This window comes from Ammospiza caudacuta, chromosome 3 (genome assembly GCF_027887145.1).
Source record: "Ammospiza caudacuta isolate bAmmCau1 chromosome 3, bAmmCau1.pri, whole genome shotgun sequence".
NCBI lineage: Eukaryota > Metazoa > Chordata > Aves > Passeriformes > Passerellidae > Ammospiza > Ammospiza caudacuta.
Genome location: NC_080595.1, coordinates 73,638,859 through 73,709,421, shown reverse-complemented (window position 1 = coordinate 73,709,421; position 70,563 = coordinate 73,638,859). Strand labels below are relative to the sequence as shown.

General features: G+C 49.3%; 1 protein-coding gene across 2 annotated transcripts; it reads left to right on the top strand.

The window, feature by feature from the left end:
• Positions 1-25,215: 25,215 nt before the first annotated feature.
• Positions 25,216-60,330, top strand: TNFRSF21 (TNF receptor superfamily member 21). Of its 2 annotated transcripts, none has more exons than XM_058801179.1 (7): positions 25,216-25,346; positions 31,115-31,769; positions 33,457-33,954; positions 48,106-48,380; positions 55,321-55,374; positions 57,918-58,137; positions 59,009-60,330. In XM_058801179.1, the coding sequence occupies exons 1-7, from the start codon at positions 25,293-25,295 to the stop codon at positions 59,236-59,238; spliced, it is 1,986 nt and encodes a 661-aa protein (XP_058657162.1). In that variant the 5' UTR covers positions 25,216-25,292; the 3' UTR covers positions 59,239-60,330. The 2 variants fall into 2 exon arrangements, with proteins under 2 accessions (XP_058657162.1, XP_058657163.1); XM_058801180.1 differs by lacking the exon at positions 25,216-25,346 and adding an exon at positions 26,165-26,462.
• The last annotated feature ends 10,233 nt before the right edge of the window (positions 60,331-70,563 follow it).

The window sequence follows — 70,563 nt, the reverse complement described above, 5'->3', positions numbered from 1 at the left end:
GGGCCAGTTTGGTGGAAATGTGGAGTTGTGGAAGGCACCAGGTGCCTTCCCTCCTGTCCCACCTGCTCTGCTCCGGCAGAAGGTCACAACAGGGCGGCACAGGAGCAGTGCCAGGCACCACAGCTGGATTGGGCAGCTGGTGTGTCACAAGAGCCCAGACTCCAGGATGCATCCCGAGAATTCCATCCCCTGAATGCAGTTGTCATTTGGGTAAGCCACCCATGGCAGCCATCACCAGGGGACTTCAGTGACTGCTCATATTTCTGCTCTTACCGCAAATTTGCAAAAGGCCTTGAGATCTCTGGAGCAGCCCCATAGTTCCAAAAGGGCTGCCCAAGCCATGAGCAATTTGCTGGGGTTGCCTGGGCTGTTGCTCCCTGAGATCCTCAGTCTTCCCATGCCTCACTTGTGCACCACTGAGCACAGGGAAGGAGACATCCTCCTGCCATCCAGTCAGGCTGTGTAGGAGGAAAAAGCAACCCCATAACTCAAACCAGGACAGCCCTGCACGGTGTGAGGGCAGTGCTTCAGGGGCAGCAGCCTTAGGAATGAGCAGCAGTGCCTGTCTCCCCTCCCATCTCCATGTGCCCTCCAGGCACTCCTTTCCCCTTTTCCTGGTGCCCATCTCCTTCCCACTGAGCTGAGCTGCAAGCCACTGCTCTGCCTTTGCCTTGGCAGGCTCCTCATTGACTCTGGGTCAGAACCTGTGCTGGGGCACTTCTCCCCAGGCTCAGTCTTGTTGAGAATCCAAGCAGACAGGGACTGGCCTCCGTGCTGGGTTTTATCATTACTCATCCAGCTTGGGCAGGATAGGACAGGGTAAAGGTTGCACAAGGAAGATGGTTGATGCCTTGTAAAGGGCCAGCCTGAAGAGCACTGAAATCCTTGGAGTATCTATTGCCTAAGGATGCCTTCATGACTCATAGCAATGAAAAGGAGCCTTGCTCTCTGTACTGGGCCCTGAGCTGCCATACAAAGGCATCTCAAAAGCATCCTGGGCTGGGCTGATTGGTAAATGGCAAAGTTCTCAGGTGTTTATGAGTGAAAGGTGTGTTTGATGACTAGGCTATAACGTGTTAATGCCTGCTGTGCCCTGATGTGCAATGTGTTCACTATTTTATAATTAGCCCCCAAGATTTGTTTCAAATCAGCCCTGAAGGATAATAGCCTGCGTCTAAAAACCTCCTGTGTCAAATAGTTTTAGGACCCTCACTGTGCTATCACTCAGGGACTGAAATCTGCAATCAAAAGCTCTGCTGAGCCTCCACTTTCCTTAAAACATTTCCCTCCTTGCGTACAATCTTCACATCAGCAGCAGGAATGCATCAGCTCCTTCATTGCTGAGCAGCACCAGCACAGCTGTGCATGGCTGTGATTTTAAGTTCTGATATGGAGGAGCTGATATGGAGCTGCTTTCTCAGCAGTAGAACTCCTGTCCCTGCTTAACCACTCACATTTACTCCTAGCTTTAGCCCCCAGCCTCAAATCAGCATTGGGACACCCTGGGCTTGTGCACAGAGAGGGCCCACGGGGTGGAGGAGCAGAAGGAGGGGCAGCAGATCTTGGGTTTGTGCTCACAGCAGCTCCTGTTGTGTTGGATGAGTGGAACTTGATGTGTCTCAGAGACCCTTAGCAGCAAGGGGAGGGACGTGGGAGTATTCCTATGGTGCAGGCTGACTGCCCACGAGTGCAGGAATGGAAGGGAAAAATCACACTGGAAAGAATTGTTCATCCATACCAGTCTCACTCCCAGCCTTGTCTGCGCCTATGTGCTCTGCTGGCATCATGAGAACTCCAGGTGGGCCTGGCTAAATGCACTGAAGGGTGTGAAATTGGTTATTCCCTTTCCTACTAATCCTCCTTCCCCTCCCAACACCTCCACCACTGGCCTCCTTCAAAATCTCATGTCAGATTCTCAGGATATCTGTAATCAAACAACAAACCCAGCAATCAGTAGAAGTCTCCATGTACCTGTTGTACTGAACAGAGGCATCTGCCATGGTCTCTCCTGGCAAATGCCTATCCCCTGAGCAGCCCTGAGACCCCTGGACATTCTGTTGTTTTGATCCAAAAGCTGCCAGGCATCTTGGAAGCCAGATTTTCTTTCAAAAAAAGTCTGTGTTTCCAAAACAAAACTGCAGGATTTTGCTCTCTTTAATGTTGTTTGAGGTTCTCTTCTAATCCCACATGAAAATAACTCTGCAAATCCCAGCATAATTTCAAGGAAGCAGGGCTTCCCAGTCAGCTCTGGCATTGTCAGCCCTCTTTTACCTCCTTTCTGTTGTGCCTCCACTTGCTGAGACTTGGAGGCACCACTGTGCTGGTTTTAGGGAACACTGTGCCAGTTTTCCAGAAGAGCAAGAAGCAAGAGGACAAGGTTTTAAACTGAGCCAAAGTCCAGGAGTTTCCATATCCTTCTATGTAATTGCTTCCAGCAGCTTCCTTCTCTTCTTCTGTTAAAGATGGGCTCTCCTTGAGGTCTTCCCATGGAGGGGCTGCTGTGAGGCAGTAGCCCATGTGTCAGAGCCTTACAGGGTGCAGGATAATCCAGACCTACTGAAGCGATAACCCCCAGTTAGCCTGAAATGGTGCAGATAGCTCCAGGCAAAATAAAAGTCTGTTTCCCGAACTGGAAACTGGAGGGAGAGCTGCTAATTCCAGTACTGATCAACTCTGCCACTAGACTGAGGGAAAAAAAATAATATAATTGCTGTTAAGAGCTGGGGATTGTAGAAAGACTGGTGGGATAATCAGTGAGAGAGCAGTTGTACGATGGCCTGTCTCTCTTCCAGCAGCATAGGAAGAATATTTCTCCATGCTGTGGGATGTAGAGGAGAACAAGAAACACAGGCAGTGCCTATAGAATGGGGACTCACTGTGTCTAGAAGAGGATTTGAGGGATTTAGGGGGATCATCTGTACCAGCTCTCAATGTGATGTTGCAGCAAAAAGGACTGAGACTGCAGAACAGATGGGAAATCTGTGCTTTAGTCAAACACAAGCTGTTGGACACAACAGGAGGAGCTGGTTACATCTTATAATTCTGTGTCAAACAAGAAAGCAAATGAGATGTTCCAATGGAGTGTTTTTGATTTGCCAAGGGTCACACATGATATTTATCATAAAAAAATAAATGTGAAGACGTCTGTTAAGCCCTGTGGCCAACATCCATCTTCTGAATCTTTCTCTCTCTTGAATGAGAAATATCAGTTTTCATCGCTTTTCCTTTCTTTTCCCTCCTTAGACTGGAGTGGGCTGGCTGAGAAAGCTGTGGTTGTGAAAGGCTGCACCCAGCACTGGTATTGGGAAAGCTGCTTTTGAGCAGAAATTCTGATTACAGCACAACCTTGTCCTGCTGCACTTTGCACTCAATCCTGCTTGGATACAGCACGAACTTCTGCAGATTCCGCTGCAATGGGAAACATCACTCTCACTCCAAAGGTTTTCCTGGTCCCTGCTATCATTGTCCTGGCTCTCATATAATTTGCTCTGCCTCCCTGCCCTGCAGCAACAGTGGGTCACCAGTGAAATGGGCTCAGAGCTTGGATTTGGTTTGGAAAAACATCCAGAAGGGAGAATGCTCCCGGCATGCTGGCAGCACTTGTTAACTCAATGTCAGAGCTGCTACGCCAGGGACGTGGGAAGTGACATGCAGCTCATCTGGGAAGCTTGGCAGCACTTTCCCTGCAAGCAGCTCAGCTGTGCTCCTCAGGGAGGGAGGAGGAAGTGTCCTCATTTCCCCACGAGCACGAGGCACAGTGTGCTCCAGCATGTGTGCATGAGAGCTGTACCTTCACCTGGGATGGGACCAAGGGACATTTCCTTCCCTCTTACAGAACCACATCACAAGGGAGGTTGTAGTAATACACAAGAGATCAAAAATATTTTTCTGCTAGAGGGCTGGGAAAAGAAGGGTTATAAGGTGCTTTCCCATCCAAGCCTTTGGGAACTCTGCTGGAATTGCAGAGAGCCTCTGTGCTCCTGCTGGCCAAGATGTGAGCTGCCTGGGAGGGACAGGAGCTGCTCCAGGGAGCAAAGCCATGGACAGGGATGCTGGCAGGTTCTTTGCAGTGTGAGAGGGACCCTGGAGAGCAGCAGGGAAACCATGTGAGTCAGCAAATTCACCTTCTCAGTCATTGCTGAGCTCATGCTCCTAGCTCCTCCTTTCCACACCTTGTCACCCTCAGCTCTTCAGCACAAAGCCTGAGCCAATGTCACCACAAAAGCAAGGACAGCCCAGAGAGCTGTGGCTCATCTCCCCGTGGTGAGGTCTCCATGCTGAACTGTAATCAAGGAAATTGCAGCCTCCAGATCAGGACCAAGGATGACATTCAGTCCTAGGAGAAGAGGGAGGAATGAGTCTGGTTTCCCAGGGCTGCTCCCTGTAAGTGGTGGGGGGGGAAGCATGAGAAGTTTGTTGGAGCACCCATTTCTCAGCAGAAGAGAGGTGTCTTCAGCCCAACAAGTCTGAGGACTGAGATAAAGGGATGGTGGAAGGACAGTGGTACCAGCACATGTCCTGCTTGCTGCTGCCCAGAGAGTGCTGAGTATTCCATTGATCCATGTGCCAGGACAAGGTGGGGCAAGCCAGTTGGGCCACAGACCCTGAAGGACACTGTGCACAGCCAGGACTGCAGCCATGCCCTCGGCCTGGGCACTAGGAATTCTGTGGCTCTGTCTCGGCCAGCTCCCAGCTCCCTGAGCATTCAGTCCTCCAATATTGTCTTTCTCTCCCTCTATCACAGACATTTTTGGCATTACTGATGCTCATTCATTTTTAACGCTGAATACACTTTTCCTGCCCAAAGCCTTCCCTAAACATCAGCTAATGAAGCTTCTGTGCTCCCCTCAGAGACTGGCATTGGATGATGATCCCTGTACCAGGGATTTGCCCAAGAGCATGAAACAGCTCAGCTCCAGAGCTGCTCTTGGGCCTGGAACTGGAGAGCCCCAGGTGTGCTCAGACAGGTGGGTGTGGAGCATCCCACCCCTTCCCCTGGGAGGGACACACACAAGTGGGGGTAAGGTCTTCACCCCGGGTTAGGGGACAAAGGACGGATGGTCTGTGTGGGCTAAGCTGCACACCCAAACTGCCATAGCAGATGTCAAGTCATATTGGGGTACAAACTGAAAGAGGGGAAACCAAGGTTAGATATAAGTAAGACATTTTTTTCTGTGAGGGTGGTGAGACACTGGAACAGGTTCCCCAGGGAGATTGCAGATTCCCCAACCATAGAAGGGCTCAACACAAGGTTGGATGGGACTTGGAGAAACCTGGTCTAGTGGGAGATCTCCCTGCCCATGTCAGGGGGTTGGAATTAGATAATCTGTAAGGTCCTTTCCAGCCTCAAACACTCTGTGACTCTGTGATATACAATATAGAGGATGAGAAGTGTGGTCCTGCCTGTCTGTACCAAGCCTGTCAGCTACAACTGCAGAGGTGTTTTGCTCCCAGCAGAGACCATCCATCACCCAAATTAAGGCTCTGAGCAGCAGATCCTTGGTAAAGGATGGGTGTTATTAGCTCCAAAGCTCTTGTGTCTAAAAGGCAAAATAATTCACCAGCCTGCTCCTGTTGCCTTGGTGTGCCTGGCCCAGGGAGCATCCCAGAGCCAGGAGCTATCTGCATCCCAGCACTAACAACCTTCATCCTCATCATCATTATTATTACTAATATTATTACCACTGTGATGGTCTCCCCTGTGCCTGCCTGCAGTTTCCTAGAAAGGGCAGGTCACTAAAGCAGTGAACAGCACACAGTACAAGCACAGCTGAGGGAGCTGGGAGAGCACTTCTGTGAAAAAATTATTCCTATTTTCCAGATAGAAGCTTTGCTTCCAAGTGGTAGCTGGATCACATAAGACAAACCAGGGAGCAGGAGCTGCTTTGATCTGCTGCGTGGAGCTGGAGCATCTCATCACTGGAACCCAGAGGTTCCAGGCATGGCTCAGCACAGAGGGATGCCTGTGGCTGCAGGCTGCTCTGCACATTTCCAGCCAAGCCCATTGAAGGATACCTCACTCTTTATGTCAAGTTGTTCCTTAATGTGTTTTCTTTCCTAGGTGGCATTTCGAGAAATACATAAATGTCACCGGTGTGTTAAAGGAAAGACAGATGAAATACAGTGAAAGGCCCATAAAAATGAAATGTGTGTATGCCTCAGCCTCCCTCTTTTCCACTCATATTTTTCTTTCTTTTCATCTAGAGTGGAGCAGCTACAGTAGGAGCAAAACCAGCAGGAAGGAACTGGGCAGAGAGCAGGTGAGGAATGGGGCATGTCAAGTATTTTCCCTAAGCCCAGGAAGTCTGTGGGTTAAGGTGGTAAAATGTGTCAGTGCCAGCATGACCCTGGTGTAAGGTGTGTTCAATCAGAGCAGCAGATTCAAGCTGTCCTCTCCCCTCCAGGGCAGGGTGTGCAGGGCCTGGCCATTCCTGCATCCCCAGCCCCACGCACCTCCTGCTCTCCCCCATGATCCCAAGGGACTGCATTCCCCAGCTCCATGTGTAACATGGGGTTGCAGGGATGCTGGATGTGTTTATCATGGTTATCCAGGAGCAGGAATGCTGTAGCCATCACTGCCAGTGCTGTTCCACTGCTTTTCAGGTCAGTAGGGGCCAACCCACAAAGGATTGTGTACCAGGGTTTGGGCTGCTTCAAATCCTTCTGAATGGGATGCTATAGAGCAATATCAGCTTTTAATGGTGCTTTTCATTATCCCACAAGTCCTTCCAGTGCCCTGAGTCACACCAGTTTTTTGGAGTGTCAGTGTGGGGAAATATTCACAGGCACAGATTGCCCAAACAATTTGTCAATGCTCCACCCCTGGAAGTGTTCAAGGCCAGGCTGGATGGGGCTTGGAGCAACCTGGGCTAGTGGAAGGTGTCCCTGCCCATGGCAGGGCGTTGGAACCGGGTGTTCTTTAAGGTCCCTTCCAACCCAAACCATCCTACAATTACATTAACAAATAACACACACTGGGCTTTCCTGGGTGAGGCATATGTGGGCACTGCAGCACCAGGAAATGCTGCAATGGGGTTGTGCAGATCCATGTGCTGGGTTGGCATGGCCAGGTTTTGGTTGGGGGAGAGCTACAGGAGTGGCTTCTGTGAGAAGCTGCCAGAAGCTTCCCCCATGTCCAGCAGAGCCAATCCCTGGCAGCTCCAGGATGAACCCACTGCTGGCCAAGGCCAGGCCAGTTAGAAATAGTGGTAATCCCTCTGTGATAATATATTTAGGAAGAAGAATAAAATGTTATTGAGCAGGTGTAATTGCAGCCAGAGAAGAGCAGAGTGAGAACACGTGAGAGGAAGAGCTCTGCAGACACCCTGACACTGCAGACACACTGACAGCTCGGCAGGTCAGTGGAGAAGGAGGAGCAGGAGCTGCTCCAGGCACCAGAGCTGGGATTCCCCTGCAGCCCATGGAGACCACGGGAGAGCAGAGATCCACCTGCAGCCCATGGAGACCACGGGAGAGCAGAGATCCTCCTGCAGCCCATGGAGACCACGGGAGAGCAGAGATCCTCCTGCAGACCATGGAGACCATGGGAGAGCAGAGATCCTCCTGCAGCCCATGGAGGAGCCCCCAGTGCAGCAGGTGGATGCCTGGGAGGAGGCTGTGAGCCCATGGGAAGGCTGTGCTAGGGCAGGGTCCTGGCAGGGAGCTGTGCAGAGAGAAGACAATGCTGGAGCAGGTTTCTTGGTAGGATTGCAACCCTGCGGGGCCCCACGATGGGGCAGCCTGTTCCTGAAGGACTGACCCCGTGGAAGAGGGACCCACAGCGGTCCCTCTTGCTGGAGGGAGTTTGGGATGGACTCATGCTGGAGAAGTTCCTGGAGCACTGTCTCCCATGGGAGGGACCCCAGGGGGCAGCAGGGGAGCGACTCCTGTCCCTGAGCAGTGGGAGAAGCCATGGGTGATGAACTGACCATAACCTCCCCTCCCTGTCTCCCCGAGATGCTGGGGGAGGAGGTACAGCTGGGAAAGAAGGAGAGGTGGGGGGAATGTATTTTTAAGGTCTGATTTTGCTTCTCATTTCCCTTCTCTGGTTTTGTTATTAATAAATGAAATTAATATCTCTAATTCAAGTCTGTTCTGCCTGTGACGGTATGTGGTGAGTGATCTCCCTCTGTCCTTGTCTCCACCCATGAACCCTTTGTTACCTTTTCTCTCCCCTGTCCATCTGCAGAGGGGAAAGATAGAGAGGCTTTGATGAGTGCCTGGCATCCAGCCAGCACCAACCCACTACACCCACAACCTTAGCTGGCTGTTTTTTGAAAATTAAACCCACATACAAAATGTGCAGCAGATATTTAGTGTTTAGGTGATGTGCAATGATGCAGAGCTGTGTGTGTGCCTGGGGAAGTTAGAGGGGAGTCTGTAGCATTGATTTCCTGGACCATATGTTACCCCAGATTTGCCAGGGAGGAGCAGCAGTGTGCAGAGATGGACACACTTAGAGGGCGATGTTTATTCCCTGAGACCTCATCTCACCCTGCAGTATTATGTTTGATAATCCCAGAGTGATAATGGGAGTGATTTTTGCTTCATCACCTTCTTTGCTTCAGCCTTGCTGGCAGGGGAGTGGTTATGTCACATCCTGACCTCAGCAAAGCAGGAACACTTCTGTTCCCAGTCACAGCCATGGAAACAGTTTTCTAGGGGTTTTTAATTTATTTTACTTTCATCTCTTTAGCCTGGGGATGTTCTTACTGCAACGAGTCACTGGGTGCATATATAAGAGACAATACTTGGCTAAATGCACAGGGGAGCACAAAGAAACACTAAAATGTACCAGAAATCAATATATTTACACTAGATTTCACTTCTGGTGGTTTCAAGCTGTTCATCAAGCCAAAGCTGTTTTTTCTACTTTGTACATGAGCATTTATAAAATCAACATGTACAGCCTACAAGCAAGTGTATTCTTGTGTCCCCATAGTTTACTGCCTTCCTGGAATTACCCCTCTGTGAGTCCAGAACAGATGTCGACTTCAAACTTATAATAAATCCACCAACCGTCCAGCCTTGCATGCAGACATGGTGTCATTTTTTTTTTTTTTTTTTTTAAATTGGACAGAATACAAACAAAGGAAAGAATTTGTTATCAACAACCAAAAAGGGAGAGAGTTTTTTTCACACACAAGCGTGTGAAAAGCCAGAAGGCAAAGCGGAGATGGGAATCTGCTGCCTTGGAAAATGTGCAAGCAGTTTTATGTGTCAGTCATATTTTACTGTCTTGTCCACTGTGTCATGAATCTCTGCCTGTATCTGCATGTAAAAATGCCACAGCCTAATTATTAGCTATTAATTATATGCTGGATTCAAGCGAGAATTACCATAATGTTTCACAGCATCCATAAATACGAGATCCAAGAGGGGCAGAATGGCCTTTTGTTTCCCTCTGCAGAATTATATGCATGACCCAGTTTTTTTCTAATACTGCAGTGGCAGGAGAGACATAGCATTGTTTGTTCCACACAAAATGGGGAGGGGGGAAGGGCTCTATTTTGAAATGTACAGTAAATAAACTCTTGCATTGCAGAATAAGACCGGAGAAAGGATGCTCGAGCCGCTTGCTCCAGCCAGCCACATTTGCAGAGACATCTCACAGTTAATTATAATACTTGCCTGAACAGTCTGAGGCCACTCTCAGAATCTAATTTTCATGTTAAATACCCCTTTACTGCATGCTGGGTCTCCTGTTTGTGATGCAGGTTGGCTTAACCTGCTGGTTTGGGAGGGGACCTGTGAGTCCCAGCCCCTGGTGCCTGCAGGGTTTGGAGGGGCTTGGGGTTCCCTGGGTGCCAGTGGAAAAGAAGAGGGCTCAGTGCTTAGGCTTGGATGCCTGTGGGACACCAAAGCTGGGAGGTGCATGATCCTTACCCCCAAATACCTCATTCTTCAAACTGTGTGGTCACTGGGATGAGCAATGAGAGAAAAGGCAGCCAGTTCTGGCTGGGAATGAAGATTTTGGTGGCTGAATTTTCACAGCTGAGAACCCCACACCTTGGGCAGAGGTCTATAATTACAGGAGAAGAGGGAGGATCCAGTTTTCTTGGAGAAATTGCTGGCCTAAGGGTGGCCCAACAAAGGGAAAAGGACAATGCAGTGATTATCAACTTCCCCCAGGAGTCAGGGAGATAAATAAATACACCGTGAATTCTTCGACACAGTCCCAATGATGACAAAATTGCCAGAGAATGCACAGCACAGAAACCTATTTCTGTCCTTAAGGAGCAAATCTGGGAAGAGCAGAGGAAAGGAAGGCAGTCCCAGAAGGGCACACAGCAGGGCCCGGGATGTGACCATGGCAAGAGAGCTGAGGAGGAGGAGGAGGCAGGAGAGGATTTTCCAGTTATCAATGACAGTGAAAGTGAGGGATGTTATTTTAATTCCCCACAACTGGAAATGAGACAGAATCCCAGTCCAGTGAATCCCTAGGATGCTGGGGACAGCACTTCAGCTCAGATGGACACACAGTACATTCACCAGGCTCCAACCACGAGGAGCCAGCTGGGAACTGAAGGAACAGTGATTTCGGGGAGAGCAGTCACAAAGTGGCAGACTTAATCTTTTTCACAAGCAGAGAGATGCAAGAGCAGGGGTAGAGGGAGGCTCGACCCAAACCAGGTGATTTTGGCACCCATGGGGAAGCTGTGGGTACCTCCTGAGGGAGAAGGAGAGCCAGCACAGCAGGGAAAAGGCCTAAGGACACTGGGTGGTTTATCCTGCCAGGAGGAAGGCAACAGAGGCCAACACCAGAGGCCCTGCTGCAAACCCAGGGCAGAGGGAGGTGGGACTGTGGGAGCTCATTGTGTATTTACATCAAAAGCTGCCCCACTGTGAAACCACACAGCCTGAATGAGTTTCAGCTAGCACGGGTGGGAAACCAACAGGAGGATCTGTAAACACATCAGGAGAAGAAAGAGGAAGGAGAGGAACCAAGGGATGACTTGGGAAAGGCCAGTGCTGTGTTCACAAAAAAGGTTCCTTGTCATCAGCTGACTGTAATTACCAGTTAATCAAACCAAGGGGTAGAGCAGAAATAAGTCATCCAGAGGTGGTTTAGGTGGGACAGAGGAGATGGAGTCAGCAGAAGCAGAGGATGATCCTGAGGGAGGTGAGCAGTGGAAGGAGTTTGGATGTTCTTCCCAGACACCCTGGGCTAGGAAATACCCTAGGGAGCAGGAACCAGCAGGCACAACATCTCCATTTAAAATGCAGGATTTATACATCAGAGCCTAACTCTGAGTCTTGGAAAAGACCCAGAACAAATTATTAAACAAACAGCTGATACAAAGCCAGAGGAAAACATAGGAATAAGAAGAGAAGATAAATTTGTCAAAAATTAATTGCCCAAACCAGAGCAATGTTCAACTCTGGCTCTCTCGTGGGCAGCTGAAATGTGCCATGATTTAAGCCAAGCTTTTGAGATAGTCCCATCTGACATTTTACCAATTCCCTTAAATTAAGGAAATATGAGAAAGTGAATTTAGGGACAATTTAATAAAATACAGCTGGAGTCACTGCAGATAGTTTTCAGTCACACAAGGAGGAGATTTTGAGCACGGTCTTCCTGGATCAGGCACAAAGGTGATCTTATTCAGCATTTTCATTTACTGACCCAAGCCATGGCCTAGGGAATGCTTTTCTAAAATATGCAGGTTGTGCTGGATGTCAAGCACCTGGGGGACTGGATGAGAATTCAAAACTGCCTGGAAAAATTGGAGAAAAAGCCTGACTTGAATCAGTTGAAATCCAGTAAATAATACAAAGTATGGCTCTGACAGGAGCATATCAAACACACAGTACCCACCAGGGAGCTCCTACCCAGTGATAGTACAGCAGAAAAGGAAGGGGAATGGCAATTCACAAAGGATGGGGGTGAGAAATCTGCAGTTGGGAAAACACCAGCAGAAGCAAATCTCCTTTCTGGATGCAATATTGGAGTGCTGTGTGTAAGCCAGAGGAGGTAATTGCTCAGCTTGCCTCCATGCTGATAAGGTCTCAGCTGGACCAAGTCTCCTATTTAGGGCACCCTTTGGCAAAGATGTTAATTAATTAAAAAAGATTAAGATAGGAAAAAAGTAGAAAGGTTGGAGGATTTAACTTTGTTTTGCCAGGAAGGAGAAGCTGTGATAAAAAGCTCCTGGATACAGCCAATTCTTACAAAGAGCAGATATTCAAGTGTTGCAAGAGGCAATCACATTAAATTGCATCAGGGCAGGAGCTCCATCCCTGTTAACCTTTTATCTGCCTTTTTCTGTCCCTTGTCCCCCAGCACACCCTCTTTGGGTGCAGGGATCTGAGCAGCTCATGGGGCTCACTGGCTGCACTGGGGCTGAACACAGCAACAGGGGGTACCTGGTGCCCCACTCTCCATCTTCCTCCCCTGTGTGCCCTCCTGCCCAGGGTTCCTGGGCTCTGGCAGGGACATCTTGGCTGGACTGCCTCACCCAGACACACAGATCTGAGCACTGCTGAGCACAGAAGCAGGGAAAAGGCAGCCATGGCTCTGCAGCACAGGCAGCAGGACAGGGGTCTGGAGCTGGATGGTCCGGCTTAGGCACCAGATAATGTGTGTGTGTGGCCAGCCCTGGAGTGGGTCTTCCAGCCCCTGCCTCAGCCCCTTGGACTCTAATGTGGGCTCAAGCTGTTGGATACGCATCAGTTGAAAATAAACCCAGCAATAATTAAAACACTGTGCAGCGCTTTTCCCTTTGGGGAGCCGGGGGGAGGGAGGGGGGAAATCTGTTTGTATTTTTGGCCTGGTTTTCCTCATTTTCTGCCACAGAAAACAATTCTTCTTAATGATGACTGTTCCACATTCCCGCTCGTGTTCCCTGCCTTTGTTAATGTGAAGATTTAAATGCACCATTTAATGCCAACATGGGCCAGTGAACTCATGGCTGCACTCGCTCTCCCGGGCTGCCAGGAGGATGCACGATTCTATGACAGGCAATTAAAAATCCCATTATGGGACTAAGGAATAAGAAGTAGATGATGTATTAAAACAAGGAACATGTTTAATTTATAAATCCAAGTTATTGCATGCTGTGAAGTGCTAGGGAGAGAAATGAATAAAGAAAGGACTTTGTAGAGCTGCTCGCTATTAAGTATTATAAACAGCAATATATGTCTGGCTGTCAGAGCCTCCTGGCAGCTCTGCATGCCAGGCAGACCTCTGCCTCCCCTTCCCCCAGGGCAACTAATTTCTTCTATTTCCAAATCCAATAAGAATTTTTGCTGCATTAGCCAAAAAACTCACAGACGCAGCATCAGGCAGTGTGACATGAGCAACCTGGCCTAGGGGATGGGATCTAAAGTGGAATTGCACAATTGCTCTATTAAAAATTCAGCCATGGTAATTAAAATTTGATAATAAAGACCTGCTCAGCACCTTGAAGCTGTAGGGATGAATTTCTCAGGCATGTGCCTGTCCCTGCTGTGCCCAGTGTGGTGGTCTCAGGATTGCTCTCCTGGATGCCTGGCTGGGAGAGTGGGCTGCCAGGGACTCCCACATTTAATTTCTGGAGGGAAAGGGAGAGGTGTATCACATAGATTATACAAATAATTGCATAGATGGCCTCATCCTTCCAAGAAGGATCGATGCAGCAGGGTGCAGTCCTGGTGTAAATCCCCCCCAAGGATGGCTGTTGGGTCAGATTGAAGTCCTGAAGTACCTGAGCCCAATTCTCCCTCCAGATGGGAAGGCTGAGGCTTCTCCACGCTCCCTTCACATCTGCTGCAGTTATCCTCTGAAGGGAAATGCTTCTGGCCACAGCAGCTCTGGGGACAGAGGGATCCTGCGAGGGACACTAGCCTGGGATGACCCAGCAGCCTGATCAGAGGAAATCCCAGAGAGAAGTCAGGGAGACAGATAAGGGGAGGGCAAAACATCCAGCAAGACATCTCTGTTCCACAGGGAGGGCTGGGAGAGGAAACGGCCCATTAGCAGCGTCTGGGGATATCAAAGAGCCATTGTGCACCGGGCTCTGCATGCAGCTTTCTCAGCGTTTGCACCTCCTTGGGGACATTGCTCCAGCCTCTCACCTCCTTACGTCAATGCATTTCCCAGCAGATTTCCCCATCTGTTTATCATCTCTAGTGGTGAAGGGTCTCATGGGGAGCTCTGCCTGCTCTGCATCTGCTCTTGTGACAGGCTCCATTCTGTCTGCAAGAGATGAATGAGCAGCCCTGGGGCGGGGAAGTCCTGGGAATAAATACTCTGGTCTGGGGAAGGGACCTTTCTATGGCGAGGGTGAGACCCTGCACTGCTGCTGTGGTAAGCTGGAGAAGAATGGGAGCCAAGGGGGTCTTTGTCTTCATCCCCAGAAAAGCAATGACGTGTTCCTACATGTCCCACTTCACATGAATGATGGAATGGTTTGGGTTGGATGAACCTCTAAAGATCATCTCGTTCCAACCTCTCTGCCATGGGCAGGGATGCCACCCACCAGACCAGGTTGCTCCAAGCTCCATCCAACTTGGCCCTGAACACTTCCAGGGATCTACAGCTTCTCTAGACAATCTGTGCTAGGACCTCACCAGTCTCTGAGTAAAGAATTTCTTCCTAACATTTAGACTAAAACTCTTGTCTCTTAGTTTACAAACATTCCCCTCTGTCCTATTAGTATCTACTGGTGTAAGAAGCTCCTCTCCCTCTTTTTTATAAGCTCTCTTCAATTACTGGGAAGCTCTCTAAGGTCTTCCCAGAGCCTTCTCTTCTCCAGGCTGATCCACCCCAACTCTCCCAGTCCGTCTGCAAAGGACAGGGCTCCAGCCCTTTGAGCTTCTCTGTGGTCTCCTCTGGACCTGTTCCAACAACTCCATGTCTTTCTTGTTCTGAGGACCCCAGATCTGGACACAGCTCTCCAGATGGGGTCTCACAAGAGCCTGTAAGGATCCTGCTCTCCCTGGATATTCCTCAGGGAAGAACATTATCCTGCCTTGTCTCCACCAAGGCAATGCCCATCTCCTGACACGCTCGTTGGCCAAAGGACACACAGAGCAAAGGAAGGTGATTAACAAATCCCAGACCAAACATGCCCCACTGTCTGAGAGTGGGCTCCAGGGGGACCTGGGCACAAGGGGAAACAACCAGCAAGAAAAAGTCCAAACGATGCAAAGCTCAGCTCCTGCAATGCACAAATGCCCGACTCAGAAGGGCTGTGTAAACAGAACATTTGTGGAGGGACATCTCACCCAGGCAGCCAAAGGGACTCCCAAAGCCAGGAAGCACACATTTGCCCTTCCCTCCTGTCTGTACCATGCCACTGGAAGACACAGAAGCCCCTAGCTCCTGAGGGTTTTGCATATGACATATTGGTGTGAAAAGCCCTGTGTCCCCCAGTGTTCCCCAAGTCCTCACCTCGACGCTGGGTGGCTCTGATTCCTGGTTATATCACTGACCCCTATTCCTGCCTGAGCTTTCAGCCATCACAACATCCCAAATAAGCAGATTTTCCCCTCTAAGGTGAGGGTATGGTCTGCTAGATGGGACTTTCCAAACCATTACAAAGTGAAAGTCGCTGTGACTCGGGGAAGTCCACAAGACACTTGCTGCCTCCTCACTCTCTTTGACTTGATACTGCAAGGATATTCATGGACTTCATCCAGGGCAAATGCCATGTCCAGCTCTGGGAAGGAATAACCCCCAGGCTACAACACAGGCTGGGGGTGACTGGTGGAGGAGCAGCTGTGCAGAAAGGGCACTGAGTCAGCAATGCATCATCACAGCAAAGAAGGCAAACAGGCCCTCGGGCTGCATTAGGCAGAGCATTGCCAGCAGGCAGAGAAGGCAACTCCTCCCCTCTGCTCAGCCCTGCTGACACTATGACTGGGTACTGCAACAGCCTCCAGTACAAGAGAGATGGAGACACTTGGGAAAGAGCCCAGGGAAAGGCCATCAGGACAACCAGAGCTCACACAGCCCTGTGGGATCACACAGCCTGCGAGGGGAGGCTGAGCGTGCAGGGCTGGAGAAGAGAAGCTCTGGTGTACCTGCAAGGAGGATATGGAGATGATGAACTCAAGCTGTACACAGAGGTGCACAAGGGGAACTCAATAGACACTGGACATAAGCTGAAGACAGGGAGGTTCAGACTGGATATGAGAAAACTGTTCCCACTATGAGGAGGTCAGTTCAGCACCAATACAGGGTGTCCAGAAAGGCTGTGCTGCCTCCAGCCTTGGAGGTCTCTAAGAACCAACTCACTAAAGCCCCGAGCAACCTGGTCTGACCCCAGAGCTGGCAGGATGAAGAGGTTGGGCTGGAGACCTCCTGCAGTCCCTTCCCACATGAGCTCTCCTGTCATGCTACAGTGCCCAAGGCCATCCCATGCCCAAGACACACAGCGCATCTGTAGCTCAGCAGTGCCAAATGCTGGCTTTCCTCTCTAGGAACAGCACTGGTGATTGCATCTCCTCCCCTGCTGGGGGACCTCCACCAAACCCACAGCTACCAGATGGCCAAAAGCTGCCTCCCCCAGCACTAGCAGGGAGAGGGGGAGCAGGGAGCCTCCCGGCGCTCTCCCAGGCATCCCTAACCACAGCACATTGTTCTGGGCATCACACAATAACCCCAGACAGAGCAGGGCGTCGTGGGGGTGTGGGATCCACAGTCACGTCCAGGAACAAAGCCCTGTGGGAGGGCAGGGGGCTGAGTGCCTGGTGTGGGGTGCAGGAGGGAAGAGGAGGGCAGCTCTCCTTCCTCTGTCCCAGTCAGAATTTGATTATCCATACCCAGCGATCGTAAACATCCCCCACTCATCTGGCAACAATAAGGAGCCAGGGAACAGCTTGTCCTCGCCTGGCACCGCGCCACTGCCCGGGCCATGCAGCCAGAGCCACCTCCCCAGGCCCCTGATCCTCACCCCTGCTCTCTGCAGACACCTGCAAGGGTTGCAGCAAGGGGGGGGTCAGCCTCTTCTCCAAGGGACCTAACGAGGATTAGCCTCAAGCTGCACCAGGAGAGGTTCAGGTTAGACATCAGGAGGAAATTCCTCATGGAAAGGGTTGTTAAACATTGGAATGGATTGCCCAGGGAGGCAGTGGAGTCACTGTCCCTGGAGATGTTTGAGGAAAGATGGGACCTGGCACTGAGTGCTGTGGTCTGGTTGACAAGGTGGTGTTTGGGTTGGACTCGATGATCTCAGAGGTCTTTTCCAACCCCACTGATTCTGTGAGTCTGAGTCACTCCTCTTCCACTCCTGCTTGAGCACAAGGTGAGCCTGGTGATGGAAACCAAAGGTCTACAAGTTCCTGGGTAAAACTCCTCTCACTCTGTGGCCTTTAGACCTGGGCCCAGCACCACCAGTATCAGAAATTGTGCATAAAAAATGGCTGCCCCTGGGTTTTGACTCTATTGAGTGAGTCTGGTTCTGAGAGAGGACAATATGGGGCTCCTGCTAAGGGCACCACTGATGGGTAGTGGCTAGTGGAGATGGATGGATGGATGGATGGATGGATGGATGGATGGATGGATGGATGGATGGATGGATGGTGGATGGATGGTGGATGGATGGATAGCTGATGCCTGGGAGAAATGCACAGTCTGCAGCTTGAGACCAGTGAACTGGCACAGTGGGAGGCTGCAGGATGGAGGCAGTAGCCAGTTTTCCTAGGGGCCCTGGAAAAGCAAAGAGAAAGGGAAAGATGAATACGCCTTTGTGTACTTTGGATGGGGTTGCTGTTTGTTGTTACATTATCTGCTTTCCTGTTTCCCTTGCCTCCCTTCCCTCCAGTGGAGCACTGTTTGGTTAAGTTTCTTTGTTCACAACTGGGGAAGGATAGCTGAGGAGGGAAGCAGGGGGAGGATGGCTGAGGCATGGTGTGAGGGAAGGGGCACAGAGGCAGATGTGGAAGGCTTATAGGGCAGGAGAGTCCCTTGAGTATCCAAGCTGGTTTGACTAAATTTTCCAATGTTTCTGGCTAGAAATTAGTGAAGTGTTTGTGAGGACCCTTAAAAATTAAGGGTTCCTTAATTGCTCTCTTGTGTTGCCAGAAAGGTTACATATATTACAGAATTACCTCCGTTGCAGAATTTTGAGGGATGTGTCCTGGCTCATTTTCAAGGACAATTTGCTCCACAGACACTTCAGGACTTGAAGAGGTTTCCAAACTGAAATAGAAAAAACTGCTAAGAGCAGGCATGTGGTAGCTACATGTCCAGCCCTCTGCTGCCTCTAACCAGGCTTATCCCATAGCTGTGGCACTGGGGTCCCACCATCCCAGTGCCTTGCAGTGGTGCAGCAGGGCTCTGGGTGAAATGAGCTGCAAGCAAGGCCTGGTGCAGCCACAGTGCTCCCAAGGCACTCCCCAGCCATGACCATGTCACAGCAGTCATTCCCAAACTGCTGCTGGGGCTGTCCCAGGAACCTCTCAGCAGCCCTGCCCAGTTCCCTCAGTCTCAGGCCTTTAACCCCAGCTGTCACTGTAACCCCAAATGGCATCTCTGCTTCTCCTCTGACCTGGGGTGACCTTGTAACCAGCTCTGCTGCAGCATTTGTACCCACACTGATTATCTTTCACCCACAGGCTGCCTGGAACCATCCCTCACCCCCACCCTATCACTCTTGCATCAGTTTTGGTGTTGCGCAGCCTCCACACACCCAGACTACTAATCTGGCACAAAAATAACTGAGTGGGAAAAGGGAACAGGTTTCTGCTAAGTCAGGGCCGAGTTACCCAGCACAAGAGCTAAGATAAAGGGAGGATGGGCTGGAAGCCTGGAGCTGCAGGAGAAAGGACAGGAATGAGACCTGTGTGCTGGCAAGCTCCTAGGCTGGCTCAAGCTGATGTGTTTAAACCATGGCTGAAAGTGATTTGAGCTCAGGGTGTGGGACTCATGCCTCCTTCTCCCTCACATCCAGCTGGAGTTTAACTGGTGGCAAACAGAGCAGAAACAATCACAGAGAGGGTCTGACAAGCTGCTAAGGGAACAGAAAAACTGCCCGGTTTATAGAAGGACCTGGAGGCTGGTGAGATGGGAGGGATGTGTTCTTCCCAGGAGCTGGCCTGTGAACTGCTCACTGCTTTACACATCCAGCCCTGTTATTCTTTCCAGCAAGTCTCCACTAAGGATCCTCTCTTCCAAAGTCATTTAGCACCGGGGCTAATTCTCAGTTTCCTGGAGGAGGATTTGCAGGCAGTTAAAATGTGTGAAGGCAGGAGAGTGCCAGACTGCAGGGAGCTTCCTACAGCCTCCTCTTGCCTCCTAAACTGGTGTGTAATGCAAGGCTGGAGCTCTCCTGCTGGAAGCCCTGCTCCCTGGGTTTTCATCTCCACTGAAAGCTTATCATGGCATAACCAGCTCCTTGTACAACCCACTGGGTTACTCTAAGCAGTGTAAAGTATAAACTATAAAGGACTATAAATTAGTCCTTAAGCTCTGCTTATGTGATGATTAAATGGCCTGAAGTGATTTAAATCTGCCAAGCTTGGGCGGGGCTTTTAAGGAGTTGCGCTGGATGCAGGAGCCCAGGGGCGATGAGAACACCTCGCCACCTCCAGGTGACCCTGCCCTGCTCCCCGCGGAGCCCAGGACACCCAGGCACTGCCTGGAGCCCGGCAGCTGCCGAGTCCCACCAGGCTGCTCCAGGCACATTTCCCACCGCAGCAAAGGCTGGGAACACCCAGCGCTGCCAGGGCTGAGGCTGCACGAACCCCGGTGACTCAGAGAGCCGGCGTGTTCCCAGGCTCCGTCACCTACCCACGCTGAGGCTGACCCGTTACTGATTTCCCCGATGGTTTCCTCTGTGCCATCTGGGACCTCAGCCTCATATTCCTCCTTGCTACTTGCCTCCTGAGCTGTCCCCATCCAGGGTCTCCTCCATCCCCCCCCCCATCATCCTCACGGATGCAGGAGAGCTTTGCCTTCCTCGCTGCGCTGTCACCTGATAGCCCTGGGAGCCGCTGAAAGGCTCTGAGTCTCGGTTTCGGGAGGCACTAACCCACACGGAGGCAGCCCTTGCCCCTTTACAAGGACACTTGTGTTTAATGTGTGCTTTTATCGCCTGGTCAGGCGCTATTTTAAGCTCTTTGCATGTCTTTGTTGTCATCCTAAACTGCCCTGAATAACTCAGTATCCAATACACATCAAATACGTGTGCAGGGACAGTAGAGCCCCATGTGAGCTAGTTCTCACCCTGATCATCCTCCCCGCATGAACACCACTAAACACATTAAACTGTGGCTGAGATTATCTGTGACCACTCAGCAATGAGATCCGCCCTGCTGGGGGCAGCTGGGCTGCTGAGCATGGTCACTTGGGAAGTGACATTTTCCTGAGGCTCCAAATGAAACCCCAAGGGTGCAGAGCCAGCTGAGCAGAGGGAGCAGTGCGCTGTGCTCTGTGCAGTGAAGCCTGTGGGGTTAGAAGTGGTGAGAGTTATTTGCTGGTTCCCCTCTGTACCAGGAGGATGTAGGCTGGATTAGGTAGTGGCTGCCCGTGCCACTCCAATGGCCCTGCAGGTGACACAGGCTCAAAGCTGGCAGGATCGCGTGTGCTGGGTAATCTGACACAGGGGGGATCTTGCACCCACAGCTGACATGGATAACGGATTGGCAGGGAGGGCTGCTTGCTGTCTGCATTTGATGTTGAACCTGCAAGAGTGCACAGTCCTTCCTGGAAAGCAACTGGCTTTGGGAAGCTCATACCGAGCTTTGCAGGGCTCTCTGAAAGCTCTGCAAACCATCCCGTCTCTTGTCACCTCCCAGTGCCACTTAGGCCATGCTGCCCACAGAGGAGCAAGACAACACGTTATTGATCCTCTGCTTGGCATGAGGCTCTGAGCTCTGCTGCCAGTGCTCTGCTCATGGCTAAAACACTTAATCCACTGCTTCACTTCCTCCAGGGTAAACCCAGGGACATTGCAAGGCATTCAGGTTCATCCATAAAAATGCTCTTCATAATTTTTCATTTCAGCTTCATGACCATCAAGATACCCCAGCTGAGAGCAAGGCTTGGCTTTGTTAGGCACTGTTCAAGCCTCAGCCCCAGAGCACCTGCACCAAGGAGAAGGAAAGGGATGAGAGAAGGGAGGAGGGAGGTGAATGAGGGCAATGGAGGAGGTGCCCAGGGTCCCAGTGCTTCTGCTGAGGTTAACAAGAGCATTCTGCTTCTGTAGCCAGACCTCACTCTGCAGCTGAGCCAAAGCACCTCCTGCAAAACAAGACTCCAAAGGGATAAAACCCCAAAACAAGAAGCTTCAAATGCATCCATCATTTTAACTTGGAGAGGTGCAGATGTGACTGCTGGGCTTGTTCCACATGCACCAAACCAGTCAGATAAAAGCTGTCTCGCTTGACAGCACTTGCATGACTTGGGGGTCGGGAAGGAAACTTCTTCACAGCAAGTCACTGACCAGGGAAGGATGTGAGATGCCAGCCTCATGAGCCTCACCCCCTGATCTCACCAGGGGAGAAGATGCAGGGCCACCTGCTCTTTACCTGCTGCCTCACCTCCCCATCCCACCTGCTGGTTATCCCACAGCCCTGGGCACAGGGCTAAGGTGGTGCTCATGCCTGGCCATCAGATGCTCCTTCTCCTTTCTTAAAATCCTCTGGGAAAACAGGGTCTCCAGCTGTGCTCCCACCATTTCCAGAAGAGAGATCAGCTCAGGTGTGATGGCAACCACATCTCCACCCAACAGTGCCATGCTTCACTCCCCATCTGCCACCCCTGGCTCCCTGGTGCCTGGCCCTGAAATCCCATGGGGTTCTTGAGGTGGGAAATCCATCAGTGATAACACACCTGGCTTGAAATGTCTGTGCTTTTGTATACATGTGTGTGTGTATTTCTATATATTCCTGCTGGGAACATCTGCTCTTGGTAGACATTTCCCTTCCCAGTTTCCTGGAGATCACAGGGAGGGTCAAAGGGGTGAGAACGCCCACCCAAACTCTCCCTTCCCTCACCCAGGGAAGTCTATGGGCTTTGTTGATTTAACTTCCCAATTCATGTTAATGCAAATTGTAGTTGTGGTTTCTATATGAACTGGAGTCACAAATTTTCCCATGCAGCAGCTACTTTCCCATAACAACAACACCAACACAGAAATGTTCTGTTTCTATGGGACATGTGGAAGCAATGGTCCATGTACAGAGAATGAGGCAGTCTGAAAGGAAATTATGTCTGCCCCATTAGCCTGGTGTCTTCTAGTGCAAGTAGGGATGAGATATCACTTCCTGGAATGTTTCTGGTTTCTACAGGGTGAAATAAGTGATGGTGCCCCATCCTCAGAAGAGTTCTAGGCCTGGCTGCATAGGGTCCTGAGCAATCTGGTCTAGTGGAAGCTCTTCCTGCCCTTGGCAGGGGGTTGGAAGGAGATGATTTTTAAGGTCCTTTCCAAGCCAAACTATTCTGTGATTCCATACGTCTGTGGCATATTCTTCAAAATTTCCCAAATAACTTCTCTTGGCAAGACAATTCCTCCCATTTCATGAATAGGCTTGAATAAGCCTCAGGTGAGTAAGCAGGAGCACTGGCTTTCCTCACAAGGCAAGAGACCTTGCTGTTGGAGAGATGGTAATTTCTGGTGGCAAACGAGGTCAGTGGATGCCTACTCGGACTCCTACCACCAGCTTAGCAAAGACCCAGCAGTCTTTGGCCAACATGAGCAGTGAGTTTCACCTACTCTGATTAAAAAAACCCTCCTTGTTTTTCAAAGTTACCAGTTCACTGACCGGGGTGTATTTGCATGACTCACGGGGTGGCACAAGGGGGAAAAAGGAACCGAATGCAGGGAGGCGAGGAGGAACTTCTTGAGCTGCTGCTGCTTCCAACAAAAACACTTCACACGAAACTCCAACCTCAGCCATCCGTTCCCTATTTTCCTCTCAAAGAGTGACAAAAGTGGAGAAGCAGCAAGCTGGTCACTAATAAGTAATTTACATCTCAGCCAGGATGAACCAGTGCAGGCAGCGTGACTGGGGTTTGTCATTGCAAGGGCTCTGAGGGGGGAGGGACGGGGGATTTGCAGATCAGCCCGTGCATTTTTGGATAATCTCTGGACTGCCTTTAGGTTCTGTATAAATAATAATAATTAAAAGTGGATGTAACTAATTGGAATCCATTCCAAAGCAGTAACATGATCCATCTTATTGCCAATCCCCTGAGTCACCCTGTCCTTCAGACGATTATTTTTCTGCTTTTCCCTAATACAAGCAGAACGCTGCCCTTCACAGTGCTGATGGACCAGCGTGGGTTGGTGCTGTTGGGGCTTTTCAAGCCCTCTTCCAGCCCAGACACAACCAGGCCACTTAGTCCTGCACCAAGAGTTGCCCTGTATTTCATCAGAGAGCTACACATTCTTAAAATTAAAATTCACTCCACCATCCACAAGCCTGGTGTTAACCCAGTTGTGTTATTGCCTATTACTTGCCCAATTTATTTTGAATTAAAAGCAGCGATGGGCATCCCATTGCTTTTGAAGAACCTTGCTGTGTCTTGGTTTGCATTTTGATCTCTCCTTGGGATGAGGCTCCCCTTCGCTGACCTCCTGGGAAGAGCACGCTGTTCCCGGGTTTGGGGGCCCCGAGGGAAGGCAAAGCCCAGAGCAGGGCTCTGCAGCACTTGCACAGAGCACAGTGAGCTGTGGGGAGCATCTTCTCCCTGCACACGTGACACACCCGGTCTCATTCCCCCCGGGAACAGCAGTCCCGCCACCGCCACCCCGGCTCCGGAGGGAAGCTCTCCTGACTCATTCCCAGGCTCCCAAGGGTCATTATTCCTCTCCAGCTCCCTTCCAGCAACAGAGATGGAGAAAGTGTGGGGAGAAACACTCCACTTTGTCTGGGAGAGGAGCCTTCTAGCTGGACTCAAAACTCCCTGGAATCGGAATGAGGCTTCTGGTGAGCTTCAGAAGGGCTTGGATGGAATCCATGCCTCTTTAGAGCAAGAGCACCACATTTCCCCCAACCCTCCCCCTTTTTAGATGGGATTTTATAAGTTCTGTGCTGTTTCCTTTGGCATGGCACTGAAACCCTCCCTTGGTTCATCTGCCTTCAGGGCATCTCCAGAAGGCGACTGCTGGTCACCAGGATTTCTGCAGGCTCTGGAAATCAGGTGTTTGAGTGTTTTTCTCAATACATAACCAGAAATGTGGAGACTCATAAATAGTCTTGATTTGCAGAACTCATAAACCTTGAAGGCCCTGATCAGCCATGCCTGGGGGTGCCCTGGTCTCCTGGTCAGACTTTGGAACAAAAGTCTGAAGTCTCACCTCAATTCCCATTTCCTGAAAGGACAGTGGACACAGGTTGCATCCTTTCCAGTCCTGACTCTGGCCCCATCTCCTGTTCCCCCTGATGTCCTGGACAAACCTGGATCTGTTTCCATCACTTGCCACAGCTATCGATGGACACTGTGACCGTCACCCTGCTCTGCCCACCCTGCTCAGATGCTGCAAGATGGGCAGTGACGGCACTGCCATCCATCCTCCATAGAGGGACGGGTCTGTTCCCTGATAGGAACAGGAACATTCCATCACAGGGAATGTGGTACGTGTTCATAGAGTCATGGAATGGTTTAGGTTGGAATGGACATTTAAAGGCTGTCTAGTTCCAACCCCCATTCCACCGGCAGGGATGCCACCAGGCTGCTCAGAGACCCGGCCCAGCTGGCCTTGGGATGAGGGACGAGGCAGGGATGGGGCTCCACATCTTCTCCGGACAACCTGTGCCAGTGCTCACCACCCCTTTCGTGAAAAATTTCTTCCCTGTATGTCTGACATTGGACAACACGAAAAACAAAACAAACAAAAGTCTCCCCGGAGATTTCACGGTGCCGAGCACCCACACCCCGCCGTGATTCCTCCGCGCCCGCTACCCCGGCACGGCGGAGCCCCACTCGATCCAAGGCACGGGGGGATGCGGAGCGGCCGCTGTCCCCGGGCCGGGCGATGGGGACCGGGCCGGGCCATGGGGACCGGGGCGGGCGCCGTCCCCGCGCTGTCCCCGCGCTGTCCCCGCGCCGCGGGAGGGCGCCCTGGCGCGCGGGCGGGTGACGCCACGGCCGGGCCCCGCCCCGCGCTGTCCCCGCGCGCCGCCCCCACGTGCGCGCCGCCCCCGCGGCAGAGCGCGCGCGGCGGCCCCGCAGCAGGGCAGGGCAGGGCAGGGCAGGGCAGGTGGGAGCGCGGCTGGGCCCCCGCCCCGCCCGGCCCGGCCCGGCCCCGGCCTCGGCCCCGGCTCGGCCCCGGGCCCGGCCCGGCCCCCGCCATGGGCGCCCGGCCGCCGCCGGCCCCGCGCCCCGCCGCCTGAGGCAGCGCCTCGCCCGCAGCCCCGGCACCATGGGGGCCGCCGCGGCGGGCCGGAGCTCCGCCGGGTTCGCCGGCATCCTCGCGGTGAGTGTACGAAGCGCGGGGATCCGTCCGTGCGTGCGCCGCCCGCGCAGCATCCGCGTGTCCGCGGCGTGGGTGGGGATGTGCTGGGGATGTGCTGCAGTGCGGGGCCGCCCGCCCGCCCGCGCCTCCTGCCCCGCCCGGGGCAGCTCGGCAGAGGGGGAGGCTGTTCGGGTGTCCTGCTGACCCCGCTTCGCGCGTCGGGGGCCGTGCCGGGCCCCGCTGCGCCCTCCCCGGGGCTGCTGCCTGCCCCAGCCCCGCGTCCCGGCAGGGGACGCCGGCTGGGTGCGATATTCCCTGCGATATCCATCCTGCCCATCCCTACGTTAGCGCAGGCGGCGGCATCCCCCAGCCGGGGCTGTGCCGCTCATCCAGAGCTGAGCGGATCCTTGCTCCGCTCTCTGCGCTGCTCCGGGAGCTCGGCACTGGAGAGGGATCCATCCATCCATCCATCCATCCATCCATCCATCCATCCATCCATCCATCCATCCATCCATCCATCCATCCATCCGTCTATCCATCCGTCTATCCATCCATCCATCCGTCTATCCATCCATCCGTCCCTCCCCTCCGCAGCCGCTTTTCTTGCCACCCTTTGGACAGGCAGTAACACTCCCCGCTGCGAATGGCAGGCGGCTGCCCTGGCTTATCGCCGAAATGTTTTCCGGCGGCTTTATCTCCCCTTTTACCTGCCCAGGTAGGGCACTTCCCAGTCAGCGCTTTAGGGCTGCGTCCCGTCTCTTTGGGGAGAGACAGTAATTCGGTGTGTCAGGCAGACGCCGCAGCTGCTGCGGCTGGGTTGTGTAACCGAGGAGAGCACTTGCTCTTGAACTCAAGGTGGATCTGAGCAAGCTGGCGCTGGCTCGACAGGAATCCGAGTAAACAACAAATAATGTGAACCTAGAAGGGCATTAGCCGGGAAGCAGCCTCTGGAGGCGAAGGGGAACTTGGCGCAGTGGCGGAGCAGACGGGGTCCGTGCTCGGTGCTGGCTGGGCGGTCCCCAGGGCTGCATTCCCGCTGGGAGAAGCGAGCCAGGAGAAGCCTGAGCTGCTGCACGTCTGGAAGATGAGATGCTGATGGGGAGTTTCAGATATGCGGCTCCAGCTGGGATCCTGGAGGTCAGTTGGGAATGGAGGGTGTAGAGGGAAGAGGTGGAAAAAAAAGAGTGATGTAAAGGTGTGGGGAAATACAACAGCAATTTTGGGGCATGAAGCAAGACTGAGCAAATTCACATGTATGTTACTTGTGTGTGTGAGTGTGTTCTCACTTCTGTGTGTGGGATTATACAGGCAAGGCAAAATTCCCATTTGCTTGTGAGCTTGGGTTTTCATCTGATACCTTCAACATTTGTTGGGCATCTCCTTTTGGTCACACAAGGAGTTTGTGTCTTTCCAGCCCGAATGAAGTATGTTCAAGGGAAGTATGTTCAAATAGATAGCTTGTGGGTCTTTTACCAGCACAGCAATCCCGAATTTGCCTGGCTGCTGAGTTTTGGAGCAGTAGCAGCTTGGCAGCAGTTGTGTGGGGCTGTGTTGGCTGTGATTTCATTTGCTTGGTGGATTTTTTTGGGACCCCGCTGACTGCAGCAAGGTAGTTTCCACCATCTCCCCTATTACCCTTGCCTGGAACCAGAACAACATCACCTTACTCCAGCTTGGGGCTTTTGGAAAGCTGGGGGATTTCATCTGTTTGGGGTAGAACTGTGGCTGGCAGGGGTGCTTCCGAGCTCTGGTCCGTGCTGGCTGTAGGGCTGGCTGCTGGGTTTTCCTTCATGGGGACCAGATGTTGTGGTGCTGCTGTTCTGGCTCCCTCCACTCCCTGTTTCACTCTTGAGATGGGTAAAAGAACTGCTGAGCAGTGAGTCCCAGACTCTCATTTCACAAACCCCAAACCAGCTGAAATAGCTGGTCATGTTGCAAGAAGCCGAAAATTGCCTTACTCTTCATTACTCTCCTTACAGGCAACTTTTTTGGGACTGAGTAATTTGATCCTTTTTGCAGTGATCAAGGCAGGACGTTTTCTGTCTGCCAAGTTACGGTAAAACTTCCAGACCAGTTTATTTGTCTTTCTGGTGTTTTTATGTGTTTATTTCTTTTACTTTAATGTTGCAAGCACTTTCCCAGTAGTGTTGGCGAAGGGTGCAGCTGACCTCTGGGAAGGGCAGCAGGCAGTGCAGCTCATCCCCAGCCTGTGCCAAGGCAATGCCACAGAGCCAGCTGCCATTCCTACCAAATTCTGCTGCTTTTGCTTGGAAACCATTCCCAGAGTATCAGTTTAGCACTCTTGGTCCCTACTCACTTGCACGTCTCTGCCCCTGCTCTTCTCTACCAGTATCATGTGCCCTGTGTTTAGCTGCAGTTTGTGTTTTGGGTTTTTTTAATTTTAATTTTTTTAATTTTTTACTTTTGTTTTAGGTTTATTTCTGTGTTCCCACAAGTCTGGCAGCAGGGCAGCACTGTGCACAACCTGAGATTATGACAGTCTCAGTGTTGCAGCATTTTAGGACACAAATTCCAGGACAGCAAGTTGATTCACCAACTTGCTGCTGGTGTTTTGACTCACTGTGCAGGTTTGGGTCCCTGAAGGAGATGCTGTATTCATCAAATCATAGAATGGCTTTGGGTTGGAACGGACCTTAAAGATCATCTAGTTCCAGCACCCCTGCCATGGGCAGGTTTGCCAACCACTGGACCAGGTTTCTGAGGTGTTTGCAGCTGCATCCTCTGTGCACACACCAAGGCAGCTTGTGGCCCCTGAGAGCAGTTTCCTGTGCAGATTGCCCATCAGGTCTCCCTGCAGCACAGTTATTGAAAAAGGGTGATGGGAGCACAGCGCAGAGGCACCCTCTGAGGTGGAGTCATCAGGCTGGATGGGGCTGAGGTGGGTCATGCCCACACCAACTGTGGGGTGCTGCTGCCTCCAGGGTTTGTTTGCAGCTGAACGTGGAGGTCTCTTTGTCTGAGTGTTTCCTGGTGTGGGGAGGTCAGAATGATGGTGTCCCTCAGACTGATCTGATTTCCTCACACCTTAAAGCCTTCATGTGCTGAAATTGGTGAAGGCGGCTGGGAGGTGCCTTTGCCTGTGTGGTGCAGGGCGTTGGTGCTGAGTTGGGGATGCTCTTCAGGCTTGTGGCCACCCTGTCCTGCTTGACCCTTTTGGAAAGGGACCCCACTCCATTAAAAACCTTTGTTTGTTCCTGCATTGGGCACAGAGAGCATTGCTGAAACTGCTGAAACCAAGTCTGCTCTTTAGTGTTGTCTTGCACCTGTTCTGGTTTTTTTCTGTGGTTTTTTGTCACCCTGTACACTTCCTTTGGTACCAGAGTAATGAAATGGAGTGCAGGGCTCAGCAGAGCTCACTTCCATTACTTAGTTGCTTTTTTCACTGGAACTGGGAGTGTCAGCCAGAAAGCTCCAGGTCTGTGTGCAGCTGGGCAGCCCTGAGGGGAGAGACCAAACCAGCAGACACTCCTTTTTGCTGAGGAAATCCTCCTGCTCCTGGCCTTCACTTTCAGAGACCTGGGTGCTGCAAAACCTGAGCAGATGGATTATTTTAGGTAGCAGAAATACCAGGCTGAATAAATAGCAGATGCTCAATGCTGCTTAGCCATCCCCCACTGGAACTTGCTGTTCTCCCTTGGAAGTGCAGCTCCCTTGGAAGCTGAAGATCTTGAGATGTTCAAAAATACCAGCACCACTTTTCTTGAGATAGGGTTTAAAAAAAACTCAAAAAAGCCAACTCAAACCTAGTGCTATTAAAGGCTTTGGTTACCCGGGTGAGGGATGGGAAGATGCTGGAATGGAAGGAGGGAACCCATGACACATGCTTGTAGCGGGGTTGTCCATGGGTTTCCCAAAATCTAGCTTGATACAGAGCAAGAAATCAGGATCTGAGACAGCAGCACACTCTCCTGGCAAGGCAGGAGAGCCACTGCCTTTTCTGCCTCTGCTGTCACCCTGTCACCCTGTCCTGTTCAACGCTGGCACCGGAGCAGGGTGAGTAACACAGGTGACCCCTGCTGCCACTTTAAGAGGCCAGTTTGCTAATTCAGGGATGCGTCATGGAGATTACAGGGGAGGGTGGCAGGTTTCCTTAGAGCCAGCTAAGCGCTTTGTTAAATCATGTCTTAGGGGAGGGGAAAAGTAAAATGCATCCTGTAAGCCTTTGCTGCCTGCCAGGGCAGCCCCGGTTTTTAATTTGACGTGCTGTAATTAGTCTAGCCGCTGCAGGATCCTCGTCAGCTCCTGCGGGCTTGCCTGCTTCTGCCTGCTCTGTAATTGCTGCTTCAGGGGTAGAAAACTAAATAAAAAAAAAATTAAAATACGAAGTGTTTTGTACAAATCCCAGGCTGTAAATTATTTAGCAGGTGAAACAGAAATGTGCTGTGTGTTTCCAGGAAGTGAGAGACTGCACCAAAAACGATGCGGCGCAGCTTGCGGCTCTGCCGCTATGTGCCTTCTGCAGAGTCATGTTGTTGGGAACCTTTTTTATTTTTTTTTTCCTTCTGAATATATTCTTGTTGGCTGATAGCCCAGAATAGGTAGCAGAGCAAGAGGCGATGGATTGTATAACACAGCCAAGTGATTTATGTGCTTGGCTCTACAGCTGAGCAGCATTAGGATCTCTGGTCTCTTTACCTTCAGTGTAGAAAATGTTTGAAAATTCAAGGTAACAGTGACTTGTTCCCTCTGTCCCTCCAAACTTAGCCTGTGGCTGTTTGGAAATGTGTTTCCTATTACTTTGCATGCTGTGTGAGGTTGTTTCTGCCTTTCTTTTGGTATGCCTTTTGTTCTTGCTGACTTATCTCTGCTGCTGTAACTGACATTAAATCCATGGACCAGAGGGCTTTTGGAGGAAGCAGATACTTCTTGGTAGATGGAACTTCTCTTAGGGATGGAGAAGCAAGGAATTAAGAAAACAAAGCTTTAGGATTGGAGGTCTGTAGAGAGAGATGGATTTAGAGCAAAGCCCAGTTGCTTCCAGTTCGGTGTCTAAAAGCTGCTGTCCTTTTACCTGTGTCTGATGCAATGAGAAGCTGAATTACAGCAGAGTTTCTTGAAGAGTGTAAAAATAGCACCAGGTTTTTTCTCCTGTTGCTAATGCAGCTGGTTTAGAGTGGGTTCAGATGTGGTTGGAGGCTCAAAGCAGAACATCCCTTGCGGTCTTGCCAAACCCAGCACTTGCACTGGGTCATAAAAAATCGTGGAAAGGCAGAGGAGCTGAGAAACAGCCCAGAAACAGCCGCTAGCCTGGATTTCATCCTGGTTTGTGTTACTCAGAAAGGTAACTATTTGAACAAGTGCAGATTAACAAATAGGGAAGGAAACTTTTACAGGTCAGAGCTGCCATCTGCATGTGTTTCTTGTCTTGTCAGTGAGCGCCTGCCTCGTGCTGCAGCCTCTCAGCCTTGAAATGCAAAGCTGCTCTGAATTCTCCTGGGGTGGCCAGGTAGCACATACTGCTGAAACACAATTAGCAGTATTTACCACCCTGGCAGGGTTGCAGTGTAAATGATGCTTAGTTTCACCGAGAAGTGTGGTGTCAAGTTTAAGCAATTATAATCGTAGTTGGGGATGTGTAAGGAGAGCGTGCTGCCACCTACTCCGCTTCCATTCCACTCCAGCCTTGCTGAGGTCCCTCCTCTGGCTGTAGTAACTTGTCCATGGTCCCACAGCTCTGGGACAGCCCGTGTGATCCTACAGGGGGTTGCTGACAGAGAGGGCTCTGTTTGCACGCAGTTGTTGGCTGATACCTCCTGTTTGTTTTCCAGCTGCTCATGCTCCTTGGCACCGCTGATGGTCAGTCGAAGCTGACCTCTGAGCAGAATGCCATCAGCCTCTCCCCTGGCAAGTACCGCCACCTTGACCGTGCCACCAACGAAGAGCTGACCTGTGACAAATGTCCTGCAGGAACCTACGTGTCCAAGCACTGCACGAAGAGTACCTTAAGAGAGTGCAGCCCTTGTCCAGACGGGACCTTTACCAAGCATGAGAACGGCATAGAGCGGTGCCACTCCTGTAGGAAACCCTGTGAACTGCCAATGATTGAGAAAACTCATTGTACTGCCTTGACTGACCGCGAGTGCACTTGCCTGTCTGGTACATTTCAGACAAACGATACCTGCGTCCCTTACACGGTGTGCCCGGTCGGCTGGGGCGTCCGCAAGAAAGGAACCGAGACCGAAGACGTCAGGTGCAAGCCGTGCCCTCGTGGTACCTTTTCTGATGTGCCTTCTAGTGTGATGAAGTGCAAACCCTACACTGACTGCTTTGGGAAAAACATGGTGGTCATCAAGCCGGGGACGAAGGAGAGCGACAACGTCTGTGGTTCTCCGGCGTCCCTGCCGAACACGGCTTTGACTTCATCGAGCACCGAAGCGGGTGAGCAGCCCTATGAAGTTCCACCAACCGCTGATCTTCCCAAAGGTAATGTCCACTCCTGGAACACAGGTGTGGTTCTGACTGAGGGATTGTGTTCCTGCCTTGGTCAGGGTTGCTGTTAGGCTGTTAACAAACAACCTGGTTTAAAGCCTGGGTGGCGCTTCTGCTTCATGGCATCGGGTTGCCCTCATTTGTATTAAACCACGTTTAATAACATTTTCACTGAGACTGCAGTCCTGATTGGACTTCTGACTCTCCTGCTGTTTGGGTTGAAAGGACATGGCTTTCCCCAGCCTCTTTTCCTGTCTCTGTGATGTGCTGGCACAAGTCTGTGTAGTTGTGGTGAACCTAGGTTGGGATGCAGCAGGAAAATCCCTGCAGTCTCCCTGCAGCAGGGAGATTTCTCCTCTGATGGATTCACTGGTTTTGTGCCTGTGCTTTCCTTGCTTCATTTCACTCTGTACTGTGTCACAGTATTGGTTGAATGGGAACCATTGCTGAAACAGCCCTGCAGGAGCCTGGGCTGTCCTGTAACTTTTTCCTACAATCTCATAAGATTACTATGTGGAATTCCTCTCGCTTAATTGGGAGTGACTTATCCTCACAGCCCTTATGGTGATGCCTTAGCTGTGGCTGATTTCAGAGGTGATGTAGGACTCCACTTAAGGTGGTATTCTGCACTCCTTGGAAAGCAGGTTCCCTGTAATGTCTCAAATGAGGCATTTTAATTAAAAAATGCAACTTTTTATGACCTCAACAGCTGAATTTGTAAATATAACAGCAGGGAAGTGTTGACAGTGGTGGCTTCCAGTGCTTCACCTTTGTTAGGTCTCAGAGCTTGCCCTGACATTGGTGTATCGTTGGGAGTGTACAGGAGGGTGTTTCCTGAACTTTGAAATCAACTGTCGACAATTACGTAAAAGTTGAAGTGTTTTCCCTGTTTGTGTCCTGATTAGGTTGTTTTGAGTAACCAAACTGGGGGCAGAACCAGGTACAGACGAATACACCCAGTGTCTGTCTCAGCTGGGATGAGACACAATCTGCAGAAGATGACTTTCCAAAGTAATCTGTAGGTTTTGCCACAGCAGCCTTTCTTCCTCTTCTCACCAGGCTTTGGCTCACATTTTGCATCTGGCTGGCACCTGAGAGGTGTTGGTTGATAAGGAGACTCCATAAAGATGGAAGGTAGCTCTTAGGGGGAAGTTTGGTTGCTTCAGAGACCTATTTTTTAGTTGATTCTTCGGCAGCTGCTTGCAGGGTTAATAAAAAAGAGATTTTGCTTCCTTAACAAACCCAGTGGAGAGACATTAAGCCTACAAATTGTCATGTTTTTTAGTGCTTTTAGTCCAAATACGAAATTCCACAAATGAGCTAAAATTAGTGTTCATAAACCTAAAAAGAAAAACCAACTCACTCAAAGTTGTTGGTTTTCTGAGAAATGCTGAATGTGGGACAAACACAGGCTGACAACATGCCTTTAGAAACTCATTTTTTGTAATAAGCTGCCTCTAGCCTTACCCAGCAAGGGTCAGTTTTACCTTGAAGCTCCCTCTGTAACCGTACCCATCTGTTCCCAGAGGCAAACCTCAACTTCACCTCTACTCTTTCTCGCTGCCTGGCGTTGGGTTTCTGTCTGCTGGCCAAGCCGATGCTCAGGCAGGTCTTAGCCCGCGATGTGATGCCATATCGCGTCTCCAGGGCCGTGACACTCAACTCTCCTCTCCTCCCGCAGGTCTGAACTCTTCAGTTCCCGATTTTGTCCCCTCTCCGGCGCCACGCGCGTCCAGCAGCATGGTGGAGCGGGCACGGTACTACAACGAGACCTCAGCCAACGAGACGGACGGCATCGGCGGGACCCTCGTGGGCTCCAGCACCACCAGCCAGGCCCAGAGCTACCGGCACAAGCAGACCAGCCAAGCGCTGGAGAAGCAGCCATCCCTGGAGATGATGGGGGGCGAGAAGCCGAATGTCCCGTACAGGCCCCCCCGGCGAGGCTCGCAGAACGTCCACCAGCACTTCGACATCAACGAGCACTTGCCGTGGATGATCGTGCTGTTCCTGCTGCTGGTCCTGGTGGTGATCGTGGTCTGCAGCGTCAGAAAGAGCTCACGGACTCTGAAGAAGGGACCCCGGCAAGATCCCAGTGCCATTGTGGAAAAGGCTATTATGAAAAAGTCCACCACCCCCACACAGAACAGGGAGAAGTGGATCTATTACTGCAACGGGCACGGTGAGCAGTTGTGACCGAGTGGGGTCCTCCCCACTCCAACACAGGGCTGTGGAGGGGTCAACCCCACAGCCAGTGACCTGTGGCTTTCCTCATTTGGTGGGTCTTGTAGTGAGAACAAAACCCTCACAAAGCGTGGTTCCTCAGATGTTTCTTCATCCTTGGCTTCTCCTCCCTCTAGGTCCCATGGTGTGTCCCTGCTCCTGAAGGAAGGGTTAATGGAGGGAGTGTCACCTGCTTGCTCCAGCTTCTCTTCTTCTTCTTCTCACCCAGCTTATCCAGCTTGTACCCTTCTTCCATTGGTAGAATGATTTTGAATGAAGGCACTTTTTTTCCCCATTTTCTTCTCTTCATGCTTTTCTTCTGTTTCATATGGTCCTTATTTTCTCTGTGACTCAGGCATGGATCTGGTTGTCTTTCATGTCGTCCTTTATCCCCTCATCCCTGTCTGTTTCTGGAAGGCTGAGTCATCCCCCACCTCTTGGCACTGCCTCAGTTTCAGTTCTTGGCCCTAAATCCCAAGTGCTGGCTTGTCTCCCAAGCCCTCTGCCTACACTGGAGCCAGAAAGGTTATCCTTAAAGGCTGAGTCGTGGATGTGTACAGCTCCACAAGTGTCATCAGGTCTGCCTGGACTCTCTTCTTCATACTGTTTTCTGTTCATTTAGTGGATGATTTGCTGTCAGCTCTCTGATGAGACTTTAAAGATGACATGTAATCTTCAAGTTGAAATTTTTAAAAATCAATAATAAACTAATGGTGGCTTGACTATGAGCACCAAGCAGCCAGGCTCTCCCTAGTGGGATGTGCAGTTCTTCCTCTGCAAAGCTCCCATGGCAGTTTTGACCTTCCCTTATCTTGTGCAGACTGACGAGTCCTTACTTACTTTGGGTTGACGTTGCTCAACCTTAAACATCCGTTCACAGTTAACCTTTAGAAAAGCACATTTAACAAGGGGGGGCAGCAAACAAAGAATTGATTGAACAATGATTGGAAGGTTTAAGAGAGATCAGTCCTTGATGAAAGTCATCCTTGAGTGCTCAAGTACAAAGCAAAGAAGGTTTTGAATAGGGCGTCTTCTGTCCTGTACTTTCTTCACCTTCCTGCTGATTAACAGACCTACACTTTGTTTGCCTTCATTAATTCATTTATACAACCAGTAAGATCTTGTTAGAATTGGTTTTCTGCCTTCTCTTGTGTTTATGTTGCTTATCAGTTTCCTTTTAACTCTTTTGTGTTCTTGGGCTGCAGTTTCTTAAACTTTTTTCTGTTTCTGATAACTTGTTCCCATAACCCCTGCACTCCATTGTCCCTAAAACCTGTGGCATCCAAAGCATGGTCCGTGAGACTGTGATGAGTGATCTGCAATGGAGTTACAGAACCTTATTAGACAGCCTTATTTGTGGGCACTACCAGGAATACAGGAGTTTGGCCATGATTCATAGGTCAAAAACGAGTGGGTGTTGCTAACTTGCAGTAACCCCTTTCTCCAAGACTTTAATTACCAGTTGGTTGAATTTCTGATGCTTTCCTGTTTCTTGAAGCACCTCAGAGCAGGGCAGTTTGTTCTGGAAAAGGAATGCTCAAGTGCAGGGACCAGACCATGCTGCTTTGAGTAGGTGCAGCTCTGGATTCTATCCTGGTGTTTCAGACCATGCTGAAGTACCTGTGCTGCAGCTGATCCTTCTGGAAGCCACCTTAGAGCTGCCTTTGTGGGCACTGCTGTGTGTTGGGTCACTAATCATGATTCAAGTTGAAGAAATCATGCAGGTAAGAGAAGGTTCATGTGGAGAGGGATGGTCTGTTTTAACCCTTTTAGATAAAACCTCACCTCCCAGATCTTGTCATCCTTTGGGAGACAGCATGGCGTCATTCACGGGTCATTCTGTGTTTCCCAGGGTGAGTTGTTCCAGCCTTCTCTGTCACAAACAGCTGCATAAATTTCACAAGATCCTTGCTAATTTTCCCTTTGTCTTGGGAAGGAAGCTGGGTGTAACAGTAAAACCACACTTAGGTGATAAACCAGCATGGTGTGATTGAACCTCTCCAGTCTAGAGGTGAATGGCGCCGTTACTCCCAGTGATTCCTGCAACAGTCACGCAGGTTCCCTTTGGCACGGCCAGCTTTGTGACCTCCTCCTGCCACCACATGTCCTCAGATGAACTTTGTGCAATAAAGGCAGGCACACAGGCACAAACCAATTAATGCTTTGTCTTGCTTTTAATGCAAACCAAATCGTGTTGCACTAGCTGGAAGGGCCTTGCTCATTAGCTCTTACATGGTGGTGCTTCTCTGTCATGTCAGATATGGAAATTCTTCTCCTCTGCGGTGGAGCATAAATCCCTCTCTGCCTTTCCTGTTGAAATGTCTGGCTCTTAAGACTGTTTACTTGAGAGGAGAGGTGTAGTGCTGTAAAGGAATTGACCTTTTATTTAATAACTGGCTGTACAGCTGAGATATTCTGCAGAGCTGCCATGTCATGGCTTAGCTTTCTGCTGCTCCAGCAGTGTTTGTTCCCAAATCATACTTCATCCTGAAGCAGCATTTCAGACAGGGATAAGTTTAGTCAGGAACAAACTTCAGAGAGCAGAGCAGAAATCTTTCCTCTCCTGTGCTGCTGTGTGGATCCCTCCATGGTAGGCTACCAGAGCAAAGCCTCCTGAGATGTGAGGACCACAGCTGCTCCCCAGGTTCAGGTGGCAGCCTGGTTTGTGGTTGCACTGGGTGTGTAGAGGGCAGTCAGAGTGAAAACTATCTTTGTGGCTGGGGGTGAAGCCCCTGGGCCGGGTGCTGGCAGTGCACCCACATCTGTATGACCTCCATCCAGAGGTTGGCTGGCACACCATCAAGGGTCTGGGGTGTGTTTATTGCCTGTTTATGTAGCTCTTGCAAGCAGTCTGCCCCCATTTGTTCCTAGTTTACCATCTCCTCCCTCCTAATCCTTTCAGTAGACAGCCTTAACCTTTGAAAGGAAAGTCCGGGTCTGACGCAAGCACTGGAGCCTCTCCTCAGAGGAGCTGTCCTTGGGCTCCTGCCCTCACTGCCAACTCCATGAGCCTCCCACGGCACCAGGTGGGCATCCAAGGCTTTCACTGTTTGGGGGATTTTATTATTGATTTCTCCAAGGCTGTGGGTGCTGGTGAAGTGTGGACAGGGTGGCACTAGTACTGCTCAGTGCTGGAGCAAAGACATGGCGCTGTGGTTGGGCTCCTTACCAAAAGAGGAGGGGTTTAGGGTGGAAGCAGGGACTAAAACTCTTCCCCAGTTCCTGAAGGGACTGAATTCCTGAATTGTTTAAATAATTGAGATAGATGTGTGATCCTGATCAGCAGCTGTTGTCAGGAGGAGGTTCACTTGTCCTCATGTCCCCATGAGCTGGTATCTGTGCCCTGTCCTCTCTCTGGTTATAATACATGCCTTAAATAACAGCTCAAACATAAAAATAGAAGTAGCTTGGGAGGCTGGTGTTAGAACTACACCCATGTCCTGAGCATGGATATGTTCCAGCCTAAGCAGCAAATGCCAGTGCTTCTCTCTGGATTAAATGATTCAGAGGTCTGGGAAGACCTTGCAATGACTAATGGCCTGAGTTAGCAGCCAGCCTACCTCCATGTGTGTCCTTGCGTCCATCCGCACAATAGGGGCTGTCCAGAGAGAGATTGAGAAGGTAGAACAGTGTAGCTGTGGCTGGGGAAGCTGGACTTCTTGCTGCCTCAGGTGGCTCTTACTTTGCAGCCCTACAGATAGGAATCCAACAGTTGACAGTTTGTCAAAGCTTTCCTGAGAAATTATCCATGTGGTGCCTGAGTGACGTGGGTACAGGGCTGATAGGGCTCTGTGGTTTAACCTTGTATGTATGACTTCTTTCTTTTAGAAGATCAAGAACAGCCTACACACTAGACTCATGCCTTTATTTTACTAAATACCCATTCCTTTCTTCTACCACATACCCATTTCTTTTCTTCAGACATCTCCAGAGGTGAGAAAATGGGTTTGCAAGAGCCTTTCAATAAAAGCTGAGAATTGGAGCTTGTCTCTCAAATACCATTTTGCCATCATGCCAAACATGAGGGCTTGAATTCTTTTTGCAGAAATTGCTGATACTGTTGCCTTTGGCTTTCATCCATTTAGTAGCGGAGGGTCAAAGACAAAGACTGCAAAATGTTAGGGTAAAACCTGTGTATAGAAGCAGCTGTCTGAAACAATATGCCAGGAGGCAAGAAAAGAGTTTGGTGATTTTTTGTTTTTTGGAGTTGAAAGACTGAAGACTAGATCTTGGCAGTGCTGGCCTGGCATGAGATGCCACTTCCCTTTTATTTTTCTTCAAGTCTTGTAATTGCCCATTATTGCAGTGGGTGGTGAGAGCAAAGCCAGGAAGCCTCTGGTTAAATAATCAGAGAAATTAACTGTTCTGCAAAAGCTTTTTGCAGCTGGGGTGGAGCTGAGGCTTGACTGCATGTAGAAGAGCATGTGCTTAAAATGGCTTAAAATCAAAGTGGGAACTTGAGGTGTGATGCTGGAGAGATGGTGAGTGCTGGGATTTGGGAGTCTTGGTTTGTCAGTTGTCAGCACATTAAAGGCCAGGATCTTCTTGGTTGGTAATGTTTAGGAAGTAGTCCTTGGCTTGTGTACTGATTGCTGAGGGACCAGGGCTGGGCTTGAGCTTGGTCTGCTCCCAAGGAAGTCCCTGAGGGTGTTGAAGGGGGACCACATCTTGTACCTTGGAGAGTCTGATGCTGTACTGCAGCTCAAAAGCATTCCCACATGAATGTAACCAGTGGGTCGTGGGGACAGCAGGGTCATTGCAGGCAGGTTCTCAAATGGAATCAGGTGCTCGTTTATGGTTAGTTGCAAGATGCTTATCGAAGTAAAATTACATGATTCTTTGCAAGAGACAGCACATTAAGGTTATGTGTGGGCTTTTTAAGTCAATCTTTTCTAGAGATCCATCACCTAATGAAGGGAAGCAAGTGCATGGAAACAGTCCAGCTGAGGATGTTATTCCTCAGGCCTATTTAACTGCTACTCTGAGTAAGGAGACTGCTGCAGACTTGGCATTTGCAGGTCTATGGGGTGACACTGAATGCTACTTTAGGACCCCTCCTTAGTGCTTGTGTGGATAAATGAGATGAAAGCTGCTTAGTGTAGAGGTTTTGTTTGGTAGAGGTAGTTTTCCCTGGATCAGCTCCTGAACAGGTCCCAGCAGGTGGCAAGAGGATCATACTGGGCTGGGTAAGGATGGAGGAGCTGCTGTGGAAGCTGCTGGGCAAACAATCTTTTCAAGCACTAAAGCTTCACCAGCCTCAAACTGTGGTGGCCTTGAGGTTTTGTGCCCAGGCCACAGGTAGGGCAGAGATGCCCAGAGCATCTCAGGAGGGCAGGTGTGCCCATTGTTGCTGACATAATTCGGTAACTGCGGCTACGCCTGGAGAGGAGCAGCCCTGGGCTTGTGTGCAAAGCCTAATACAGCTCTGGCAGGCAGATGAGGGATTGATGTCTGTCCACCTGCCAAAACAGAGGCAGAAGGTGTTGTGTTGTTTTTGTTTTCCAAAGCAGTCTCTCCTGTGGCATCTGCAGCTTGATGATGTACAGATGATTGCTGCTCCTCTGATGACAGCCTGCCCACCTCCGCAGGGAGAGACCCAGGCAGAAGGGGAGCTGCTTAAATTGGAAGAGGCAGGAATGTGCTGGGCACCACAAGGAGTATGGATGCTCCCTCACTGCAGCTTGTTCTGCTGCATTTCATGCTGTGTTTGCTCCTGCACGGGCACAGTGCTCTGCTTTGGGTGGGATGGAGCATCTTTTCATCTGCAGCACAAATCTCTGCCATGGGAGTGTTGGAGTGGCATCTGACAAGTTCAGAACACCGTCTTCCTCAAACCACTCAGTGTAAAATGTTGCTCAGGTTTGCCCAAAAATCATTTTGTCCTTTTGGGAAGCTATGTGATTTGCAAAGGGCGTATGCAAGAGCTGACCAGGGCTTCATGATGAAAGAGAGCCTTGGAAAGTGCAAACGTGGGAGGCTGCTGTTCTGCTTAGAGAGGAAGAAACCTAATAATGTGCAGGTTTTATCATCTCCTGTTCTCAGCCTTATTGCATTAGCACCAAAGACTGGTGCTTGATCACTTTTAATGTGTGTTCTACATGAGCTCTCTATCTGCAGCATGTACAGGGCTGTGAGTAGCTCCTCTTGGAAGCTGGAACATTTGTTCCCAAATCTGCTTCAGAAAAGAAAACCCAAATTATCCAATGGTCAAAATTCCTGGGTGGCCCTTGTATTAGTTTAATGAGGGATTGGGATTTGTGCCTGCCCATTAAGGTGTAGAGCTGAGTGTGGGAGGCAGGGCAGCTCTGCAGGAGAGGATTGTCCTTGTAGAAAACCACTCTGAGCCTGGGGTGTTTTTGCCAAAAACCTGACACTGGTTTCAGTGCTGGGAGGGCTGTGATTTCTCACATCAGTGAGGCTCTCACACATCACTCCTCAAATAACAAGATTGGGGTTTTTTTGTTTTTTCCTTGCTCTTCAAGACTGGGAGATAAAAAAATGCAGGAGGTGAATTTAATCCTCAGGTTGGCATCTGTGGGTGTCTGGATATTTATATGGCTCTGGCTGTGGCAGTGTATGTGCTCAGGGTTACCAGCTGTCCCAGAGGGTTATAATGAAGATTAACTCTGCAAAAGCCATTTAAAATTTAATAATTACATGAAATACTTATGCTGGCCATTCTCATGCAAACTAAAGCAAGAGCAAGTTTATTCAGCGTGTCCCTGGTGTAGCATCCTGTGGTGGTGGGCAGGAGTTCAGATGGGTCCCAGGAGGGTTGGACCAAGGGGGTGTTAGAGATGTGACTTTCACATAATGTATTGGAAAAAGAGGTCTTATCTCATGATGATTCTCAAGTTCCCAGTTCATAAACATGTTCATAACTGCATGTGGCTGATCACAGACCTCTCTCCACTGTCTGGTTTGGTTATTTTCCAGAAAACTTGTGGGAAGTGATTGTTAGAAGTCCCTTTCTGCCTTGCAAGATTTTCAGTTTTGTCTTTAAAAAAAACCCCAACAAACTCCAAACGCACCATTTTGTGATTTGTTGCCCAAACAGCTCTTGCTAAGGATATGAATCACTGGGTCCTGGGAGGGTCTGATACCAACACTGTCCTTCGTAGTTGGGAAAACTGTTCTGTCACTAACAAATCTTCATGAGTGTGTCCTTTCCAACGGTCTGACAAAAAAACTAGAGATCATGTAGTTTCTAACCCCCTACTGTTGGTAGGGATGCCACCCCCTAGAGCACATTGCTCAGAGCCTGTCCAACCTTGAACGCTTCCAGGGGTGGGGCAGCCACAGCCTCTCTGAGCTGCCTGTTCTGGGGGCTCACCACCCTCACAGGGAAGAGTTTCTTCCTTATGTCCAGTCTAACCCTGCCTTCTTTCAGTTTTAGGCCATTCCTTCTTTTCCCCTTGTCCTGTCACTACATGCCCATGTTCAAGGTCCCTCTCCAGATCTCTTGTGGCCCCTGTATGTACTGGCAGGCTGCAGTAAGGTCACCCTGAAGCCTTTTCTTCTCTAGACTGAACAAACTGTCTTCTTACGAGAGTTGCTTCTGCCACTTGACCATTTTTGTGGCCTTCTCTAGACCTGATTTAACAGGTCCACATCCTTTTTATGTCAGGGTCCCCAGAGCTGGACACAGCACACCAGCGCCTCCAAGTCCTTGGCAGAGGTGCTCTCAGCCCCTTCATCCTCCCGTCTGTGCCAATACTGGTGATTGTCCTGACCCAGGTGGAGAACCTGGCACATCTTCAGACTTCCTCATCTAGGACCTGAAGTATATTTTGAGTGGCAGGGAGAAGAATTGAGTTTCCAATAACTTACCCTTTATGGCAGTGATTAGTGGAATTTTTGCATTTTGGAAAGGTATTTGTGTTGTGCACTTGGGATTTCCAAGTCCTGGTTTGGTTGCGCTGTGGTATCTTGTCAGCTGCAGTGTGGATGTGCTGCATCCTGGCTCTCTTGTACAGGCTCTCAATGTGTGCTCAGACATAAAAATAGGCTGCTGTAGCTGTGTTTCACATGAGTCAGGAGGATATTTGGAGGAGGGAGGTGGGCTGAGCTCAGGAGAAGAGCTGGCTTTGCAGTGATTCGGAGCCTTTATCTGGGTGTAGGGAAGGGTTGGGCTGCATCACTGTGGTTTTTCTGTCTGACTTGTGTGTGCCCTTGGGCTGTGCTCTCTCTCTGTGATGCTTCATCCAGCCTGCCTGTCACAGTCAGGATTTGTCACAGCATGTGGTGCACAGATTAATATTGCCCATCTCTGGAATACCTCTGTATGTAGGTGGTAGAAGCTCCAGGTGCTCCAGCTCAGATTGGCACTGAAAGGGTGGAGGTCAGTTCCTCCAAGTGTCGTGGGTGAACTGGTGGGACCTTGTCCCTGATGATGAAGGGCTGGAGAATGGAGTTTCCTGAAATCCAGCCTTTCATGAAGCTGTCTCTGGAACCTTGGACTGCTGAGCTGCTCACTCCATGGGACTGTGTATGCCAGAGGTCCTGGGAGATCTCCTAAATTTTCCTTCCCAGCTGTATAAGGCACTTACAAAACTTGAACTGATGTTGTGTTAGTCCTTTTCTATGCACTTTGTCCCTTCATTACTAGTGGGTTGAAGGACACTTGGCTTGGAGGGGCTCTGACCATGAGGTTTCCCCTTAAAGGTGGCATTTTCTTGAGGAGCACTCTTATGAAAAGTGTTGTTTGACTTGAGCTCTGAGAAAGAAAACAACGACATTGTGAGAGGGTGGGGAGAGGAAGGAGCCTCTGTGGCTGTGGTTTGACTTCTCTGCATCTGCTGTTGTGTGTGGGGCAGCTCTTCCTCTGCTCTTAAGTTTGCTTGAAGTTGTGAGAAAATAATAGCAGAGCAGAGAAATGGTGCCTTGCAGGTGCTGTGGGTGACCCTGCCAGCACTGCTGGTTACAGCCCTGCACCAGACTGGCTCCTTGCCCTGCTTGAGGCCAGATGATGCTGAGGAACTGGGTCCGTGTCCAACCTGCAAACAGCACGGCTTGGGAGGCCAGTGAGGCTTGTCCAGAACAAGGCATTAAGGCTCAGCCAAGTCCCAAGTGCGTGTTTGATGACCACCTTGGTGACGTGGAAGGACTGATTGCTCTGTCTACATCAAACTGTTCTGCAGCGAGGCGGGGCACTTCTAAAGGAGCAGGAAGTGGATGGGGAAAATCTTGAACCAGATTCAAAACAAGCAAGTGGAAGTCACTGAATAAACTGAAATGGTGTTTATGGGGAAGATGAGACAGAGGTGAGCAGTGTCCAGAGGAGGGAAGTGGAGCAGGTGTGAAGGGGATGGAGCACAAGTCTGAGGAGGAGCAGCTGAGGGAGATGGGACATTTAGCCTGGAGAAAAGGAGGCTCAGGGGGGACCTAATCCCTCTCTACAACTACCTGACAGGAGGTTATAGAGAGGTGAAGGCCCTGCTTCTCCAGGAAGGTGCTCCCTTCAGCTCAGCATCTTCGTAGATGAACTGAAGGGAAAACCTTTCTGGAGAGGCAGGACTTGTGTTTGCTTGTGCCAATCTGGAGGCATTTGTCCATTTCCAGACTTGTCTCCATTTGTTCCAGTTTGCCCTGGCTGTAGATGTGCCTCCTGGTTGTGCCTGTGTTCCCATGTGTGTACATACTCCCTTGGGCTTCCCACTGGCCTGTGCGCAGCATCTCGGCCTTGTCCTGGCTTGAAGGTGTGGTTAACACCACCTTAAAATATTAGGGGGATACATGGTATAACCCAGCACAGCATTTAGAGACTATCAGTGTTAAGATATTGACAATTGAAATGCCACCTGCTCAGGTACCTAAGACATGTGTGAATGTCCTGGCTCCTTCAGATCTGTCCTTTCCTTTTCTGGGCTGGAAAATGGCAGCTCAAAAACACAGCTCAGCCGGATGCAGCTGTGGGTGTTCCTCTTTAATTCCATTGTCTGAGGCGTGAGCAAAGCTGGTGATCAGTGGTGATGGTTCCTGACATGGTGATGGAGAAGGGTGGAGCTGTCTCCCACTTTAGCAGCAGGATGGTGACAGCTCTCCTAGGCTGTTCCTGTAGCCTGTGGTGAAAAAGGAGGACAACTCAGGCTGCGGAAAGCTTGGATCAACTTTAGCATAGCACCAACATGGCTGTGAGCAGCCTCACATGGCAAGCATAAAACATGTGGGTTAAAGCACCATCTCTGCTGAGCTTGGCCATTTTACTTGGGGTTGCTGTGGTCTGCAGGTCTTTGAGCACCATTTCCAGCCCAACTGTGCAGATGGGCATGGTGGAAGAAGGTCCACATAGTTCAAGGAGAAGGAGAAGATCCAGCACCTGTGGTGGAGCTGGGATTTTTGTTCCAGTTTGTAGGACTTCTGGAAATACGGAAGTAGTAGGATGATAAACTTATTATGAGTATTTTATTTTAGTGTGAGCAATAATACTTGGCAGTGTGCATCCGCAACTCGTCATGTAATGGTTTTAATCTTATTTTTTGAGAGCAGAGGGAGCAATGTTTTTCTTACTGACTGGAGCCAAATCTGCACTCTTGTCCACATCTCTTCATATCTCTCTGGGTTTTGTTTGCACAATATTGTAGTGGATGTAGCGAAGATATAGGCCTTAAATTCATTTAATAGTTGCAAGAAAATGAGTTTAAGGTTCTTATAGTGTTAAGGTAGGCATTTCCAAATTCATTTTTAATGGAACATTTGTTCTCCAAAGATTATTACGCACCATTAAGTCCTCAGCTGCCTGGTGTGTTCTTGTGCCCAGGGATGTTATAGCCCAGGGACATAAACATGTTTATGGGCCCAATTTATTGAACAGTGAGATTAAATATACTAAACTTGAAAATGTCAGTAGAAGCATGAGCGCTTTGTCATAAATCCTGAGTGAGAACATTTGGACATAAATGTCGTGCTGCCACGTAAAACCGGTGCAAATCAAGTTGTGAGCAGCTGAAAACTTCTCTCACCAGTACAGCAGTTGTAAGCACTGGGATTTGTCGGCATGAAATATGTCCAAGGGAGCAGGTAGTATATGGGTTTTTCCTTTTCTGGGCTGACTAGATGTTCCACATGGGGATCATAAACCAGCAAATTATGTTTTAATGCTTCTGTGTGTTTGACGTGCATGGGAGTGGGTGTGGGCAAAGTTCCCATGCCCAGCCATAGCTCATTATCTCACTGCAGGGCAGCACTGGCAGGGAGACCTGATGCTGCTCACTTGATATGTGTGAGTGCATTAAAAAATGGGCAGCATTATCTCTCTCATTCTCTCTCTCTCTCCTTCTCTCTGTATATGTGTGTGTGTGTATTTTTATATATATATATATCAAAGCAAAAATAATTGCTGAATATGTGAGCAAAGAAGCTCTGCAAGATTTGTACAGTGAGATAATGACTTAAATGCTCTCTCTATATATACCTCTCTATATATATATCTATATCTCGGTGCATAAGTTATCTATATATATATCTATATATGGATATATAATAGTACCACATGTGATTATCCCTTTTTATCTTGGTGCACAAGCCTTAGAGAGCTTTTTCTACCCTTGTGTTCATGGATTTTTACTTTTTTTATCCCCTGGATTGAGATAAAATCAAGCAGCGCTGCATGAATCAGGCATTTTGCTGCTTTTGTGCAAAAAGCAGTTGGGTTTTCTGCTTTGAAGGACCTGACTGCAAACCTGAGTTGTCATTTGGGCTTCTTACCAACCCAGGTGTGTGATATCAGAAGGCACAAGGGCTTGGCTGCCAGTGTGGTCTGGGCTGCCTGCACAGCCAGCCTGGATGCATAGTCATGGAGGAAGAGGAATTTGGGATTTGCCTGGAAGCACACAGCTCAGTCCCTTGAACTGAGGGCCACTGGATCTGCATCTGAGTGATGGGAAGCAGTAACGAAACCAGGCTTAATTCCTGCTGCTTTGCTGTGATGCAATGTGCACCAGTATCTAATGAGCTGAGTCACATCAGTCACTCCACAATAAATCCCAGTAGCAGGTTCACAGCCTTTTCTCCATAGTTAGAACCAAGCCCTGGGGTTGGCTTAGGTTTTTTGGGTGGGCTGCATGCCCCATGCTGGGCTGGTGGGCCAAGATTTTCTGGTAGGAGAAGCCCCAGCTCTCACAAACTCCATGTGAGATGGCACAAGCACGTGTCTGGTGACGGCTGGGAGGGAGCTGTGGTGGTTGTGGTGGGAGGAGGGCGGGGAAGTACCAAATGTAGTTTGCACTTTGGTGTTCCTGATTTAGAGTATGTTTAGCACTGTCTGTGGATGCTCCAAGAGCTGTGGGCTCTTGGCTGTGTTATCTAGTTTGGAAGTGAAAACTAAGGTCTATATATAGCAGGTTTGATAAGCTTTCCTTAAGTGAGAAGAGGTTTGGTCAAAAATATCTTTGTGAACTTTATAGTTTTTTACATACTTCTTTTTATATAAGCATATGTACATATAAATGTAAAATACCTATGTTATATAGAGAGATATACAGAAGTATGTATAATATATACACAGATACAAATACATAAAATAATACATCAAGCTGAATAGATACTTTAGAGATGTGTGTGTACATTGTATTGGGTTTTTGTGGTCAGGTTTTGGTAGTGGGGTCTGCAGGGTAGCCTGTGAGGAGCTACCAGTAAAGTTAAACTAATTTCCCCAAGCTGAGTCTGGTTTGCCAGTGACAGTCACTGGTGAGGAATTTCTCCCTGCCTGTATCTTGACCCATGAGCCTTTTGTTATATCTTGTTATATTTTCTCAGGTGAAGAAGGCACGTGTAGAACAGCTTTGTTGGGCATCTGGTGTCCAGGCCATATGCATATATGTGCGCACATCTTTATAAAATATCTGTGAAATACATAGGTACAAAAATCTCTACCGTATATACATATGTGTATATACACATGCATGTGTATAAAAAAGGATGCCTATATCAGTCTGTATAGTTTCTATAGATTTTTTTTTTTAGGATATATATATTTGGCTATATCAGAACTGTGAACTGAAGGTGCAGTGGGAGGTTTTGGTGCAGGTTAAACTGTCTTAGAAAGTGTTAAATTTTAGGCCTGCTGGAAAAACTCCAGCTATGATATTCTTCTGTAAGCAGCTATTTTTGCTGTTGTGCCTGCAGAGCGAAGGAGAAGTGCTCCCTGTAGCCATGGGGGCACACTGGCTCGGGAGGAAATCCGAGGCGTGGTTATCTCTCTGGAAAAAGTGAGTTTCTTTTTGTAGCTCACAGATGATGACCCTTCACGTTGCTGTTTGAAGCAAGGTGTTGCTCAGCTTGATAAAACAGGGTTAATTAGTTGTTTTGGAGGAGATATGGCTTTATTTGAATCTTTGACTCCTGACCTGTAGTAGACTCAAGGATAAGTGTGCTGTTTGCATTGCTCTCTGACCTACACAGAGAAAACCCTCACGGTCTTGAGCCAGGATATCTCAAGTGCTTTTCTGGGGGAAATTCTGCCTTTGTGCTCTCTGGTTTCCTACCAGATCTTCATTCACCCAATGCTCACCTGGCACAGAGTCTCCCACCTCATGACTGAGTCATCCTGCCTGTCTGCACTGGAAATGGCTCTGAATGCAATCCTAGCTACTGTATGCACTTGTTATGGAAATACTCATCTTTATAGAGGCGCTTTGGTGACTCACCTCTTAATCCAGCTCTTTCTCAAGGCAGTGGCTGCAGTGCAGGTGTGTGGGTGAGTTTGTGCTCTTCTGCTCTGTTCCTGCAGCTGTGTGGTGGCTGGGTACCCAGGGTCTTCCTGTGCTGAAGAGTGCAGGAGATTTTACAAGTAAATTCTGATTTATTAGTAAATCAGAAGAGTAGAGTGTGTTGGATTCAGTTTGTTGGATCAGAGTGTAGAGTGTGTTGGATTAACTGATGGGTTTATCACCCTTTACATGCATAGTAGCTGTTGAACATGTTATTGGTGCTGCTTCTCTGCAGCCTGAACCCATAAAAGGTGTTAAAACAACAATAATAATGATAATAATTGCAACAAAATCTCAAAAGACCTACCTAAGCAAAGCGGATAGGGATGGGGATGAGAGAAGCTCTGCTAGACCTGATATCTGCAGACCCCCTGCTCACCTGTAGCTTCTATGCCCCGCAGGCATCGACATCCTCAAGCTGGTGGCGGCCCAGGTGGGGAGCCAGTGGAAGGACATCTACCAGTTCCTGTGCAACGCCAGCGAGCGGGAGGTGGCGGCGTTCTCCAACGGCTACGCGGCCGACCATGAGCGCGCCTACGCCGCGCTGCAGCACTGGACCATCCGCGGGCCCGAGGCCAGCCTGGCCCAGCTCATCAGCGCGCTGCGCCAGCACCGCCGCAACGACGTTGTGGAGAAGATCCGCGGCCTCATGGAGGACACCACGCCGGTAACGCCGGTAAGGCTGGGCTGGGCCGGGCTGTGGTGCAAATCTCGCCTTGTGAGGTGTGGTGGCGTGGGGCACAGCTGTGCCCTTGAGCTTGGCTTGTGGCCAGGTAGTTCCCTCTCTTCATGATGGACTTGAGTTGAAGCAGCACATTGCTTTTGAGCGAGGCTTTGGCAATGTTTGCTCAGATCCCAGTCAAAGTTTTGATTGGTTCTGGATTTCCGTGTGCTTTGTGTATATCTTTGGAGGTCATCAGGAGGGTCTGGTACCTGAGCCCTTGTGCCAGGAACATGGAGGAAAAAGCATCCCTGTTAGCATGATATTTTCTGAAAAATCCCTTCGCCGGGATTTCTTCTCCTGGGAAGCTGAGAAGCCTCAGAAAAGAATGAAAACAGTAATTATCTGATTGCTTGGGAATGTGGTCTAGAGATGGTTTACCAACAGGTGCATCTTTGATTGGTTCCGTGTGAATTGTTGTAACTTAATGACCAATCACAGCCAGCTGTGTCGGACTCTCTGAGTCAGTCACAAACTTTCATTATCATTCTTGTTAAGCTTTCTGATATATTCTTTCTCTTTCTTTAATATAGTTTTAGTATAACATTCTTTAATATAATGTATAATATCATAAAATTATAAATCAGCCTTCTGAGAACATGAAATCAAATTCTCATCTCTCACCTTGTCCTAAAAACCTCACAAACGCCACACATTCCCCGATAAACTTGCTCAAATACTGTGGATTTGTGAGAAGGGCCAAGTACCCTTGAGCACAAAGTGTTGATTCCTCCAGGATGGTGACTGGTGGCATGAGGGAGGCCATGCATGCTGTCCTCCAGGGTTGTTGCTCTTCCTTGCCAGCACTGGCCTTAAACTGTCCCATATTTTGGGAGAATAAATAAATTGCTGCAGAAGGTCCTGCAGTAGGTTCTCAGCTGGGCATAAGTCATCAAGAGGTGCTTCTGTGACCTTTGCAGATTTGTTTTGGCCACTGCTGCCTTACTTGTTTCAGTTTTTTGGCTCTGATAACTCGGTGGTTTGCCAGAAGTGTTTGTAAAGGTGATGAGTGGGGCTTTTTCTGAACATAGAAGCCAGTGGGACAACATGTTGAGATGGCAGTGGTTGAGGCATGGCTCTTCCCCCTAAACTGGCTGGTGAAACATTTCCCTTTGCCTTAGCACTGACCCAGACCCAAAGGGGAGCAGGTGGGTGCTTGCAGACCTCTCTAGGCTCTTGGTGGGGCTTTGGCAGGGTGGAACTTTGCTCACAATAGAGCTTATGAAACAGAGCATTTGTCAGGGCAAGGAATTCCCAAATTCTGGTTTGACTGACAAAACTTCCCCTTATCTGAGGGACTGTGATCCCTTCACTGTGTTGCCTATCTTAAATTATTTTGTTTGTTTGTTATCCCTTCACTGTGTCATATAAATTATTTTGTTTAGTGTATGAAACACCTTGTTCTCTTGTGACCATTGTATGAAATCAGAAGTTGGGATGTGTTGGCAGGAGCCCTGGGCTTGTGTTTCTGAGAGACCCTGAGTCAGGTGTTTGCTGAACATCCTGCCCAGATCTTGGATAGGTGGGCTTTGCCAGCTGCCTGATCTCTCCTGCTCAGTTGCTAGTTTTTTTCTTTCAACTCTTGGTAACTAATAGTATGTGGCCTTCTAATTGGTGGAAAAAATAAAATTTAAAAACCCAAGATAAAGCTGTGTTTAGGAAGAGAAGTGAGGCAGAGAAAATTGCCATTTTGCTCATATGAATTAAAGTTTCCAGCATGTGCACTGTCCCAGAAGGACATGTTGTCCTCTTGCTCTCCTGGAGCAGGTAGTAACCTGTGTCCTTGTATTTACTGCTTTGACTTTGAATACTGGGAAAAAGCTCTGGGCAAGGACGTTGGGTAAAACATGGGACTTGTTCCTCAGCACGACACATAATTCACAGACTTGGGCTCTGCAGTGCTGAATGCCCCTGGCTCTTTTGGCCAAGACCATCAGGTTGTGCTTATCAAGCAGTACAGAATGCAGGTGGTGGCTCCAGGAGCAGAGTTTATGGAGTGACCTGTCAGGGTGGAGGACTCCCAATGATGGAGTAACCACAAGCTGTGCCCATAACTGTGAAAATACAGCAAGCAGATGTTCCAGAGAATGAGCAAACCCAAATCTCAAGGATAATTATATGCAAGTCTCCTGGACCTCCCAAGCAGCTTTCCTGTTTCTCTTTATTTTTTAAAAGAGTGTGTTGTCTTTTCCAGTGTCCAACACAGCTGGACCCTGGGGTGGTTCCCCATCAGTTTCACTTGTTTTTCTAGAAATGAGTAAAATTGCGTTGTTGATCTTTCAAGCAGGTGGCTTGAGTCCACGTGAGAAATTTGGCTAATTTCAGCATAGGAGTTGTTTTTTAACAAATTCACCCAAGCTGTCACATCCTCTTTCCCTATTCATCTGATTGAGCTTTTTCAGATGAGCATCCCTCATGATCAACCTTAGGAGGTGGCCATTGCCCTGCCCTGGAGATCCTGGAGCCGTGTGTGGGATGTCATGGCCTGGCAGCACCCCAGGGTACAAATCCAGCAGGGCTGCACATTGTGTTTCTTGAGGTGCTGCCTGCTGGAACCTGTCTGCCTCCTCTCCCTGAGCTGGCTCCTGTGCTGTCAGTGTGGGTGGTGATACAACAGCCCTGCAGGGAATGGGGGAAGCAGCTTGTGCATTGGAGACCAAATGCCTGGAGAATTGTGCTGGTGGCTCATCATCCTCACAGCAGTCCAGGAAGCCAAGAGCTCGGTGCCAGGAGCAGGCATGGAGGTTGATCTTTGGGTTTTTTTTAATCTACTGGATGGAAAGCCTTTAATTAGAGCTAATTGAGGTTTGACTCTGGGTGATTTGTCTATCCAAACACAGATAAATTGAGGCAGTTTCTCTGTGTACCAGAGTGGTTTGATCTGGAGGAACGGGTCACCCTGTTGGTGGTAAGAGTGGGTGCTGTGGTCTCTAGCCCTGCAGAAGGAGTCTTGCAAAAAACCCCCTAAAACAGCAAAAAAAGAATGAAAAGAGTTTTTGGTTCTGCAAGGGGAGTGAGGACTCTCATAAGCAATGCAAATGCATGCATCCTCATGTAGCTAAGCTGCCCAGAGAGGTTGTAGATGTCCCATCCCTGGAAGTGTTCAAGGCCAGGCTGGATGGGGCTTGGAGCAGCCTGGTCTAGAGGAAGGTGTCCCTGCCCCTGGCAGGGTGTTGGAACAAGATGATCTTTAAGATCCCTTCCAACCCAAACCATTTTGTGAGTCCAGGTAACAGCATGATGCCCCTAGGGTGACCTGAGCCAGCAGTGAGTCTCCAGCTGTGCTGGTGTATCCTACATGTGCCCAGGAGGGATAGATACATGCACGGCTGTGCTGTCTGGGATGCCTTTGGCTCTGCCCAGCATCCCTGGGTGCAAAAAGGAGTTTCCCCATCTCTCTGCACAACCCCCTTGTTGTAAGAAAGGACTGATAACTCCAAGTCACGGGTAAAAATTTTTATTGAATGCTGTAGCTGTCAGATGGCAAATCAGTACCCTAAACATATTTCATCCCACCCACATCCTTCTCTTTAATCCTTTATCTGGTGTCTGCCTTCAGCTTGTAAAACCTATGGAGGCAAGGCTGCTCTCTCTTGTAGTGCCCTGTTGTCTCAGCAGCCTTTTGTGCTCTGAAATCCCAATATTTACAACCCCTGATAGGAATAGGAAATTATGCGAGTCTCTGGAGTGTTACAGCAAAAGGCAGGAGCATTTTCCTCCAGGTGAGGAGCAGCTCCACTGCAGACTTGCCTGCTTTTTTAGCTGTGGGAGATTATGCTGCTTTTGCATGGCACTGGATGAATTTAGGTTAAACTGAGATTAGCCCTCTGAATCATTTTGCTCAGGGTTTTTTTTGCAGCTGAGCCAGAAAATACAGTGAATGCAGAAGCTGTGGAAAGGTTTTTAGGGGTGCATTTAACTCATAGGGCTCCTTTTAAAGCCTGGCCCTGGCACGAATGTTTGTTGGACTCAAGGTTTGCAAAATATGTCCCCTCGCAGGCAGGTTTGCCTGGCAGAGGCAAGCCTGGGCACTGCTTATCAGGCACAGGCACATCCCAAGTTAGTGGTGCTGACAACAAAAACAGGAGAAAGAGTGGGGAAGAAGGGAGAGATTTCTCCCTGCCATCCCAGCAAACTACAATTCTCCATTTTTGGGGTTAAAATCAGAAAAACTGATTTTTACCAGTATCCACTGGTAAATGAGATTTTTTTGTGTGTGGTGCATAACAGCATTTTGCAGCTACCACGGGGCTCTGCACTCACCTGGGCTGGCCTGGGGTGGAGCTGGCATAGCTGGGCTGCATTGGCTCCTCTGAGTGTCCTGCTGTGAGCAGTGCTTTAAGCTCTTATCGTTTTATTTATGGCTCTGCTGGCCTTGGCTGAAATATTTCAGGGGCTGGATGGAAGGCAAGCAAACAGCCTCACTCAGGGCATTCAGCAGCACAGCCTCAGCAAAGCTGAGAAACAAACCCAAACCATGAATAAGGGAGATGTTGAAAATGGAGAGGGGAAGACTACGGCCCCAAGCCCACCAAGGTTCAGTTTCATGGCTAGTTTCATGCTGCGTATAATCCCATGAGTCAGCAGATGTGACAAGGCTGGGGCTGGTGTGAGGTTAAGCTGTGGGGTTTTGGGGTATTTCAGAGGAGAAGAGGATGTGAAAGCAACCCCATGTCCAGGCACGTGGCTGTGGCAGGGCCTTGTGGCTCCATCTCTTGCTCTTTCACAGGTCAAAACCCTGAGGGGGAAGTCAGGAGCCTGGAGCAGTGTTCCTCAAACTCAGCCCCTGTCAGCTCCCACCCATCCCCTTCACTTCCTCTTGTGGCAGTGCAGGACTGGGCTGGGCCCAGAAATTAGCCATTAAGTTTGTGCTGTGTTCACATTCCAGCACTGGTAAAGAGAGAGGGTAAAGCTGTTGGATGGATTTCCCAGCCAGAGGGGCCTGTGGTCTGAGGGCTGGGAAGTGCCCAGGCAGCCAGGAGAAGAACAAAATTGCCTTCTGGAGTTGCACCAGGTTTTATTTGAGGCACAAAGCTGTAAGGTGAAGTGGCCAGAGCCCTGGGGAAGGTGTAGGGCTGGCTGGGTTTTACTGGAGTGGGCATCGCTCCAGGTTTGCTCTAAGCCATGACTTGATTTTCAGCAAACTGACATTGGGTTTGAACTATGCTGGAGAATGTGCAATAAACAAAATGTAATAATTCATAAAATAATGCAAAGAGAAACAGCATAAACACAAAAATATAAACTATAATGCAGTAATATTGAGGTTTCCCTGCTGTGCTGGCCACATCTCTTGGGGTCTCTGTGTTTGCAGTGTAATGGGTTTAGGAGCATAAGAGGAAACTAAAAGATGGTTTCTTCTGCTAGCCAAACTCAGTATCAACTAACTCATCCTGTAATTGGGTTTGGAACCTCTTCATCAGGGTTTCATCACCTCATCATTATGGTTTGAGTTGAAAAAGTGAGTGGGCAAATCCACAGAAAGGGGAAGCCACCAGAGGCCTCATGGAGAAATTATCTGCTTGAGAAGCACTCAGCCCACAGACAGCCAGGGCAGGGCTGATGGGGAAGAGCCGTTTCCTCCGTGGGTGGCTGCAGTTTTGGTTGTGGCATCTAAACCCTGCCCAGACCCAGCATTGCCCATCCTGTGAGGCTTGGCTTGAGCCCTCCTCCCCAGGGCTGCCTTGTGTTAAGGGAAGAGGCTCCACCACAGAGAAGGGTCGAGCATTCTCCTGAAACCAGACGGGTGAGGTGAAGGGCACAGAGAGGAAATTGGGCTTTCCCACCCTCCTGGTCTTCCCATCCTGGCAGGGACATGCCTTCTGCTCTGCAGCACCACACACCATCACTGCCCTTCTGTGACACCTCGGTGAGACCTCGTGGCCCTGCCAAGGTGTTTAACCTGCCAGGGTCTGTGTGCCCCCAGGGAGGACCCCCAAACACCCTGTACACCATGAAACTGCTGATCCACAGGGATCCTCCCTCCCTACCCCTGTGGGGTTCACAGCAAGACCACACCAGCACCACTCTGCCTGCAGCATCCCCTGGGCTCTGCCCAGCCCACCCTGCTCCTTGTGCTGGGGTTTTTCCTGCCGCATTCCCTACGGAGGCATAACAGACCTGGGAATAAGGGCTGGTGTCAGTCGGGTGTCATCTTCTGGCAAGGAATCTGGGAAGTGACTGCCTCGGCGCTAAATTTATCCCCCCCACATCCCAGAGGGTGCACAGCCACCCTCAGCAGCAGCAGCCAGCCTGCCACCCGCCTTTGTTCCCGCCTGCTTGCGGCAGGAGGAATTGCTGGGAAGCATCACCTGAGGGAAGGGTGTTTTTTAGTGCCTGCTGCTGCTCCTTCCTAATATTAGCACAGCAGCTGCAGTTTCCGTTTGTCTGAGCTAAGCTTTTATTGCAGTACTGTAAAACGGAGGCAACAAATGGGACCAACCCGTTCAAACAGAGCTGGTGACAGCAGCTGTGAAAGAAAACAAAGCCAAGCCTGTGTCTTCTCCTGCCCCATCCCCTTTTGTCCTCTTCTCTCCTCCTGTCCCTATCCCCTTCTGTTCCCTTTTCTTCCTTTTAGGAAGGGCCTTCAGACACCCTGATCTGCTTAGAGCACCCTCCCAAATGCATTGGGATCCAAGAGGGTGCTGGTGCTTGAACTGCAGTCTAAAGGGCTGCAAGTACACAGGAACTTTTAGGATTTTTTAAATTAATATTTTTTGGCATTGAAAATCTCTTGGTGCAGTGCTCAAAAAAAGAAAAAGCCCAAAAAAAAAAACCTGGCAGAGCACCTCTGATGGGTTGTAGGAAGCTGCTGTTGTGACAAAGCCACTGCAGTGCCTTTGGTTTCCCTGCTGGACTGTGCATCTAACAGTGTCCCACGTGTCTCTCTCTGCAGGCGCAGATGCAGCCCCAGTGGCAAGCACAGGAGCCCAGCAATGAGGATGTAAAGGTGAGAAATCCCATAGTTCTGTAAAGGCTAAAGGGTTGCAAGAGGGGTTTTTTCCCCCAGCCAGAGCTTGGTTTCACCCAGTCACCACTCATAAAAATAGGAATGGCCAAGGTGGTTTCAATGCAGTGAGTCACAGGCTATGAATAGTGTGTTTTTACACCTATTCCACAGGCTTCACCTCACAGCAACCTTTTGCATTCCCTGGTCTTTCCAAGCCTCATTCCCAGTTGCTTTTTTCCTGTGGTTTAAACATTAACACACATCCAAGCATCCTGTTTGCTTTGCCTCAAGCTTGCAACTGTTCAGCTATTTGGAAAGCTTTGGGCTCCCGGGACAGCTACAGTCAAATAACCTGGGTGATTTTGTCTTTCCTAGCATGTTTTAGCAGCTGTTTAATTAAACTCCAAATGAGTTGGTTCTGGGAAGACAGAGCTGGGGCAGCTGTCTGCTCCCTGCCCTCCCTTGGCCAATTGTTGCTCGGTCATCAGGATCCTTTTTGGGAATTGGTAGGTGGGTTTGTGGTTGAATATTAGGTAGATGAGTTGCACAAGGCAAAACTAACCCCTAAAGCCTATAGTATTTTTAAAGGGGATATCAGAGCATATTACAATTTGGAAAGTGGCCAGCTGCTGTCCTGTCCTTCCCTTGATATTCCCCCTTAATGGCCATAGCTGATTCTCCATGATGAGCTGTACTGGAAAGGGAATTTCAGAATAGAAGGCAGATTCTTTTAATTAAAAATTAAAGCTGACTTTTATTTTTAACATGCCTATTGCGTAATGCACTGTGCTAGAACAAATCCTCCCCTGTTTATTTTCAATGAGGGGAGAAAAAAAACCCTTTTATTCTACCAGGAACAGGCTTCAATGTTAATTTAATGTGAACTAATGGGCATCCCGGCAGACATGTGATTTGTGGGTGGCGAATTCCTCGACACGGATGAGGAATGTTCAGGCACATCCATGCCGGCGCGGAGGTGGCTCAGCAGCTCCCTTTCCCACAGCCTTTAATCCCAATTTTGCATTTCATCTCTGGGTTGTAGGCAAAAGCCTGTTAGCAGGAATAGCCTGATCTTCCCTCTGTAGGAGAAAACAGGGTTGTGAAATGCTGTTGGGAGAGGGAATTGCATGGGGACAGGGCTTGCAATTCTTTTCCCTGGCAGGTCAAGCAGGGCCACAAGGTTGGGGAAAAATGTTAAATATTGGATGACCCTTAAAATAACCTGTTTAGAAGGACTTGGTGACCTGCAAAAGTGCCCAATCTGCCGGCCAGGGATGTGAGCATGTTGGCCCAGGCATCTCATCCCTGCAGGGAGTGGGAACTAGGAATGCTCTGCTTGAGATTTGCACCCTGAGGGGATGTTGAGAGGCAGAGGAGGGTAGATAATGTTCGCTACTGTCTTGGAGGTGGGAAGAAGTTTCAAGAAGAAACATGCAGAGTACAGTCAGCATAGGAAGCAGGTTCACACCAGCACCCAAATTCATAGAATCATAGAATTGTTAAGGTTGGAAATAATATTTAAGATCATCAAGTTCAATCCTTAACCCAACACGGCCAAGTCTACCACTAAACCATGTCCCCAGCTGCCACATCCACATGTTTTTTTAATGCTTCCAGGGATGGTGATTTCACCACTTCCCTGGAGAGCCTATTACAATTCCTGACCACTCTTTTGGTGAATAAATTTTTCCTAATATTCAATCTAAATCTCCCCTGGCACAGGTTGAGGCCATTTCATCCTGTCCTGTCTCTTGTCACCTGTCACTTGTCAAATGGTGCTGCTTTCCAGTGCAGTACTTCTCAGCAGTGCTTGCTTCTCCTGATGTCTTCAGAACTGTGCAGCTGAACATTTGCTCTTAGCTCACATCCAGTACAGGAAAAAGCAAAGCCACTTAGGTGACACTGTGGTCAGTGCCAGCTCCTGCCTGTCCTTCCTTGCTCTGAACTTGGAGTCTGATGGGATGGACTTTTCCATCAAGCTTTAATGGGATGCTCTTGGGAACAAGGGTGACGTGGGGCAAACAAATCATTAATTTGATATGGAGCTGGTCAGTGGAGCTGGTCAGAGCCATGTGCTGTACTGGAGATCCCTGAAGGGTCTCACAGCCCTCGTCCTGCTGCCTTGGCACTGGCTGGAGCTGTGGAGCCAGCTTTTAGCAAACAGCAGGTATGGAGCAGGTTTTGGGCATCATCACCTCTTGCCTCCAAGAGCTGTGCTTTAGGTTTTAATAAACTGAGTCTGAGAAGGAGAGCCCACCTAAAATGCTCTGCTGAGGTTGCACGTTCCATCCTGGTGCAGTGGTTGCTCCTACCGGGTGTCCCAAGGGTGTGGGTTGTGTTACTGCTCCTGCCTGATGTGCCAAATACCAGTGCTGATGTCCACCCCAGGTCATCTCCTGTGCCTGTTGTGGGCCAGCAGAGCAGGTCATCCCTTGCTGAGGGTGGGCTGGAGTGTTTTGAAAGCCGGGGTGCAGGTGGTTTTGGGTGTTACCTGTTGCGTAGCATCCCCCCAGTTAATTTTCCCTCTGTTTCTGCCCCCAAAGCTGGAAGGTGACAAGCTGGTGCTGCCGGTGAGCCCCAGCCCGGTGAGCCCCGCACCCACGCCCAGCCCCAAGCCCCCCGAGGCGGCCGTGCTCACCGTGGAGCCCTCTCCTTCCGAGAAGAAATGCTTCTTTGTCGACGAGGCCGAGCCTCTCCTGCGCTGCGACTCCACCTCCAGCGGCTCCTCTGCGCTCAGCCGGACAGGCTCTTTTATTACCAAAGGTAGCAAACCAGCCCAGGGCAGAGTGGGAGGACAGAAGGGACACCATGGTGTGTCCCATGTGGTCAGCACATGTGGTAGAGCTGCCCAACACACAATATCATTAAAGTAAATAATTGGGAAAACTTGCTCTCCAGGATATGCTTATCACATCCTTGTTCCCGACCAGAATATCCTGTTAGCAAAGATGATAACAATTTGAGACAGAAAAACATCTTTAAAGGCTTTTAACTCTTTGAAGTCCTGCTAGGGAAGTTGTAGCATCCCTGGGTGTTGGGGGTGTTTCTCCTGACTTTTGGCTCTTGCGTTGGCCAGTGCATTTCTGCATGAGATTAAATCAGAGAATGTAATTTCCAGACTGATTCTTGTTTCAGGTTTTTAAAAATTTTTTTTATTCTTGGTCCTCTTTGCTGCAGACATAAAGTATCATTAGTCACCCCCCCTTTGTTTTAGGGGCTTCAATTTACTGCATTTAACTTGCTGCATTTAATTTCTGATGAAGGTGAAACACTGAGCTCAATCAATATACCAAATTTATACTTGGGTATGAAAATAAAGCTGATCCAACAAAAACAACTTGAAAGAGCAGGATTCAGCTTTTTGGCTCCTCTCCTGCCCTCACTTTTCCGAATTGGCCATTCAGCATTTACAAATGCTGTGTTTGCTCTTGCAGGATCCTGGCTGAGGTGTCTCAGCAGCACTGCCTTCTCCATCTTCCTTCATCCCCATCACTTGTCACCCTCTACCTTTTCCCTCAGTTCTCCTTGTGGCATGTCCCTCTCCAGAGGTGCCATCAGGGGATGGTCTGAGAACAAGCCCTGGTTAGCAGAGGTTTCTTGGAGAGTTCCTTGACCAATCCCTTTCCTCCTACAGAAAAGAAGGACACCGTCCTGCGCCAGGTGCGCTTGGACCCGTGCGACCTGCAGCCCATCTTTGACGACATGCTGCACATCCTCAACCCCGAGGAGCTCCACGTGATCGAGGAGATCCCGCAGGCCGAAGACAAGCTGGACAGGCTATTTGAGATCGCTGGAGTCAAGAGCCAGGAAGCCAGCCAGACCCTCCTGGACTCTGTCTATAGCCACCTTCCCGATTTACTGTAGGCACTGGGTCACCGCACGCTCTCCGAATATCTGCTAGAGCTAGCTTGGCACTCGTTAAGATGACCAACAATACGCAGGCGGGATTTTTTGTAGAATATACGGCCAGTATTTTCATTGAGGTGTCCTTGGTTTTTGGAGGGGGTGCAGTTTGCCAGCGTTGCACCCCTCCACCGTAACTCTATCGCTCAGTCCGAGTCTTTGCATCCTCTGCCCCCTCCCCGAGCCTCTCTTCTCCTTGTTCTCATTCCAATCAGATCAGACAATGCACTTTAAAAAAAAAGAAAACAAACAAAAAAATCCAAAACTGCAGTTAATGAACTGAAAGACCACCAATCTGGTGTAATCTAACACATCAAATTGGGGATTGCTCTGTAGTCCCCTTCCTCTGTCAAAGCTGTCGCTCAGAGTGACCATCTCCCACCACTTCCCTTCACCTCAGGGCAGTAAATGGCAAAATCACGCAAAAATCCCACCCCAATTGTTGCTGGTTACTGTCTCTTAACGCAGCTAAGCTTCCCACCCAAGCTCTTTTTTTTGATGTACTCTTGTTTGGCTCATATCCATTGCTGAGATTTTACTAGCACGGTTATTTATTGTATGGTTTTCACCCGGACAACGCATCGCGCTCCTAATACGCTACAGCAGAAGCGCTTAAACCACAAGGAAAAGGGTCAAGCCCCACCAACCTTCAAGGCAGTGGAAAGATCCTTTGCCTCCAGTCGAATGTAAGGAGTTAAACTGCCTTGCCACATGTGGGAATGGTGGGGCCCCAAAGGGAGCCGGTGCTGGATGTGGGGAGGCAAAGGCCGCCACTGGTCCTGCTCTCCTCATGCTGTAAGACTTAAACCAAGCTATGCTTTTACACTCGTGTCTCTTGTTTTTTATACAGATGTGGCCGATAAGTTCTCCAAAGACCTTATGTGGTCTCAATAGTCTCTTCAAATCACACTTCACTTTTTATTAAAAGAGGTCGGGGGTGGGGGGTATGGGGGACAAAAAGCTGCATCATAAGAAGTCTGTCTGATTATATTTGCAATTATTATGCTCCCGTAACGAACAGTCTGTACTACGCTCAATTTGAAGAAATAATGGTATGAGGGTGGCATGAGCTGCCCCATGGGAAGGGGTGGGAGTGGGGGAAGAGGGGAATGAATTGAAAAATTGCCTTCCGGTGTACTAATTTATTAATAAATACTAGGTGTTTGTTACTTGACACGATTCTGTGTTAATCTCCTTAACAGCTGCCTCTGCTCGGGGACACCTGGGTTGGGGCTGGGATTTGCTTGGGGTGCCCATGAGGGGGATTTTGGAGTTTGGGGGTCGTGAGGAGGAAGCTTTGAGGCCAAAACATGATTGCTTTCTCTTGGTAGCACTGTCCTGAGTCCCCATGGTCGCTGCTGGAGCTCCCAGCAAGTCCCCACCCTGTGCTGGGATGGGGGACCTGTGCTAATCCCCATAGCAGTGACAGATCAGGTGGCTGATGGGGCTTCCAGGGTTGGTTTTTGCAAACTCTCAAAGGCTTTGCGGGCATTTTGGGGAGCCTGAAGTATTAATTTTCCAGGAAGCAGCTGCTGTGTTGAGTCACTCCCGAGCGAAGGTCTTGCAGTCGCAGCATTTCTGTCACTGTTACATTGCCCATGTCCTTAAAGTCTACACTGGCAAATAACTCATCCCTTGTTATTCCGTCTACAAATTGAATCCTTAATGGGACAAATGCTTCTGGTTTATAAGACTGTCATTTTGTTTACTTGGCTCCAGAGTGATTTCTGTTATTGAGGGTGCTGTATTTTCCTTCTGACTGGCACTGGAAATGCTGTTGCAGGACTATACATAGGTACACGATTAAAACTTTTCAACACATGCACAGATGAAATATAGTGTCAAATAGCAAGAGCCTTTATTGGGAGCTCTGGGGTAGAGTTTTCCCTTGGTGACAATGAAACATTTAGCTCTCGGTGCCTGCAGTTCTGAGGTGCAACCCAGTATCAGCCTGTTGGCAAGAGATGCTGGGACCAGTGGTGGTTGATCCACCTGGGCAAGAATTGGTAAGGGGAGGGAAGGTATGCAATTCTGGGCTCAATCAATAGTTGGCTTTAAATTATCCTTGGCAGGTTCTTGGAGCAAATCCAGCTGAAAAGTTAAAAATTGTCCTTTTCTGGTGGTCTCCCAGGTAAATGCATGGGGTGTAAGCAGTACAGCCATCATGCCACCCTCCCAGGAACCATCAACCCCACCCTGCAGCTGCACTTCCTCTCCTGGCAGCCACGCATTTTCTGATGGGCTTTGAAGGTAAAGTGAAAAGAAAAACAGTCGTGGGAAGAGGATTTAGCCAGCTGAAGAGACACCACAAAACAGGCATGTTGTGGAGGTGCCTTGGCCTGGAGCTGCTGAGGAGGCGCAAGGAAGCTATTTGGTTCCCTGGGTTGTTGGGATGCATTTAACTCATCTGGAGGGCAGGTCGTGGAACTGGCCAGGACTTGGGCAATCCTTGGCTTTGTCTCTGCTGTGCACACTTCCAGCATGGTTCCTTTCTTTAATTGCATCTGGATATTGACCTTTTCCCTGGCTCTGTCATTTCAGATTTCCAACTTTTTGTTGCATGAATATGTATATGTGTGTACAGTATATTTATTATACATTTATCAGTACATTATATATTTAGATAAACTACAAAAATATTTTAATACATTGTGCTATTTCTATATTTACATATTTTCCTACCTTATTACTATGTATTTTTTCAGGTGTATAGTATATAAATATTTTCTGTCTCTGGGGGCGTGTAGAGAAAAAATATCTGAGAGCAGCTGAGCCCCACATACAGGCAGGGTGTTTCCTGGCAGTGTGGGTGGTGCGAGGAGCCACAAGCCCTGTGCCCCCACCCTTCCTCTGAGCCAGCTCTCTTAAGCCTTAAGAAAATAAACCTGGCAGGTGGGATCAATGGGTTCATGTCCTGGAGGCATAACTGCATGGCAGCAGAGATTGTCCTTGTTCTCATCTTTGTCTTATTCAAGGCATTGTGGGCAGTGCACAAGCTGTGATGTGCAGCTCACATGGGTGAAATCTTTGGCTAAAAAGGTGGAGGTGTGAATATAAACATCTTTATAAATATATGTGATATGCATAAAAGTGCATTTTTTACAAAATCTGCATTGAAAATGTACTTGAGAGTGCATTGTAGGTGAGAGGTGAAATTTGGGTGCTGGGGTGGCAGTCCTGGGTGGCAGTGCCTGTGAAATCAGAGGGCACAAGGAAGCATGATGAGGGCACAGCCTCCTCTGCCTGCTGGGGGCATCTTGCTTCAGAGCACAGACTGAAATTTCTGGTGTGGGTTGCACAAAACGTTTGCTGCCCCAGCCCTGCTTCTGGGGCTAGGCTATGAGTTGTGAACATTGCATTTACCCTTACAGTGTTTGCTGGGACAAAGCCCTCCAGAGATGCCTCCAGCACAGCCTGGCATCCTCAGGATGGGCTGGCTCTGCTGATCAGGACCTTTTAATTCCTCCAGAGCAAATGAGCATTGGGATTGTATTTCTAAATTCTCTCTTCTTTCTTTTTTTTTACCCCATGAATTGCAGGTGCTCTCTGCAGAAGAACAATTTGTGCACTTTCCTCTTACCTTAGCCAAATTGGAGTTTATCCTAATGGGGAATGAATTGCAACCCTCTGGGTGTGGCTGCTCACATCCCGGTTGGAAAAGCACCCTGGGTTTTCTGGGAGATCATTCATCCCTCTGGCTCCTTGTATATCAGCTAAATCTCTGGATTGCATCAGTGTTTGTGCAGGAGGGATGGTCCGGGCAGCCTTTGTGTGAACATCTTGTGGGGACATCAGAGGTGATGCTGAGGGTGTCCTGCAGGCTCAGTGTGGGATCTGGGGGTATTGTGAGATCTGAGGGATTTTTGGAGGTCTGTGCTCATCACTGGGGGTCACAGGGCTGAGCTGTGCAGTGCATGGCAGGGAGGCAGCTTGGTACAGGCACAGCTCACACCAAAATCCTCCTCTGACATCACTTAGCCACCAACTTTACACCATGAAGGGTTTGCAGCTGTTTTTTTCTCCTCTTGGACTTTGCTCCTGTGAGTGCCTCGAGGGGGAAGTTTCCAGGGCAACTGGTAGGAAATGGGAAGATGGAGGAAAAATAAGAACTATAATTTGTGTACTCATTAAGCACCTGCCTGATGGCACCCCCTGAGGTGTTTATCACACCATTTCGGATGCGACTGCTGCTTCTCTGTGTGAGCATCCATGAGCTTTATAGTTTCTTTGGGATACTCTAATTAAATTTTCCTTACTTTTTGGGGTGGAGAGAGCTGGGTGGATAATGGAGGACCTGCCTGTTGTGGAAGCTGTGGGTGTTTCTGGCAGCTCACAGTTGCTGCCCCGTGCCCCAAGCCCATTTGGCCAATGCACACTTGTGTCTCTGCTCCTGCTCCCCAGTTCCCTCAGGGGAACCCCCTGGCTGCTGCACCAGCTTCACCTGTCTGCTCTCTGCCCTCTATGGATGAGATTAACTTCATCTGGATTTAATTTGAAGGGAAAAATCTATAAGCATGGTCTCAAAATACATTTCTGGGCACAGGAGCTTTTGCCAGGACCTGTCAGGCTCAGCAGGAAACTGGGACTGGGGCTGGACATTAATCTGCCTGGCTTTGTTTCTGGCAGCTCTGAGTTTTCCAGGCTAACACTTGGCAAGAATGATACTAACTAAACCATTGATCTTCCAGGGTCCTTCAAAAGCTGATGATTGCTTTTTGTGGCTTCTTCTCTTACTGATAATTTATTTTAAGAATAACAAGCTGTCTTGCCACTCTCCCTGGTGAGCAGAGCTCCAGGTGCCTTTCTACTGAGACTGGCAGTGTTATTTTCATTTTGCAAGTGGGGAAACTTGAAGGACAGAGATCAAACTCCACATAAGAAAACTGATCAGAAAAAAATTCACGGTGAAATTCAGAGAAAAGTCCTGCCCCAACAGCTCCCATCCCCCCAGGAAAAAGGGGAAGGATGGAGGCAATGTTCCCAAATGTTCCAGTGTTCCCAAACCATGCTTTCCATTAATTAATTTGCCCTTTAAGTGAGATTTTTGAGCTGGGAATAAATCTATGGCCATGCTGGCTCCCTGGTTAGATTTTTTTGTCTTCCTCTCTCCCCATCTCAGCAAGTGCAGCTGGGAGGAAGGTCCAGCTCCGGAGCTGTGACAGCAGCCTGTCCTCTATCTTCAGTCCCTGTCCCTCCCAGAGAAAACCACTCACTCCTGCCTTTCCCCCAGCCTGCCCTGTCTCCCCAAGCAGGGATGCTCCTTCTCGCTGCCCTGATGCCCATAACACTATGGAAGAAAGACACAAAACTGGGGCATGGAGCAATTTGACTTTGCAGAGCAAAACAACTCCACAGGGCCAGGGAACTCACACCTGAAAATCACAGCTGTCCACAAGTGGTGAAACCCCAATTTTTTCCTCCATTTGTGTTTTTTCTCGTTTTCCTCCTTTCCCAAGGACCTTTCCCTGCACCTGGACATAATTTCTGTGGCAGGGGGATGGTGGAGCAAGGACTGGCAGTGATGGGAAGAGGATTCACTGATGCTCTGCCAACTTCCAGGCCAGATGTCACCACCAAATTGACCTGTGGGGAGGGTGCACCCACCTGCCCTCTGCTCCCTGGATGGGCCCTGCAAGCAGGCTGGCAGCCTGTGAGTTGTCCTGAGCTGAAATTAGGCATGGGAACCACCCCAAAAATTAAACAATCTGGACAGTAAAGATGAATTAAGCCTCCCATTAGTCATACCCCCTAAGGAGGTGCAAGAATGGAACATGAACCCTTTCCCCTACCCCTGCTGTTGCCATCTTAAAAAATTTCCTTTTAAAATATTACATTTAAACTTGAAAACTATTTTCCCTTTTTTTCCTCCTTTTTTTTTTTTTTTCCTATCACCTCTGCTTTCTTCTGCTCGAATACATGGGAAGTTTCTTCTAATTAAATGTGTCTATGGACAGATAATCCTCTTTTGCGCAAGTGTCAATATGGTCCTTTAGCTAAACTAAATATTTTCCCTGCTTGATATTTATCCTCCCCTGGCTGCCCCTTGGCTCCTTCCTGGAGGTATTTGAAGACTGTGATCCCATTCCCTAGCTTTTGTTTTTAATTCTTCTGTGCTCAGGTCAGGTTTTCTCAGGGTTTTGTGTCATGCCTGGGCATTTAAGAGGTTCCTGTTTTGCTGCTGCTGCTGTGGACCTCAGTCCTCCTTGGAACACCCAAAGCCTGGAGACAGCCACATGCCATCAGCACACTGATAAAAGCTGAAATAACATCCACCTCTGCACTAACCTTGGATCTTGTAGAATCAGAAAAACACAGAATGGTTTGGGTTGGAAGGGACCTTAAAGCTCTCATCCCACCCCCCTGCCCTGGGCAGGGACAGCTTCCACTATCCCAGGTTACTCCAAGCCCCATCCAGCCTGGCCTTGTACAATTCCAGGCATGGGACAGCCACAGCTTCTCATGGGGCCACCTGTGCCAGGGCCTCACCACCCTCACAGTGAAGAACTTCTTAATAATTAATCTAAATTTCTCCTCTTTCACTTTAAAACCATCCCTCTTTGTCCTATCATTATCTGCACCTGTAGAAAGTTGCTCTCGCTCTTTTTTATAAACTCCCTTTAAAAACAAAAGGTCACAGCGAGATTTCTCTGGAGCCTTCTCTTCTCCAGGCTCAGAAGGCCATGATTGTCCTCACACGGGTGGCATTTGCAGCCAGGCCCTGGTGATGCTGAGTCTGTGAGCTTTGCCCTTTTGAAATCAGGAGCCTTCCTCACTGTGGGTTTGCTTTCACTGCGCCTCCATCAAATGCCTTGTCTGGACTCATCCAGCCTTCCCCTCTTCTAACTTTCTGTGATTGTGATAAATAATTTATGGAAGAGGCTGAATCAGGATTTGTTGCCTGGTATAAAGTGCACAGACTTCTGCAAAATACCCCTTGGTCTTGCTGTTAGCCTAGAAATAGGAACATTATTATAATAAACACGTAATAGCCTTGGCTCTTCTCCCTCCTGCAGTGACACAAATTGGGGGTGACACTTGCTCAGCAAATGCAGCTACTCAGTCGTGCCATGAGCATGAGGGATGAAGAGCCAAAGAGTGGAATCAGTGAGATTTTCTGGATCTGGCAGGGAAATAAAAGCTGGTCTGGCAAGAACCAAATTCTGCAGGTCCCTGGCAGAACTTTGAGTCCTTTGAACTCACAAGTGTGGGCACACGCTGTGGAAGAAGCTTAGTGTGTCCCTAGGACACCTGAGCAATTCCATGCTAAGGTGAAAAAAAGCTGTTTTGATGGCAAAATTGAAAGTAACCTGGGTTTTGTGCTCCTTGTACTGAAAGACCAAGTCATTGTTTCCCAGTCCCTTTGTCCTGCTCCTCTTTCCCTACTCTGTGTCCTGCAGCTGCATCCCTGAGGATCTCAGAGGGGACGGATGAGGGGTGGGAAGGGCTGGAAGGGGCTGTTTTCCTGCATCCACCCCCAAGGTGATGCACTCCTGTACACGATCCCCATGGGTGAATGATGCCAGCTGTGACTTGTTGCCACGGATGGCCATGTGGGTCTTGGACTGAGCTTGACACTCCGACCCACAGGTGTTCTGTCTCATTCCAGACCCTTCTGAAGGAACCAAACTAGGATGGCATGCCAGATTTTAAATTAGTAGATGTGTATCAGTGGAAGAGGCAGTGATAGAGCACCTGGTGTGCATCCTAAAAGAGCTCTCCACTTCTTCTGGCACCCTTGCCCCAACATACAAAAACCACAGGGGACTCAACACTCCCGTTTGGGGTTTGGGTGTTTGAAGATGTAAAAACATCTTCCCTAAGGCAGGAAACTCTCCCTTTAGGGTCAGCACCTCTAACACTCCCCCAGAGCTGCCCAGGGAGGTTGTGGCACCGGGATGCATTCCCGTGTCTCCTGCTCCAAGTGACCCTGCCTTGGCAGGGAGTTGGACAGGTTGGTCCCCAGAGGTCCCATCCAACCCTGACAATTCTGTGATTCTGTACCCAGTGCTGCCCTGGGGCTTTGTCCCCAGGCCAGGTCCCGTCTCCCTTCTCAGGTCATCCACCAGGGTCTCCATACAAAACCCACAGGACCATGTTTCAAATTCCAGGAGTGCTTCCCAATCAGACTAATTGGTTAGCTGCTATAAAAATCCACCACATGGCAAACCTGCACTCAGAGGGGATGGACAGACCCAGGGACACTCCATGACAGGTGAGTCACCTGAAATAACCCCTCGTTTGTCTGGAGTCCCAGCAGCTCCTGGAAAATGAGCTGCATGATCATCACTGCAGTGTCAGCACCTGCTGATGCAGCACTGTTAATTATAGAGCTGGAGCTCAAGCCAGCACAGCACAATTAACATTTCCTAGGTGAGGCTTGAGAGCTGCTGGGCTCTCCCAGACCTGTCCCAGGCTGGAGGTGACAGCAGGATGCCATCAAGAGCTGCCCTAGAGGTGGTGGTCCCATGGTCAGTACATGGATTTACACCCTGCTGCTCCAAGGCTGATGTTTGGGCTCACAGTCCAGCCTTTAATGCTGCAGCAATAAATTGCAGGTGGTTTTCAGAGGAAGGGCAGATGGTCTCCACTGGCAGCTCCAGCAGGAGGGAGGGAAGGGGTTACAGTGTGACATTAAGGTTTGCAGCACCCATTCTCTACATCATTATTCACTTTTTTCCCTGAGAACTGGGTATACAGTAGAAGGTGTTATTTTCAGCACTGAAATGCTGGCATCTTACACCTCCCATCTCTAAATGTGCAACCATTTCCTTCCAAAGGAGACATTTTTCTGAAAATAGAAAGAAATGCATATTTTAACCAGAGCAAGCAGTTATTTTCCTGCACTTCTTGATTTTTGGAGCATCTGGCAAGCTGATGTTACCACATTAAAGTTGCTCTGCAGACTCCCCATCCTCCAGCTCTAGAAAACCTGGATGGCCAGGGACACTAAAGCACCTGACATTCCTCATTCAAGGCCAGAGAGTCCCTGTGTCCCAACTCATGCCCAGCACTGCCATGTGCCCAACACACTCCCAACCCTACCAGCCTGGCCACCAGTTCCAGGCTGGAGTCTGTGAGGGTTAAGTGGTCCTTTTTAGAAGGTCCTGTTGTCACAGAACAAAGGGTAATGTTTTAAAAGTTAAAGAGGGAAGATTTAGACCACCCTCATTTTACAATGAAAGTGGTAAAACACTGAAATAGGTTGACCAGAGAGGTGGTGGATACCCCATCCCTGGAAAACATTCAAGGCCACGTTGGGTGGGACTTTGAGCAACCTGGTCTTGTTGAATATCTTGCTCAAGGGAATGAACTAGATGACCTTTAAAGGTCCCTTCCAATCCAAACCATTCTATGATTTTGTGGTCTCTGAAAGGGCTGAGTGGGGCTTGCAGGATCTCCTTGTGGGATGTAGGTGCTCAAGTTCTGTGCCAAGCACCTGCACTGATGGTGCAGGGGGAGTCCCATCAAGCCTCACATGGGTTTTGCTGGGCATTTCAAAGGAGCTCAATGCCCAGCACATCCCCCCATCACCCCATCCCTTCCCACTGCTTCCCAGAGGCTCTCAGCAGTGATGGAGCTGGTTAATGGGCTCTGATGGAGAGTTTGATATTTAACTCACTTCCACAGTCAGGCTGGAGAGGTGACTCAACAAGGTCTTGCCCTTGTTCAGCTGGGAAAATCACATCCTGTTCTTTTAGCTGGAAAAACACTTGGCCACAAATACATCACATCATGTTGTACATGGAGGCATCTGCTCCTCACCCAGGCTGATGTCACCTCTCCTGACCCCTATGAGGAAGGGCCAAAAACTGTCACCAACCCATGGGCTGTGTTATTGATGCACACAACTGCCTGGGCTGCTGCAGTTTCAAAGGGTGGCCCTCATGGTGCTCAGAACTTCAAAACAACTCTCCCTGTGCCTGGTACTGGGCTCACTCCATCTCACCCCAGCAACAGGTTTGGGTTTGTGCCTGTCCACGTGCGCAACTGCACATCCCCAGCACAACTGGTGCAATGAATCTGAGGAAACGAGCACAAAACCATTGAGCTGTACTGATTTTATGTCACTGCCAGGCTTTGCACTCAGCTTGGGAGCCAGAGAGATAAAATACAGCTCGTTTTGTTGATGCTAGTGAGGTTTAAGACTCAAGACAAATTAATTGCATCTGTGTTTTTTGATCGTTGAAGGCAATTTCGTGAAGCATTTGTTAAGGATGCCACTTAAGGAGGAATTTCCTAACTGCACAAGTTAATAACTTTAAAACTGCTACTCAGGCTCCCTGCAAAGGGGCTTTGTGCTGCAAATCTCTTTGAGGCTCATAATTCAATCCTATTTAAAAGCAAATTTTCTTAGGTTTAGAGCAATGAATATTTAAATGCTACCACTTGAACAATTTTCAATTTTGAGATAATTTCAAAGCCAGGGGAGTATACAGCATTCGGCTACTCTGCCACACTTCAGCGTCTGAATTGATTTGACCCAGTAGCTGACTCTTAAGCAGCTTAAACAGCTATAAGGGGTTAGAGTAGTTTAAAGGTTAGGGTAGTTTAAGCAGAATATCGTGTTTTCAGGGCTTTGGTTAAAGAAATGAGAGTTCACAGGCTGTCAAGCTGAGCAGCTCCAGAAAAAGGATGTGACAAGCTTTGCTAGAAAAGCTCTCTGAAGGACTCAGCATCTTCTCTGCCTTCAAACCTTGTCTGGTTTATTTTTTTTTTATTCTGAGAAAAAAAATAAAGAAGAAAAATGAAATGAAAGGAGCATGTTGAACATTGACACAAAATGCAGAACACAGGCAAAATGTTTGGGAAATGCTGTGAAGGTGGGTTTGCACTGACAACAGCCTTATTCTGCTCCCTGTATTTGACACTTCTTCAGTACAAATCACTTCAAAACACAGTAAAGCTCTGAAAAGTGGCAATGAAAGAAACAACACATGAGCTTTGCTGTGCTCATGTTTAGCCCCTCCAATGTCAGATACATGCAAATTAAAAATCAAAATATGAAGCCTTTAAAAACTCTGTTGTGAGCCCAAACCAGATGATCTGCACAAGATTTTGGCCAGAGTGATTATTTCAGATGGGAAAGCAGACAAGGGAAGAAGGAGAGGTTGTTGGTTTTGGGGTGGTTTTTTTTTGTTTGTTTTTTTGGTTGATTGTTGTTGGTTTTCTTTTTTTTTTTTTTTCTTTGTAAGAGATATTTATGCCACTCCTAGCCATAGAAATGGCCCCTGTGTCCATTATAATTTATTCCTTTTGATTAAAAGCCATGCATATGCCAGTATAGTT

Excerpts from the sequence above, each read along its gene's own strand:
- TNFRSF21 (XM_058801179.1), top strand. The coding sequence starts at position 25,293 with ATGGGGGCCGCCGCGGCGGGCCGGAGCTCCGCCGGGTTCGCCGGCATC. Across the intron at positions 33,955-48,105 it reads CTATTACTGCAACGGGCACG|GCATCGACATCCTCAAGCTG; the intron begins GTGAGCAGTTGT and ends TATGCCCCGCAG. Across the intron at positions 58,138-59,008 it reads AGGCTCTTTTATTACCAAAG|AAAAGAAGGACACCGTCCTG; the intron begins GTAGCAAACCAG and ends TTCCTCCTACAG.